Source organism: Gossypium arboreum, chromosome 1 (genome assembly GCF_025698485.1).
Source record: "Gossypium arboreum isolate Shixiya-1 chromosome 1, ASM2569848v2, whole genome shotgun sequence".
Classification (NCBI taxonomy): Eukaryota; Viridiplantae; Streptophyta; class Magnoliopsida; order Malvales; family Malvaceae; genus Gossypium; species Gossypium arboreum.
Window position 1 is genome coordinate 115,323,230 of NC_069070.1, and position 72,089 is coordinate 115,395,318.

A 72,089-nucleotide genomic window follows, 5' to 3' on the forward strand; every position below is an offset into this window, starting at 1 on the left:
CTCTTTTTCCTTTAAAGTTTTACCACCAAAATCTACTTATAAGTGTTCTATTTTCGTATAAAGACAAGCAGGAATTAAGAAACATGACATTAAATAAGTTGGTATGGCTTGCAACACACTTTTAATGAACATATCTTTTCCACCTTGAAAGAGGGGCTTAACACACCAACTATTAATTCTTTTAATCAATTGATGCGGTAGTTGAGAGCACCAAAAATATCCTATTCCCTGTAAAATAGTAAAGATAATAGTAAAGGGGAAGTAGGGTCGAATCCTCAGGGACCGGATTATACGAATGATTGTTTCTCGAAATCTTGGCAGAATCGTGGCCAAGAAAACCTGCGTGACAGAATAAAAATAAAAATAACAGAATTAAATATTTGATTTGGAAAATAAATGAAAAAAATAGAATCTAAATTTGACTGAAATTGTGATTACGAAAATAATAAAAATAATAAAGAGAGTTGAAGGAAAAAAAATTCTTATTGGTAGATTCCAGCCTCCAGTTGTCTCATTCCACCTTGGGTTCGATCCTCGGCTTTTAAATGACCCTTCTCAACTCAAGTAAGCCAGTTATAGTGGAAGAGGACACCTACGACCACCAGCTCCAAAGATTAGACTTATGATTTTTAGGGAACCTGACTTTAGCCAGTAATCTATGCTAGATCAACGCTTCTCAATGGTGAATCCCACGCCATTTCGTCTCTTTGGCTTGCCAACCTCTGACGCAGTAAGTTAACGAACCGACTATGCAATCCGTCCAAAACATACAAAGCGGTCACCTTTGCATATGCTGAAAAGCTTACTTCTTAAGGGCCATGGACGGAAGCGTCAGCCCGTAGTGCGAAGAAACGATGAATACTTGGCGAGAAGGCTAAGTACGGATTCTAGGCCTCAAGAACTCTTTTTGGGGAATATTGACAACTTTTGACTAGATAGGTTTTAGTGGCTCATGATAATGGTAAAAAAGAAAATAAATATAAAAATGGAAAAGAGAATTTTATTGAAAGAAAATATGAAGAAACAAAAGCCTAGACTTTCAAGGGGAGAGTGTTTTTAGAAAAAGATGAACCCAAATAGAATCACTTCACCCCCTATTTATAGTGCTAGGAAGATAGTCTAATTGAACTTAAATTCTAAAAAGATAAATACATTTAATTAAAGATAAATAAAGATAATTAAAATAAAATCCTAAAATTTAAATAATCCTAATAATTATCTTAATATTTAATTATCCTAATATAAATAAAATGGAGTTTTATAAAACAAAATCTCGTCTTTTTGCGTTTTTAGTCTTTGTGTCTCCCATGCTTGCACTTTTGGCACAATCTTTTTCTTGTGTCGCATATCAGCCCATTGTGTCTCCAAATTCACACTTTTGTCCCTTAATTTTGCTTTTGCCTCTAAATCAGTCCCTGAAAGATAAAAAGACATAAATAGCTTAAATTAGTAGGATCAAGCTCAGAATAAACACATGATTAATACATAAAAATACGTTATTCTAGAGCATTATCATCAATCTATCTTTCAACACCTGAAAATCAATTTTCTTTTTCCTTCCAACCATGTTTGGAAGCCTAAGATACTTTTTTGGGTTTGATGAGAACCGAACCTTCAACTTTTGTGACACTAAATGTCTGACATTTTTAGTAACATTTTAACTGAAAAATAAAAGGGATTTATCAAAACTAACGCACTGTCTAGAACATATCTCGTATTCTTTTAAAACCTCCTGCAAGACATTAACACTTCCCTCAGTTGTTTCATAAAAAAGGATAGAATCGTCTACAAAAAGTAGGTGAATAACTTCTAATCCCCTCTGACATACTTGTGCACCCCTTACTAGACCTTCCTTTTTTGCCAAACGCATCAGTGATGAAAGCCCTTCACTACAAATCAATAAAAGGTAAGGGCTGAGCGGATCCCCCTTTCAAAAACCTCTTTCCGATTTAAATGAATCACCTCTCTCGCTATTTATTGAAATTGAATAAGACACTATGATAATACATTGCATGATTAAATTTTATTGTTAATTTATTTTATTTTATTTTATTTTTTTGTAAATGGTAACATTAGACAAAATTTAACCTACTAGCAATAAGTAAGTTGAAATAAAAACCAATCTTTTATATATGTGAAAAATAAAATAAAAATAAAAATAAAAACACACAATTTTTACGTGGAAACCCTTTCGGGAAAAAACCACGGGCAGAAGAGAAGAAAATTCACATGACACAAATTCTAACAATCTCCATCATGACACAAACTCTCAATGAACAAGTTCTTCATCGCGAACTTTCAATGAACAAGTTCTCCACCTCTTCCATAAAACCCCTTAAGAGTTTAACTTCAACAATAAACACCAACGAAGTCGAAGCAATGCTCAAACTTAGTTATAGGAAGTGACTTAGTCATCATATCTGCAGGATTTTCATGAGTACTAATTTTGCTCACAACAATATCACCACGAGTAATAATATCACGAACAAAATAATACCGAACATCAATGTGTTTTGTTCTCTCATGAAACATTTGATCTTTTGTAAGGAAGATGGCACTCTGGCTGTCACAAAATATTGTACTGATTTGAAGGTCTTAATTGAGTTCACTAAGTAGTCCCTTCAACCAAATAGCTTCTTTACAAGCCTCAGCAATCGCCATGTACTCAGCTTCAGTGGTAGACAAAGCGACTGTAGTTTGCAAAGTGGCTTTCCAACTAATTGCACAACCTCCGATTGTAAAGACATAACCTGTGAGAGATCTTCTTCTGTCAAGGTCTCCAGCAAAATCAACATCAACATATCCTATGACTCTATCTTTAGTTCTTTCAAATTGTAAGCAAACATCAGTAGTGCCTCGTAAGTATCTTAAAATCCATTGAACTGCTTTCCAATGTTCTTTAACGGGATTCGCTATGTATCTGCTAAATGCACTGACTGCATATGATAGATCTAGACGTGAACAAACCATAACATACATGAGAGATCCCATTGCACTAGAGTATGGAACGTGTGATATGTACTCAATCTCATCATCTGATTGTGGAGACAAAGCCGATGAAAGTCTAAAACGAGCTGCTAAAGGAGTACTAACAGGCTTAGCACTCTTCATATTGAACCTGCAGAGAATTTTCTCAATGTACCCCTTCTGACTTAGGTACAATTTACTTACTTTTCTATCTCTGAGAATTTCCATACCAAGTATCTTCTTTGCTGGTCCCAAATCTTTCATCTCAAATTCTTCACTTAGTTGTGCTTTGACCTTTCTTATCTCTCCTTTATCTTTTGCTGCTATCAACATGTCATCAACATAAAGGAGTAGATACACAAAAGAACCATCATTGTTTTTTTAAAGTAAACACAACTGTCAAAGCTACTTCTTTTGAAATCATGAGAAGTCATAAATGAATCAAACCTCTTGTACCACTGTCTTAGTGACTGTTTCAAACCGTAAAGGGATTTTTTCAGCAAGCAAACATAGTCCTGTTTTTCTGAGACTGTAAAACCTTGTAGTTGTTGTATGTAAATATCCTCCTCAAGTTCTCCATGCAAAAATGTAGTTTTTACATCTAACTGCTCAAGCTGTAAATCATGTATGGCCACAATGCCAAGCAAAGCTCGAATCGAACTATGCTTCACAACTGGGGAGAACACATTTGTGAAGTCCACTTTTGGAATATAACTGTAACCCTTTGCAACAAGCCTTGCTTTATATCTAGGTTCTTCAACTCCTAGTGTAACGCCCCAATTTTCGGGAATTCTGTGAATGTTGGCAAAATTTCATGCTTTGATTTTGTCATTTGTGAGTGAAATTATGAAATAGGACCTATGTGAAAATGTTTGAAAATGCTATAGGCTAATTTGTAGTGGCCAAATAAATAGTAGTGCAAAATAGGAGGGTTTGCATGTCAAACTTCCCATTTTACAAGAAATGGCCGGCCATCATGTTGTTAAAGACAATATGTGCACTTGATATCCATAAATTATGGTACAAATTGATAAAAAAATGATAATGGGTTAGGTAAATGTTCCATGATGGGCATGATAAGCATTATGGGCATTTTTTTTTTATTGACATTATGGCATAGGTATGGCACAAATAATATAGGTTATTTTGTGTCATAAAATGTTGGGTAATAAAATAACAAAAGGATGAAAAGAACAAAGTTTTGTCCATCTTTGTTCATCATAGCCGAAAGTTAGAGAAGAGAAAGGAAAGGAGAAAGCTCTTGAGTATTCGGTCACTAGGAGGAGGAAAATTGAAGGTAAGTTCTTGGTACCTTGCTTCTATTTTGAGGTTCATGAGTTCTTCTTGATTCTACCTTAACTCTTGAAGCATATTTTGGTTTTTAGTTGTGTTGTGAGCATTTAGTCATGAACTAAAATGAAGGAAATGGTTGTTGTTTCATGTTCTTTTGATGAAAAATGGAAGATAGGTGAAGTTGAGCCAAACAAATGAGCATGCATGTGCCTTAGATGCTAAAGGGAAAAATCGGCTAACATGTTGTGCTTTAAAATGATGAAATGGAGATTATACTTAAGTAAAATCATAGATATGTGATCATTGATTGGTGATATATATGTTTAAATAACATGCATGCAAGGTATGTGTGAAAGAGTGATTTGGTAATAAATCTGCTTAGGATAGCAGCAGTAATGTGACTTTGGAAAATCACCATAAATTATGGGAGATGAATTAGAAGCTGAATAAACTATGTAATTAAAGCTTATTGAGTCTAGTTTCAAATGAAATAAACAAGAACATATTTTGAATTCTATACAATGAGAAATTTAATTCGTAATGAAGAGTGGTCAGATTAGTCAAACAGTGAAACATGGGAAATTTTGAGAAAAATCTGGTATTGATTGGCTAAACCAAAAATTCTGAAATTTTAATGGATAGAAGATATATGAGTCTATTTTTAGGGAAAATTAACGGCACTTGATTTGGAGTTTCGTAGCTCCAGTTATAAATGATTTAGTGACTGTTGCTCAGGAAGATAGCTTGCAGTAAAATTATGATTATGTGGTAAACATTGACAAAAATTTGTTAATGAGTTGCTTATTGATTTCTTATAAGCTTACTATGACCTGTAGGTGTGGTTGGCCGAATATTGTAAGAGGTTAATACGTAGTTTGTATTTGAATAGTTAGATTAACGTGTTAGTAATCCAATTGTAGGCGGTTCGTGTGTGGATCTCGTCAGCATATCGTCGCAAACAAGTGTGTAACTAACACCCTCTTATAGACTAGATCGGCACAAGCCGAAAAGCCAAAATGCCGAAAAGCCGAAATGCCGAAAAGCCGGTATTTTGAGATCTTGCGAGTGTGTGAATGCTCATGAGATTAATAGTTTGATGTATATGGTAAATTAAAGTGATAAGACTGTAGAGTGCGCGATTTTGTGCATTTCGATATTTTTGGGCTTAATGGGCCAAAAACGGGATAATGGGCCAGCGGGCCCAAATTGGTAAGAAAACGCGGTAAGTATTTCTGATCGTACGTAAATGGCTATGTTATGTATGAAAACCTTAAGAATAGTTAAATTACTTGAATACCCCTATGGATGCAAAATTACCATTATACCCCTAGGGTTACTTTTGACTAAAAAGCATGACGATCTGATTCTGTATGATGTATGCCATGATTATATATCTATTGCATGGGGACTTAGGTTATACTATGGAGGAAGCGTCCTGGTGGCTATGCCACAATTATCTGATCTGGTGGCTCTGCCACATATATCTCTGCTTCCGTGGCTCGCCACAATATTCAGATCTGGTGACTTCGTCACAATATCCGCGCCTCATTGCGATTTCGTGGTGTGTAGCGGTTGGGTGGGTCGAGTAGTCTCCCACATGGTGTAAGGCTGGTACGGGGGTGTTATGGATGAATCTGGGTTGGGTTTCTGCATAAACATGTAATATCTGTTTTGTTCTGTTATGGGCCTATGGGCTTTATTCTGAATTTTGTTCTGGGCTAAGGCCAACTTATTCTATTTCTGTGGTTTGAGCTCATATAGGCTATGGTTGGGTTAATTTACACACTGAGTTTTCCCCAAACTCACCCCTTTTATTTTCATCCACGCAGGTAATCCCCAACCATAGTGGGCTTGGAGCTGTGAGGGAATTTGAGTGGCCACCCGCTCGAAAGTTTGATTTTCTTCCGTGAACTAGACATCCTTTTATTTACGTTTGAAGTTTTGGGTTTTAAATGTAATAAGGCCGCTTAATTATTTTTGATGGTTTTAATATGTATTACTAAGATAGGTATTACTTATTTTAACTGTTGAAATTGGATAGCTTTAGGCGCATTTTCAAAAAAAAAACAATTGATTTCAAAATAACACGACAACAAGCAAAGCTTCCGAATGAAAGTATTTTCCAAAATTAATCACTTTTCCTAAAAATGACTTAATTAAATCGGTTTCCTAGAAATATCCATGACGTTAAGATGTGGCAATGGCGGTATGCATGTCTAGGATTGGATCCGAAGGAGCTTGGTATTTAGCGGTCAGATGGACTCACCACCTCTTTTCCGATTTCCTACCTGGTGCACAGCTTTCATTCACTTTAACCTATACTGAAATTATCTTTTAAAACACTAAGTAAGTTTTTCTGGATCAACAATATAAAATGTTTTAAACGCTTCAATGTGGCATGTCGGATCCGGCCATAACGTCTGGGCCGGGTTTAGGGGTGTTACACCTAGAGTCCCTTCTTTCTTTTTAAACACCCATTTACAACGAACAGTCTTCTTACCTTTAGGAAGTTTCACAAGATCCCATGTTTTGTTTTTGTGAAGTGATTCCATCTCCTCTTGCATAGCAAACATCCATTTTTCTGAGTCTTCACAGCTAACCGCCTCAGAATAATTAGATGGCTCTTGGTTTGCATCTATATCTTCAGCCACATTTAAAGCATAAGCAACTAAATCAGCTTCGGCATATTTCTTTGGAGGTTTAATTTCTCTTCTAGTTCTGTTTTTGGCGATAGAGTATTGTGGTGAAGAAGCAACTCTATTCTCAATTTTTATACTGGCTTGAAGAGTTGACTCTGTATTAATCTGATGCTCCACCTGCTTTTGATTTTCTTTATTGGAAGAGTTTTTAAGAGATTAGTTAGGTAGCATTGTAGTTTCATCAAAAACAACATCTCTGCTAATCACAACTTCTCTATTTTCAGGACACCATAACTTATACCATTTTACACCAGCTTTATAACCAAGAAAAATTCATTTAATGGATCTCGGTTCTAATTTTCCATTATCAACATGAGCATACGCAGGACACCCAAAATCTTTAAATCAGAATAAATTAGCAGGATTACCAGACCATACCTCTTGTGGAGTCTTTTTTTCAATGGCAACGGATGGAGATCGGTTGATAAAAAAACATGCAGTAGAGGCTGCTTCTGCCCAAAATGACTTTGGTAAGTTGGCATTTGACAACATACATCGAACCTTCTCCATGATCGTTCTATTCATTCGTTCTGCAACACCATTTTGTTGTGGAGTATGGCGAACTGTCAAGTGTCTCACGATCCCTTCTGACTTGCACAATCTATTAAACTTATCAGAACAGAACTCTAAGCCATTGTCTGTGCTGAGGTATTTTATTTATTTATCCGTCTATTTTTCAATCATAATTTTTAGACTTAAATGCGGAAAACACATCGCTTTTCTGCTTTAGAAAGAACGCCCAAACTTTTCTGGAAAAATCATCAATAAAGGTTAGCATATAATTAGCTCCACCTCTCGAAGGCACTCTGCATGGCCCCCACAGATCAGAATGAATATACTCCAACATTCCCTTCGTGTTATGGATTCCTCTGGTGAATCGAACTCTCTTTTGCTTCCGAAAAACACAGTGCTCACAAAAATTCAGTTTGCAAATTCCTTACCCATCAAGAAGTCCTCTTTTGCTCCATGCCATTCTCACTCATATTCCCTAGGCGCATATGCCAAAGTTTAGTAATATCATCATCTGACAAGGAAGAGGAAGCGACAGCTGCATCACCAAGAATGATGAGAACCTCGCAAAACATATAATGTAACCTCAGAAACGATAACTTGGCAATCTTTCTCTGCCCTTTCATCACAACTAGGGAACCTTTGGAAATCTTTAAAACTCCACTTTCAGCCGTGTATCTGTACCCTTTTGAATTAAGAGTACTCAACGAAATTAAATTTCTTTTCAATTCTGGAACATGTCGTACGTCACTAAGTGTTCTGACAACTCCATCAAACATCTTATCTTTAATTGTTCCAACACCTACGATTTTACACGAAGCATTATTTCCCATCAAGACAATACCTTCAAACACTGTTTCGTAAGTTGTAAACCAATTCCAATTGGGACTCATGTGGAAGGTACAACCTGAATCAAGTATCCACTCCTCGCTTACTTAGAATCATTGACAGAAGCGACTAGAAGTTCACTATCGCTGTAGTCTTCTACAACATCAGCTTCACCAAAATTTTCTGGTTATTTTCCCTTTTGATTTGTAACCTCCCTTTTAATCTTATTTTGTAACTTGTAGCACTCAGATTTAATGTGCCCTTTTTTCTTGTAGAAGTTACAAGTTTTACCTCTATTTGAAGACTTTGATCTACCTTTAGATTTATCGTGAGGATTCCGTTCCTGTGTCCTTCTACGATCATTATCAGCATTCCGATCTTGTCTCCCATGAACAATGAGACCCTCTCCTTTAGAGTCGGGTTTAACCACAAGATGCTTCATTTTATCATACGAGGTCAAAGAATCATAAACCTCATCAACTGCGAGAGTCTCGTGGCTATATAAAATAGTATCTCTAAAGGTTGAATAAGACGGGGGCAACGAATAAAGTAGAATCAACCCTAGATCTTCCTTATCATACTGAACCTCCATGGCCTCCAAGTTTGAGAGAATTTCTTTAAACACTGTTAAGTGTTCGTGTACAGATGCACCTTTCTCCAAACGATGAGCATAAAGACGTTGCTTCATATGCAACTTGCTTGTTAGAGTTTTCGACATACATAATTGTTCTAGCCTCTTCCATAATGCAGCGGTGGTCTTCTTTTTCATCATATCCTGCAAAATTTCGTTGGACAAATGCATATGTAATTGTGTTAACGCCTTTCGATCCTTACGCTTTTTCTCTTCATCTGTTAATGTCGAAGGCATCTTATCTATCCCTAACAGGGTATCCTCCAGATCCATCTGCGCAAGAACTGCTTGCATCTTAATATGCCACAACGCAAATCTGGCGATCCAACAGCGAAATTTCATACTTTAAAGACACCATTACCATGATCGAGATGAACAACCCGGAAGCTCTGATACCAATTTGTGAAAATTAAAATAAAATAAAATAAACACACGAATTTTACGTGGAAACCCTTTCGGGAAAAAATCACGAGCAGAGGAGAAGAAAATTCACTATGTCGAAAATTTGAATCAATACAAGAGGAATAGACTATGTCTATTTATAGGCTTGTAAAGTCATATTCTAGTAGGATTGAAACACCTTATCCTAACCAATATAAAATAGATGGAGTTTAATAAGGTTTAAAAATCCTTATTCTAAAATAAAATAAAAGAAGTCTAGTTCTATATAGATTTTATTTTTATTTTATTTTCCATCGTATTTTATTTAAATAAGAATTGGGTAGCTTAATTCTAATAATATAAGTAATAACTTTTTTACTAAACATCAACAATTGAAAAACCAAGTGATTAAGATGTTTCGTTTAATGTTTGTATTATATTTTACATTATAATTATATTTAAGGTGTTATATTTTTTTATGAATTTTAGCATGCTAATAATTAATGTTACATAAATTTTATTGCATTCATGGCATCATATCATGTTTTTATTTTGTATATTCTATACTATTTTATCTTTTTATTAAAATTTTATGTTGTTTTCAATTATTATTTATAGGCTTAAGGGTGTAAGAAGCCCTCAAACTTTTCAAAAAAGTAATTAAGCCTTTTTTGTACTAATTTGGGTACTTAAACTTTTAAAATGCATCAAAAAAGCACTCAAACTTTTTCAAAAAATAATTAAGCCCTCCTTTTTTGCACTTAATTTAGTACTTTTAAAATGCATCAAAATACCTCAAACTTTTTCAAAAAATTAAATCCTTCTTTTATTAAAAATTATAAAAATTATAAAAAATAAAATCAATAAAAGTTATAAATATTATTAAATTTTAATAAAAATTTTAAATATTAAAAATAAGAAAAAATATAAAATTGTAAAAATATAAAATTATAATTTTTTTAAAATAGTAAAATTTATAATTTTTTAAAAATCGTAAAAATTATTAAAATATAAAATATAAAATAATTATAAAATTTTATAAAGTTGTAAGAAAATTATTCAAAATGTAAAGAAATATAAATTTTGTAAAAAATTATAAAATTATCGTACCAAAAGAAGCATTTTATAATTTTTTATAACTTTATTGATTTTATTTTTTATCATTTTCCGTCACATTTCATATTGTGTTGCGATACGTGATGACTTTGATTGAAAAAACTCGTGGTTGGTAATTTTTTTATGATTTTAATAAAATTTTACAATTTTTATTTTTTACGATTTTATAAAGATTTCTAATTTTTATATTTTTATTAAAATTTAATAATTTTTCTAAAATTTATTGTTTTTGTAATTTTATTTCTAATTTTAATAAGATGAAGGGCTTAATTGCTTTTTGAAAAATTTTGTGGGTCTTTTGATGTATTTTAAAAGTTCAAGTACCCAATTGAGTGGAAAAAAAGTAGGGATTAATTAATTTTTTGAGGAAGTTTGAAAACCCTTTTTTATGCATTTTAAAGTTCAATTGCTCAATTGAGATAAAAAAATTAATTTTTTTTAATTTTAAGACTTTTATACCGTTAAGCTTTATTTTTATTATGAATATATCATTTAACCATTTAAAATTATCAAACCAATAAAATATAATATTTAAAAATTTTGAATTTATATGAGCTTCAACATTGATCATAATCTCCTAAAAAATTAGGATTAAGATTCATATAGTAAATTAAAAATGAATAATATTCTTAGCCAAATAATCATTATGGACCCTAAAAGATAAAAAGACATTGAAGAAAGCGAAGTCATAGTGGAACATATTTTAAAAGGAATATCTCACTAAAAGTTTGTCATACTCTCTCATCATTTTAAAAGTGGAAGCAAAAAGTTAAAAAAAAATAACACAAACCTATAACTTTTATTTTTATTTTTAAATTAATCATAATTTCGAGATAAAAAATTTAAATATTAAATCTGTTGGATGTGAATATTAAAAGTAATTGTGTAATTTCAATGAATTAAATTAGATTTCAAATCACATTTAAATTAAATTAATTAAATTTATTTTTGAGTTTTTGGGTCCATATGTCATTTTAGAACTCGTTTTCGCTAAGTTTTTGTTTGATCATTATCATCGACACGTGACACACTTGTATATTGTATGAAAGAAGCTTTGATCATTTTGATTTTCTTTTAAGTCACTTTGGTAATAAATGTTGTATCATGCATCCAATCATCTTTCAAGTCCAAGTCGAGTGTAAGGTTATACAAAATGTTTTTGAAACTTGATCTTGAAAATAATTTTAGATAGAGTTTGATCCAAGGGTTTTTGGGATTTGTTTTTGAATGGATGATTCCGCTTCAAGATCATTTTAGACTTGATATTGAAGAACATGTCTAGTCTTTATGTTGATTGAACAAGATTGAAAAACAACTTTCTATAGAGCAAATGTTGTATTTTTTTTCTTGAATTTCTTTGAATTCTTCAAAGATTTCTTGAACTTTTGGAGAAAGCTTTTAACCTTCAAAATTGTCTTTTCAAGCTTTGATTTCTAAACTTTTGATCTTCTGAACTTTTGAAGTTGTGTTGAATGGCCTAGAAGTGATTCCTTCTTAAAATGTCAATCAACCTAGCAAAAGAGTTTTTGTAGAACCTAACTTTTTCATTTGAGCGTTTTAAAGAATTAAATATTTTTTATTTATTACTCTCATATTAATTTAAATTAGTTAGAGATAAAATTATTCTTAATTAGTTAGAGAAAAACTAAGCCTAAACTAACTAATGTGACCTTTTTTTCTCTCTCTGCCAAATTTTGGCTGATATAATAGCTATTCTGACACAATTCTTGTGCCCAAAATACAGTTGAACAACCTTCAATGATTGGTGCTTCGGGTGAACAAAGACTACCATTTTCATCAATTTTTGTCCTCTCATGAAATCGATACTGCGATACCAAGTAAGAGGATATCGCGATACCTCAGAAAGTTTCGAACTTGAGGGGCTTCTTGGCAAATGGATATCATGATACCCAAAGTGGATATCACGTTACAACTGAAGGGTGGTCTCCAATCTTGGGTCTGTTGGAAGTATCGCGATTTCAAGGTTTGGATATTGCAATATCCTCTCCTTTGGTGTCGTTCTTACTAGATTTCATCTTCCAACACGTCTTTACATCACTCAACCATACGTTAGGGCCCTCAATAACACTATTAGTCGAATTGGGTTTCAACATTACAGCAAAATTGACTTTTAGCGGCGTTTTTTTAGGCTTTTAACGGCGCTTTTAAGCGCCACTAAAACTACTCGCGGCGTTTTTGCAAGCGCCGCAAAAAACGCCTTTATAGATGGTGCCGCTAAAGGTTAGGACCTTTAGCGGCGCTTTTCCCACAAACGCCGCTAAAGGTCATAAAAATTTTAAAAAAAAATATTATAAAATATTGTAAAAGTCCTGAAAAATATAAAAAATTAAAATTCATTATCAAAATATTGAGAAGAATAATAATCTATGATATAAATACATCACGCCAAACAAAATACCGCACTTATCATACTACACCAGAAATCTAACAAAATACAAATAGAACAAAATAAGGATGAATGAAAGACATTAATGATATATAAAATCATTGTTTCTAATGCATATGTAGAAATCAAGCCATGGTGTGCACCAAGGATTCGGCTCTCGTAATAGCACCAGGCCTTGATCAAAAAAATACTGCGTTTGAAAAGATGATCTTTTCCAATTAGCTGGTCAACCTGAAAAACAAACAGTTCAAAAGAAGTCATGTGTCAATTAAACTTGTCACCCTTGATATTGCTATAGGAATTAATGCATGGAGAGTGATGGAGATGGGATTGGGGATTCCTCAAGGCTGCAGCAGTAAACTTAAGCAACAATGTGGGAAAAGGTGAAATGAGAGATTTTAGACTAAATCCAAAGCATTAATTTCTATTAAATGAAAACAAACAAACAAATATAATTGTTAAAGAAACATTAATTTCTCTTAAATCCGGTAAAATCTTAAAGGATTTAGAAATGAATGAAATATAAGGGGGAAAAGAAAGAGAAAAAGCTAAAATTCACTTTGTCGGTTAGTAGTGATATGGAAGACAAAAAGGATAAAACACCACATACCAAACGAAGATCATAAAACTACTAAGAATTTAATGCCAGAAAATGAAACAATGTACCATTTAGAATTATACTTTTGAATCATCTTTTGCATCAAGTGATTTATATGAATTATGATTACCACATCCACAATGTTTGGAATGGAAACGGATTCTAAACATATCAATGTTGGATAGAATTAGATGATACCGTCTCCAGAAAGCAAAGTGCAGATAGACCAGCAGTTTGATTGAAAGAGATGTCCACCGGTATGTCATTCACAGTGCATTTCACTATTTTAACCTGCAATCAAATTCCAAAATAACCGAAATGAGCTCAAGGTGATTTTAAGCTATATTTGCTGCTTACGTACATATACTAATATGCAATAAATACCATTTAACTGCACGGGAACAACGACAAAGATGCAGCTGAAAATTTAATATCAGCATAATAGCACAAATAGAAGTTGTTGCCAAGTGTCCAACAGCATATGACTTATGTGGTTTTATTCAATATCAGTTAAGCGCCTAGTCGTTTGCTACCCTAATTTCCGTTATCTACATTACAGGAACGTCTTTTAAATTTTTACACGTGACAGAAAGTTATAAAGGGTGCTACCTTAATCGATTAGCATTGGGATGCAGTTTCGATGCTATGTCCAATAAAAGCGAAGTTAAGGAAAGAAATAAATCAGATGAAAAACACAATCCTTTAATTAAATAATATTTAAATAATTATTATATTTATAATAATATTTAAATAAATTAATCCAAATTATATAATTTAAAAATTGTATATAAAAAGTTGAAAACCGTATAAAATGAAATGTTAATTTTGTTCCATGAAAAATAAAATAAAAATAATACACGTAATGCATATATTCAAAATGAAATACATGAGAAAAACTTCAAAACAAAAATTAATGACAAAAAAATCATAATATTTAGTCATGTATAATACACAGAAGTTTATTACTGAAAATGAAAAAACATAATACACAGAAGTTCTCACTTCATATATCATCAAACTATAGATGGTTAAGAATGTCAGTGTCAAATCAAGAAGGAAAAACTAATATATTAAGAACTAAAACTCTACAAAATTAAGCTTAGGTAAAAGTAGACATGGTTGATAGCAGAAGATGATGTAACATAAGTCACAAACTATACACTGTTTCTTAACTTTGTCATAAATATTAGCACAAAAGAAAAAAGGGAAATGCAGTAAAACAACTTGCTATTTACATTCAAATTTAAAGACCCATACGATAGAGTCTAAAATAGCAAGCATACCCAACTCTCCTTTCCTGAAAGGTTCTAAACAATTCATTTTCTTCTACTTCGAACCCCACACCTTTGTCCAAAACAGGGACTGGAATAACATTTAGCCCATACACAAGAATTGATCTAAATTCATGCTAATAACATCATCAAGAGATCAAGGGTGCCAATTTCAAAGTGAATAAAAGTTCCAACATACCACTGCCAGTTGTTCTGCCATGAAATGGTTCACTTCCTCAAAGCTAAAGTTTCTTGTCTCATACTCTCTTCCTGCCAATATTATCAAGACTGATCAAACGAACAAATCAAACATTTAAATTTATTTCATTGGTATTATCAGAAGAAAGGCATTGTGTACCAATGAGTTTGATAACAACATTAGCCTTTGCTATCACAGCCTTGATTGAATTTTCATCCCTCGGATCGTATTTCATTGGCACTATCTAATAAAGAGAAATATCAAATTAAAACCAAATAAAACACAATAAGCACTTCAATATGAATTCAAAGAAAGAAGGGGAAAAACGCAATTCCATAAGGTATGCAACCTGTCCTAAATCTCCCATCAACTTGAGATGACGAGGGTTATCCTCAGAACCTCTGAAGGGAACTAACACCTGAGATCCCATTTTAGCTAAAATAAAAAGAAAAAAATCAGTATACACAAATAAACCTTAAAACAACAACAACAATAGCAGCAAGCTCTCTGTAATGTACACATTAAGGCAAAACAATGTACAATTATAACTACGAGATTAAGTTTAAATTACCCAGTTATTGTACAAGATAACAACCAAGGAATCCAATAGCGCCGAAAACAGTAGCTATAATGCCACTGCAGGGGAAGGGAAAATCATTTGACATTCAAAGAGAAAACTTTTAAAGATAAAAGTTCAAATCCCAAAAAAAGGACCTGACGGAAGATCGGCCATCGGTGCCCTTGCGAACGAGGTGCCCATGCACTTGTGGGAAGCCAGTGTAGATCCGTATCGCGAATGATCACCTCCATAGTCTGAAAAGGAAAATCGATAGTAAATGATTTATAACACTTCGATAAAAGGTAAAAGAAAAAAAACCCATCAATTTGTTGCAAATGTTAAACACCATTAGAAAGAAGAAGAAAAGATAAATTGGAGAAAATAAAAAGAGGGAATGGAAATGTTACAGTGATCGGAGAGAGGGTAAATAGACTTGATAGAAGAGATTGAAGCAGTTGGCCTCAGAGATTGGAATAGTTAAAACAATTGAAGACTCAGGGATGGAATGAGGACTCGGCGGAAACGATGGCTGTGGCAGTGGCGTTTACCGTCTGGACGCTTGCACTTATGCTTCTCGAAATCAAAGACTGAATAAGGATTACTAAAAGTTCTGCAGAGAAAAATCTAGGGTTCCAAATTTGGGCGTTTAAGAATCGAGGTTGAGGTAGAAAAAATGGCAATGGGCATGGAGTTAAAAGTTCTGAATGAGCAAAAGAGTAGCTAAATTTTATTTGGGGGATTTAGGATGAGAAGAAGAGGGAGTAACGAGCGGGTAAGCAAAAGTCCTTTTTTGAGTGAGCGGGATTTTGATTTTTTTGGGTAAAAAAATGGCTTTTTGTGGCGTTCTTCAAAAAAAGCCACTACAGCTTAATTTTTTGTGGCGTTTATCTTAAAAACGCCACTATAGCTTATTTTTTATGCCATTATTGCTTAATTTTAATTTTTTCATATTTAACATATTTTTCTATTTTTTTCAAAATTTTTGTGTTGAGATTATTATTTTTGGAATTTTTTAATTTTGAATATTGAATTTTTAACTGAAATATGGAATAAAATATTAAATATTAAAATTTTAAGTTCTTTATTTTTAATTTTTAATTTTTATTTTTATTTTAAATTTTAAATTTTTTGAATATTTTTATAATTTTTAAACTATCATATAAAATACAAAAGGAAACTTTAATGAAATAAAATGAAATCGATGAATTAAAAAATATAAAATGACACAAAGAATACAAACATTATTCTTTTAAGTATGGTCCACATTAGTTGTTTAGATTTTTATATAAATGACATTTAATTATATGTATACACCTAAATTTTGATAGAGATACATCTCGTAATTAAATAAATAGATCAAAATATTTTTATATTGAATATATATAAAATTTATGTATGCAATATATAAATATAAAATAATATTATATTAATAATTGTGTTAATAATTCACAAGAACTGGATCAAATTAAAGTTCATGTATACAATTGCACACTAAATCCTAAACCCTAAACCCTAAATCATAAACTTTAAAATAGTAACTCATAAACATTAAACCCCTAACCATATACCCTAAACCGTAAACCCTAAACTATAATGATAATTAATTCAATATTTTAAAATTAATATTATCTCTTTTACAATTATATAAGAAAATATTTATCATATAAATTAAAAAACACTAATTAATCTAATCTCTAATCTCTAATCTCTAAACCCTAAACCCTAAAACATAAACCATTAACCTTGAACCACTAACCCTTAACCCCCGACCCCTAACCCTTAAACCCCTAAAGCTCAAACCCCAACCCTTAAACCATAAACCATAAATCATAATCCCTAAACCCATAATCCATAAACTTTAAAATAGTAACTCATAAACCTTAAACCCTTAACCATATACCCTAAATCGTAAAACCTAAACTATAATGATAATTAATTCAATATTTTAAAATTAATACTATCTCTTTTACAATTATATAAGAAAATATTTAACATATAAATTAAAAACAATCACTCATATACCAAAAATCTTTAAAATTATTTTAAATAATAGTATTTTAATTTTTTCATTTTTAACAAATATTTTTACTTTCAAATTTTTTTACGTGTCATTATTTTTTCTGAAGAATTTAAATATTCAATTAAAAATAAATTGCATTTTAATATAAATAAACCACTTAAATTAAATAGATAGATGAAATGTTTTTTGCGGCGTTTTCAAAAAGCGCCGCTAATACTCGATATATAATACGGTGTTTTGCAAAATTTTTTGTGGCGTTTTCCAAAAAGCGCCGCTAAAGCCGCGACAGTTAGCATAATTTTTTGCGGCATTTTTTTAAAAAGCGCCGCTAAAGGTGACCTATAGCGGCGTTTTTTAAAAAGCGCCGCTAATGCTTGATCTTTAGCGGCGTTTTAATGAAAACGCCGCTAATGCTCGATCTTTAGCGGCGTTTTTCATTAAAACGCCGCTAAAAACCTATTTTGGTGTAGTGCAAAATAAAAAAAAAATAAGACATTTACACTTACTAAATTAAAACCTAAAAATTACGAAAAACTACAAAAAAGACACTACTTTGTTTGAGAATAAGCTCCTTAAGTATATCGAGAAAGCCTAATTTGCCATATCAAATTACGGCAGATCAACGATGAGCATAGGATTTGGTTTTTTCTAAGAATTAAGGCCCCCTTGGATGGGCAGTGCATTTACCTACGATTAGTGTAAAAACAACAGTGGTGGTGATATTAGATATTGTAAAGATACTGTAGCATGAGACAAAAAAAAAAGCTAAATGCACTGCACTAGAAGTAAATACCCATCCAAAAGGGCCTTAGTTCAATAGAGTGGTTCCTTCATGTTATAGTAACTGACAATCTCATTTTAACTATTCTCTTTTCAAGAATGAACATTTAACTAAAAAAAAAACTCTCTCTAAATTAGTCAATTGAAACGGTATTTGAGTTAGGTTTATCTCTAAATTAGTTAATTGAAGCAGTATTTTAGCTAAGTTTAAGTTTGACGAGAATCATAGATGTCAAAACAAAATATTTTTATTATTAATAGATGAGATATTGTTATTTTAAGAAAATAAAAAATAAATTAATGTGATAATATATGATGTAATATTTAATTTATCTTGAATAAAAATATAAATATTTACTGAATTTCGCATTTATAAGGTTTAAAATGAATGAACTCTTATCCAATCAACAAAATATGATTTTCATTTTATCATTTCAAGATATAATAATAATTTCTATATCTTTTAATCTTAAAAATGACCACAAATTTTAAACGTCCAATCTCACAGTGCCACTTCACCCTGTCCCATAACTAGATCAGACATTGACCTTTTTTCTTGCCTTTTTATTTTCTTCCAGTTTTTCATATCTCCCATCTCTACATTCTTAAATTGGAAGCTTCTACTTTTTGGGGGGTCAAAGCAAATTAAAAATTAAATTTTACAAATGGAGATTTAATTACTTACCATAAACTCTTCTTTTTCTGTACCAAGTTCACACTTTCTTGTCTAATCATCTTCACACACGGTTCAAACACTCCTTCACTTTCAATCCCTTTTTATTTCAATATAAATAATCGAAAATCCTTGTTTTGATTTTCATTTTTCAATGCCATAAAATTCCCACCAAGAAAATGACTGCCAAACATTACCTATTCCTTTTTTTGTTCATCTTCTGTTTCTCATCGTTTCCATCTCACGCTCGCTTCATCACTGGCCGTCCATCCCCAACAGGTCTCCTTTCCGATGGGATTTCCACCGTCAAAAACCTACCTTACCTCCTCCTTAAACCGCCGGTTTCAGCTGAGGAGTCGTGCGAACAGTCGTATGGGTTCTTACCCTGCACCACGACAGTCCTGGGGAACATGTTTTTGATCATTGTTTATGGATACCTCATGTATTTGGCTGCTACGTACTTGTCCTATGGAAGTGAGCTTTTGCTTGAGATCCTCGGTCCCGGTATTGTTGGAGGATTGTTCTTGCCTATGCTTGGAGCTCTTCCGGATGCAATGCTTATTCTCGGTAAGTTATAAACTTTTCTTCCCTTTTTTTTTTCCCAGGAACTTTTTATTATTATGTTGTTTGGTTGGCGAGAAAATGCGTTAATGCTCATTTTTCTTGACCATTTTTCTTGCACAAGGAAACTGAAAATTCAACTCATGCATTAATGAGCATTAATGTGATGCAAAATTTAGCCTTCCACTTATGGAAAATGCCTAGGTTGGTTCAGTTAGTCAAGCACTCATTAATACGTGGTGAACATGGAATTCCACCAGTTTATTCGATTTAATTTTTTCGATATTTTGCTCACCAGAACGAACAAGGCGCCTAAACTTTTTTTGTTGTTGCTTTTTTTAAGTTCTTATTTGATTCGATTCTTTTGGGTGTAGTTATTTTGTTAGATAATTCGTTCTCTTAAAATTCTAATATGAATCTGCTTTTTTACAGGAATATCCTGGATCCTTATGGCCTTTAATATTTTTTATTTTGCATTATATTATTTAGGAATTTCTACTTTTGGACCATACCATGCATTTAAACTTTCTGCATATGGATCTGTGTTGGGTAGTGGCCGCTGGCATTGCCAAGTTGCAAGGGTGGGGGGACCGACTCTTTTAAATTTTAATTTTTTATGATTAGTAAAAAAAAAAAATAAAAAAAATTTGGGGTTGGAGAGTTTATTTGCAATGGTTTATTCAATATAACAGCTATTATGGAATTTATATGAACTAAAACTAAAATAAAAGTTATTTGGAAAATATAAAATTCACCTGCAATTCTTTTTTACTACAATCCTGCAGACACAATCGAGGATTCTCTGTTTAGAATGAATTATGTTTGGTTTGTATGTCTTTTCTTCCAGTGTCCGGACTTTCCGGAACTGCCGAAACTGCTCAAAGCCAGGTCTCGGTCGGAATGGGGTTGCTAGCGGGGTCTACTGTCATGCTTCTCACTGTGATATGGGGATCCTGCATTATTGTCGGCAGGTGTGATCTTCATGATTCGGTTGCGATCGATGGAACAAACACGAAAGGTTTTAACTTAAAAGGTGGACAGCTCTGCTCAACATTGTTCTTAGCTAGTTAGTCCTATATGTGATGGTCTAGTGTTGTTTTATCATGTATATGCCATTTAACCGTAACTGAAAATTTTGCAGAGTCTGGTGTCAGTACGGATATTTGGACATGCTATGCTGCAAGAATAATGGCTATATCAGTTATTCCTTTTCTTATTGTTCAACTGCCACAAGCTTTAAGTTCGACTTCGGGACGACACCTAGCCGTTTTGATTGCGCTTATCATATCGCTCTTGATGTTGGTTTCTTATTGCGTTTATCAGGTAATATTATGTGCCAGAAAGGAATTCATTCCATCATCATATGTTCCAATGGTGGTCCTTATTTAGACATCATAATAAGTGATTTTGTTATTATGTGTATTTTTGCAGGTCTTTCAGCCTTGGATCCAGAGAAGACGACTCGCTTTTGCGAAGCACAAACATGTCATATCGGGAATTTTAAGGCACTTGAAAAAGCATGCTCTGGGAAGGCTTCTTACTGATGATGGTGAACCTGATACAGAGATCATAAGGAAGTGAGTTTCGAGTTTCACATTCGAGAAAAAACTTGCTTCTGCAATTACTTTGTACTTTAATGTTTAGGGCCCCGCTAAACAATATCTTACAGGTTGTTCGAGACGATTGATGAGAATCATGATGGTGGTCTTTCTCCTTCCGAACTGAGAGCGTTGATTATAGGAATTCGATTTGAAGAGATCGACTTGGATCAGGACGATGCCGTGAGTAAAGTAATTGCTGATTTCGATACCTCCCGTGACAATCTTGTACAGGAAGATGAGTTTGTAGAAGGAATCACGAAATGGATTAACGAGGCAAAACAAACCGGGGGTGCTTATCTCGAATCTAATACCGGAACGTTTAAGTTTATAGACCATTTTCACCAGGTAAGTATATAGCATTGACAACTTCTTCAAGATCATAACTTATGCAAACCGACTTATTCGATTAATTTTTGCAGCAAACAAAGAGAGAACATGCTCTGTTAGGATCGGAGGAACAAAGCGATGAGGTCGTCGAGAATGTTGAAAACCCTCGATGGATCTCGATCAAAGCAGTACTAATGTTATTGCTAGGTACCCTTATCGCAGCTGCCTTTGCAGATCCACTTGTAGACGCGGTCGATAACTTCTCCGAAGCGACAAGCATTCCATCTTTTTTCATCTCATTCATCGCATTGCCATTAGCTACCAATTCGAGTGAAGCCGTTTCGGCTATCATCTTTGCCTCACGCAAGAAGCAGAGGACTGCATCTTTAACATTTTCCGAGGTTCGTTTCGTGTTACTCCACTTGTTTAAGTAAAAGTAATCAACCATATATTAACTGATCATCAACCATTGATGCAGCTTTATGGGGCGGTAACGATGAATAACGTCCTCTGCTTATCGGTTTTCTTGGCGCTCGTTTACGTAAGGGGACTAACATGGGATTTCTCGTCTGAGGTGTTGGTGATTCTTATCGTTTGCGTCGTGATGGGCGCATTCGCCAGTTTCCGAACCACATTCCCGCTTTGGACATGTTCGGTTGCATACATCCTTTATCCGTTCTCGTTGGGGCTCGTATATGTTCTCGATTACGTCTTCGGCTGGTCGTAGGTTCATGAACATAACGACTAGTTTTAACGATGTAGTCTTTCTTTAGACATTGCATATCAGAGGGACTGTTTCGGATATTCATTTTGGTTATATGTTCTTTCTTTTAGGCAATGTACACCTGTTTATGTAATAACCAATTCCCAAGTCGATCCGTTCGTGTAATATTTCCATTTTGTCTACTAAAAAATGGCCTAATTGTGGTTATAGTCCTTTTAGATACTAAAATTTGAGATTTTATCTTTCCATTTTAATTAATGTATTTTATTTCTCTATTTTAATTAGTTGTCAAACTGAAGTTAAAAGATTCGTAGTTAAGAGACTAAAGCTATTGATTACATCCAAAAAAATATTAAGTGACTAGTCTCTAAATTTTATATGTTGTCAGTAACATAACTTAGTTAGTACTAAATAATTATATTATTTAGCGTGGATTTGGATGAAAGGTGAAGTGCGGTACGGTATGTTTTAGGTTACTTTTTCTATCACATATTATAATATTTAATCTCCCTGTTACTACTGTTTTTTTATACTAAATGCACTGCACATCCAAACTCACTCTTAATATTTTTAATTTTTCACTCCTTCAAACTTACCCACTTCAACTATCCATTCTTAATGATAAAAAATAAAAATTTATTCATGTAATTTCTCAAAACTTAAAATAAGAAATTCTCAAATTAAAAAATTATCCATTTTAATAAAAAATATCATTATTCTTAAAGTAATATATATGATATTATTTGGACAAATTATTATATAAATAAATTATGACAGTCTACATACAATATGGATGAAAAATAAAAATATATATTTATAAAAAGTAAATGTGAAATGTCATAAAACTTGATGAAATATATTTATTTACTGTGTGAGTGAAATATAAATTATTTAAAAATTATATTTATACAAAATTATATTTATACAAAAATTAGTGAAATTTTAATTGAAATGATAATTATATATTATTGTTTAGATTTATTATACGTGGAAATTAGTTTTTTTCTATAGATGTTATATAAAAAAGATACAAAATACCTTTACTTAGAAAATATTTTTTGATTTTTTAATTTTATAAGCAATATGTGATCTTGTAGAGTTAATTATATTAAAAATATTTAAATTATGACTCGCATTTTAAATTGATCTTCAAACTTTAAAGTATTTTAATTATATCTTTAAATTATTAATATTATATCAATAATATCTTTTATTGTTAAAATTATTAATTTAACCATTAAATAAACTTCAAATTTTATGTTTGATAATTTAAAATGAAAAAATTAAAAATAAACTTGGTAAAAATAAATGCTTGTGAAAATCTTGATTTTGAGGCTTGAGGTTTTCAAAACATTTATAAAAATTATCATTCATTCTTTCTCTTTTCGATTTTATTTTATTTTATTTTTGTAAATATTCATTTTAAATGGTGTCAAGTAAAATTTTATATATTATTTAATAATTAAATTAATAATTTTAATAATGAAATTATGTCAGAAATCTGCAACTTATATAATGAAGGGTCAGATTCGTGGGACCCATCTTATAAAGCCCTATCAGATCTCCACAATCCCACATGCAAAAGTTTGTTACCAATCAAATTGCCTGACTCATTCACCCACCCAACCTTCAAACCTAATTCCTTTCAAACCAAATAAAATAAATTTAAATTCCTTTCAAATCCCTGTATCTTCTTTGTGTTTTTAAAAATCACATGCATCAAAATTTAAACCCTAAACTGAATATTAAACCCAAATTTTTTATCATTCCATCGAGGGCTCAGTCATACAAAGGGTAATGCTCTGCTCAACTAGAAGGAAAAATGAGATTCTTAATGTGTTCTTCATAAAAAAAAAAAATGGGATTATTTCTTTTAAATGTATAATCTATATTATAGCTTTAAATTGAGATCAACATGTCCAGCAACTTCTCCACTTTTACAATTAGCCATTGTTACTGTATTTGCACCCTCAATTTGCGCCATTGCCGGTGGAAAGAAGCTATAGTAAGGTCGATGTTGAGTGAACCCGCCACCACCTTGCTTCATAATTGAATCTCCAAAGCTTGCCTTCAAACACATTAAAATCGATCAAACAAGCGTAAATGTTAATGAAAATGGAGATGGTACTGCATGTTGTTTAATGAACTCACTTGATGGTAAACTAATGAGTCGAGGTCCGGCAACTCATAAGAGATCGGATTTGATGGAGGGTGCTTGGATTTTGACGTTGAACATATTGATGTAGTTGCAGGAGGGCCTAATGTGAGGAAATCTCGGGTGAAAACGCCGTTCGAGGTCGAACACGAAGGCCCTTCCTTGGAACTGATGAAAACATAACACGAAAAAAGTCTGGGATTTGAATCTTGTACTTCAATGTTTGTAATGATTGATCATGGAAATTAAAATCGAACCTGAAATTCGAGGCGTCGGGTTCGAAATTGAATGTGGTATCTTTGGTACTTGGTGTAGTTTCAATTTGTCCATAGATGGAATGAACAATGGGAGGATATTTGGTGTGAAGAGGGGGGCCTGGAGCATTGTCTAGTGAGAAAGGATATGGTCTCTTCATGCCAATCAACTTAGAAACAAAAAGGCATGTTATTATCACATAATAGCAAGGTAAACGTATATACACACTGGATCATATATATATATATACCTTCTCCTCTTCAGGCAATAAAGGCCTGTAGTACTTTTGGTTTGAAGGGGGCTCCGTCTGAATATTCATTACAGATGTTGATGATGAAGTTCTTGATGACAAATTCATCTGCACAAAACAAAACAACAAAGTTTAACCATTAATTCACCCTAAATTGTATTAATTACAATTTCTTACCATTGAAGGAGGAGGTTGATGTTGGTGAAAAGGTTGTCCCCTTTGCATCAAACTAGGCAAAGACCAAACAGGTTCAGATTCATAAGGCAAACTCAAATTGGTCCTAAAAATCCAACCAGGATCCAATCCAGGACACCCTTTTTCAATGTTGAACTCACAACAAGAACCCCAAAACTTATGTCCATTAACATTACTTGTCAATGGAACAGCAGCACTAGTGTTTCCATCAATGTTTTGAGGCCTAAAGAACGAAGTCGGAGGGGGTGAAACATCAGCAATTGAAGAAGAAGATGAGGAAGAAGAAGAAGAAGGGTAATTTGGGGGATGGAAACTTGGGATTAGTGGCAAAATCAAAGATGCTCCTGGATCTTTCTTTTGTTGTTCTTCTAATCGTATCTTTTCAAGCTGTGCCACACCGAGCCCTCTTTGGGGTACTTTTTTAGGCCTTTGCTTCTTAGAAGACTTACCAATAATATTGTTGTTTCCACCGCTGGTGTTACTGTTGTTGCTACATCTATGGGTTTGATCTTCTGGTGCCATTGTTTTCACTAACTTCCATAAAAAAAAAAAAACCTCAAAAAATTGAAGTTTTTAAGTTAAGAGAAAACACCCAAATCTTTAAAAAGATATCAGATATGGTAACAAATCCCAGCAACCCTGGTTAAGTTTCATGCATGATGAAAAGAGATTTAGAGAGAGATAAAGGAAGGGTAAAATCTTTGGAATCAAAATAATTAAGGAAAATCTAGAGAAAATTTACAAAGATGAAACAACAAAGTTTAGAAAAAGATACCCCAAATCTCGCAGATATTGGAAGTCAAGAGATCAAACAAATCCCTAAGCCTAGCCATTAGCCAAGTTTTAAGCTAATATTTATATATAGCTTGAAAAGAGAGAGGAAAGAGAAAGATCACTATATCTAAGAGGTTTCAGATTCTCTCTATTAAAAAGCCTACTTTGTCTAAGAGACAGATCAGATCATATCAATAAAAATTATATGTTATATATAATTTGTTTTTCAAAATTCAATGCAAATCTTTAGCTTACTATATATGAATATATATTCTTTTTTCTCTCATTTATCGCCCATATCCTCGCTCTAACTCTTCCTCTTTCCATTCCTAGACCCACTCTTTCAGCTTCTTTTATATTTTATATATCTCTAATTGTGCTTTCAAAGTTCTAAAAGAAGCTAAGTTCCAAGGCTACTTGGCAATGTCACCTTAGTTTCGTTTCAGTTTTGGGTATCTCTTGCTTTGCAACGTTTTGACCTAATTCTGGGACCCTCACTTTTATTCCTTCACACATGCATGCATTTAATTTTCTTTTTATTTGGTATCCACAATGTACTTTGAAGTCGAGTAAGATCAAACCCTTAAATAACTATAAAATTATCTTTATTTATAAAATTTAAACTCAAAATTTTAATTAAAGGATATCAAGCTTTTCACCACTTAATCTAATAAATGTTTAAATTTTACCATACCTATAACATGTCTATAACCATATTTTAAATAATTTATATTAATATAAAATTTGATATTAACTACTAACAAATCATATTATATACATTATTTGATTTTATATGTAAATTTATTATTTGTTACACCAATAGTGAAGCTATAAAATTCAAGTTAACAAAACTACCATATGTCTTTACATTATATTTAAAATAAATAAATAATACATGAAGGCTTCCTAACTCTACTTATAAACCTTTTAAATATATATTTTAGATTATAAATTTAGCATTTAATGTTTAGAAATTTTTATCAATTTGGTTCTTATTTTTAAAACTAAATTTGACTCTCAATTTTTAAAAAGAGTCAAATTTTACCATCAAACTTTCAAAAAAAGTTGAATTGTTATTTTTTTAACAGAAATAGTAACTAAAATTTTAAAATTTTAAATATGGCAACCTCGCATGGTAATCCACGTAAGATAGATAGAACCATTACAAGACTCCATCACACTGACTGACTCTTGCTAAATCGACTTCAAATTCTAAATCTTGGAGAGAAATTTTACCAGGAGCGAAAGCCACTCAGATTGCTTGGCTATCAAGCTCACAACCAGTGAAAGTCCTTAGGAGAAATCTCTTTGTGAATTTTTACAGTTAGTCCAGTCTGAGCTTAGGTTTTGGCAATTTTGAAAGATAGATTTTTTATTAGATTAGCCATCCCCACGGGCTCCCTCTTCTAGCCTTGAAGAAAGCGCTGGACAGAATATACTCTCTCTTACGCTTTCGCAATTTGGCTCTCTCTTATAACTAATACCAGAGTAGAGTGGAGGGAAAAGCTTTAGCTCGAATTCTCGCTTTGGTACAAAATTGAGAAGTCCGCTGACTTTACTATGCTTTTTTCGAATTTTTATGATTTTTTTTAATAATTCTTTCATAGTTTGCATTTTTTTTAGTTTTTTAATAAATTTTAAATTATTTATTGACGTGACATATAGGATAAATAATATCTGTTAGCATAGGATATATATGGACTGTCATGCCAAAGATCGTTAAAAATTAATATTTTAATTAGCATTTTAGATAAAAGAAAATAATTTGATTCTTTTGAAAGGTTAATAATAGTTAAAAAAGAAAAAATGTCAAATTAATAAAATTATAAACATTAAGAAGTAAATTTATCATTATACCTACTTATATATATTTATATTATTTTTCATTTGTTTCTAATCCGAGCATATTTTTCTGCCTTTCAACTACTTGCCCGCTTGGCTTTTACTTCATTTTGAGAGTTTGGCTGTCAAGATTTTTGTTTTGTTTTCAATCAATAATGCATTTCATAGTTGAATAATTGAATAATGAGTTAAGTTTGATCTCGTCACATGGCTATTAGAGTGCACAATAAGAAAATTTTGGAACAATAAAAATTTATTATGGGCTATTTTTTAATTAAATTAAATTAATAAGAGGTAAATAATAATAATTTTTTAAATATATCATATTTTTCTCTAATTAGTTTAAATTAATAAAAATAAAATAAAAATAAAAATGTTTAATCCTTATAAATCATTAAAATAATGATGTTGTATTCTACAGGAACTCTTCTCTTTGACTAATTGAAACTATAAAAGAGATCACCTCTAAACCATTCAACACAATCTCACATGTTTATAAGTTTAGAAATCAAAATCTAGAATGAAGATTTTGAATATCAAAAGCTTTCCCCAAAACCCCAACTCTATAAAGAATTCAAAGAACTTGAAGAAATTTTGAAGTACACCACATTAATTCCAAAGAATGCTGATCTACTATTTGTTCATGTTGGAATCGAAAAAACTGATTTAAATATTAATAAACCATGATCTGTCATGTCATATCATCAAGAATAAAACTAGTGAGATAATAACCCTAATATATAACTTTTGCACATTAACCTGAATTTCTAATTAGCTCATTATTAATTAAAAATTAGTTACTAGAATATTTATACATACTTGACCCATATACTAGAATATTTACACATACTTGACCCATACTTTATTTAATAATTGAAGCCCAGTAAGCCTTAACCAAATTAGATCACTTTTAATTTGGGTTAACATTTAATGATAGTAAATAATAACATGTAATTATTCTTATTATATATGTGATGTCCATATTTTTCCAACAATCACTTACTTGAACCCCTCCCCCCACACACATATACACCAATTACCTTAAAATTACATGTCATTATATAACCTTATGAGCTCAAAACTCTACTATCATATCCAAAAGGTATTTCAAATTATCTCGTCCATTGGTTATGTTAACATAGAACCAAGACAACTTTTATTAAATATATTGTAAATAAATCCATGCTTGATAACGTATGCTGACACAACTAAATGACATATATCAAGTATGGATGTGCAACATGGAAATTACATGTAATGTGATCTAAACATGCCTATCTTAGTGAGATCATACCTTACCCAAATCAGAGGCTGAATAAAACCAAATGAACCTTATTTCTGTAGAAAATCACCTTGAAAATAAGTAAACTGAAAAAACCAAAAATGTGTTTATAATAGAAAAGCATTTAAAAATACAAACTCTTACTAAAATCGAATATCCCCAAATGGTATTACACAAAAATCTTAGGTGGTAGTCCCTTAGTAAGCAAACCCGCAATAATGGAGTTTATTCCGATATGCTTTATAGACACCTGACCACTCTAAACTCTTACTTTAACAATTAGGAATTTAAAGTCTATGTGGAATGTAAATTTTATTCCATAGCTAGAGGTAAATTCCATCTGCGGGGTATTGTTGTGATCCATAGCCAAAGGCAGAGTCCATATGCAGGTACTTGTTGTGTATCCACAGTCGAAAGTAGATTCCATCTATAGGATTTCGCTGTGTATCCACAGTCATGTGACAACTCTCATATGCAAATACTGTTGTGTGATAGCAATTTATGGCAATTGTCATCTTCGAATTAGTAGTGGTTAAACCACAAATCTGGTGTATTGGTGGATGGAGTTTTAAAGAACTCCCATCATAATGTGTAGCAGTGGGATAGGACCTTTTTTTATTTATCCGGAACTGTATGGCATTCATGAAACTTGTGCATGCAAAATTGAGAATTTTTGGGATAATACATATGTACATATGTAAATTGTTGAATGATCTAAAATGTTGATATGTTGAAATTGCTATTATGAATTGTTTTATGAATAGTGTTTCTGTATAATAAATCATTGCACTAATTATTCCTGTGTTGAGTTGATCTGAAATAACGATATTTTGAGTTGTCATTTGATTGTTATTACTCTAAATTTTGAGATAATGAAGTGAAGTGTTTTATGTGAAGAACCATTAATCTGAAGTGCTTTGTGAATCTGTTTATTCTTGAAATTTTTAAATTCATGTAGCTCACCCACTCTTATTTTTCCTTCTTTATAGATAACCCACAATGTTAGGAAGCGGACTCGGCATTCAGAAGGCTTGACTCGAATTATTAATTTTATATAAAAGTTTCTTAGACTTAGTATTTACAAATTTTGTTATTTGAAACTTTGTCGTTTTATTTAAATTGTGACATGGGACTTAGTTTTCAGATTTTACTTAGGTATGCATGGCGCTTAATTCATTTAGGCTATTAAAATATGAATTTTTAATTTACTATGCATGGAATCATGTTTTCATTAAAATTACTTTAGTATCACTTTTTCGCTGCTAATTTGTAAATGTGTTTTCTTAAGGAATTAAATTGAAAAATTACCTAAGCTTTCAAAAGTAGACACCATTACAAGGATAAAGATTAAACTTAATCGATTTTTTGTTAACTTGTAAGTTTTTCTAAATATAGACTAAGTTTTTTTTTTCTAAGATTTATCAAATATTTTAATATGACCGATTCTTAAACTTCTGTAGTTCTGTTAGGCCATTTCGGTGGCTGATATAATCTCCCAAATTCGAGTCTAACATCTTAAGCCAGCTTGAGGAGGTTACATTTGGTGGTAACGGTCAATAAAACTATCTTTATTAATTTATATTTAAGTTGAAATTTTTTTACTTAAAGGAAATAGTTAGATATTTTAATTTAATAAAAACATTATAGGTATGATCTACGTAAATGAAATAAAAAAAATATAATTGCCAAACTATTATCTACAAAACAACTATAATTTTACATTAGTAGTATAAATACACTTAAACGCTTCATATCTTTAATTTTAAAAAATTAGAGTTATTAATAATTGTATAAAAAATAAATAGAAGACTTCATCAACAATTTAGATAACATCATTTGTCCTTGTATTAATTATAATCACAATTATAGAAAAACTTAAAACTCTTTGAAATCAAAAGGAAGAAAAAATGAAGATATTGATTGCAGAATAAGCAAATTGTATCTTTAACTTTACAATTTGGCCCCACCTTAGCCAAAACAAATAATCTTTTTAGCTTTATTGTAAAGAAAGCAAAAATTATTTGTGTTCCAATTGCAAAGCCAATACATCCCTTAATTTCATGGATGACAACATGCTTCTTTGTCATATAACATGCCAAGATTTTGTTAGATATGCAAAAATATAAGGTCCCCATTTAAGGCATCTATCACAAAGATTCTCTTTCACCATATATTTCATTCTCTCTCTCTCTTTTTTTTTTTTCTATTGTTTTTGCTTGCATGACCTATGTATTAGTTTTGGATATTTTCTGTAATTTATAGAAACTGGCAAGTGTGTGTGAATTGACATCAAAGTTTCAACAATAATTGAAGCTGTCTTGACCCCTTTACCTTTAATTTACATTAATTTTGTGGGCCTAATAACCAGTTTATTGATTTTATAATAAGAGTAAAAGAGTACAAAAAGAATAATGCAAAAACAATTCAGCTGTTATTGTTTTTTTCTAAAATTATATTAGTAGTCATCTAATTATGAAAAGTTATAAAATGGTCACTCAATTATTCAATTTTGTCTCTTTTGGTCACCGGCTGAATAACAGTGGCAGCTTTTAAAATTGGCATAATAATATTTTTAACCTTTAACATTTGTAGATTATGTCAATTTAGTCTTGATTCTAAAAAAATTTAACCCTCGATATTTACGTATTGTGTAATTTGGTCTCTTTTTTTTACTTATAGCTTCGTTTTCTTTGTGACAATGAAGATTAATTTTAAAAGAATGTGAAAAGATAAAAATTATTATCTTGGATTTTTGAGCGTTTTTATTTTCTTGTATATTTTCAATCAATTTTAGCTGATATTTTTTTTTTACTTTTTAAGTCAAAGGGTCACAGAGAAAATCAAACTACAAAAAAATATCAAATTACACAACATATAAATGTTGAGAATAAGATTTTTAGAATAAAGACTAAATTGACAATGTATAAATGTTAAGGGCTAAAGTTATCAGATTATACCAATTTTAAAAGTTGCTACCGTTAATCTATTGGTTACCAAAAAAATAAAATTAAATAATTGAATGACCATTTTATAATTTTAATAATTAAATGACAATAAAAATTAGTAATTGTTAGAGATTATAATGGAGTTTACCTTTTCTTTTTCCACTTGAGTGAGTATTAATTTTCTTTTATAAAATTTTCATCAATTTCCGTTGTTGGTAAACAAAATCATCATTAATCAAATTCACTATTAAATGTTAGTAATGTGGCAAAGATGTTAACACATGGTAGTCCATTTGGATTATTATGTTAATGTGAATCTTTTGTTGAAGAAACCTTAAAATACGAAAAATATTTTTTCAAAAATAAAAAATAAAACATTAAAAATATTATTCAAAATTTGAAAAAAATATTTAATTTCTTCCAAATTATGAAAAAAAGTCAAAGAAAAATATAATATTTTGAAAAAGTAATTTTTCTTTTGTAATTTAGTTCATTCATATGCACTAGGATTTGTGAGCCTATAGCCCTATACTAAAAACTTATGTTGTATATAGATTATTTCTCGCATCTCTTGCATTCAGGTCAGATTTTCTTGAATTTATTATTATTATTTTTGGATTTTTAGAATTTTTAGATATTATTATATATTTTAACTTTTAATAATAGTTCTTAATCCTGTCAAAGAAAAATAATTCATAATAATCCATGTAGACTGCGACACGACCAAAACAATTTGCCAGCATTTTACAATCAAATAGGTTAATCACAAATTTATATCCTTTTCCCTATAATTAAAGAAAGAAAAGAAAAAGTATTAAGACATTAAAATATTTAGGAACATAATTATTTTGGTTTGATATTAATAGTGTTATGATACTTGTTATCACTTGTCCAAAATTCAAATTAGTTCGAATCAAATTCTATTCATGCGTCTAGCTCGTATGGTAATAGGTGTTCACAGGATGGATATTTATATTCTCCTGCGAAGTCAATTGTGAGATCATGTATGTGACCGCATAAGTACATGTTAAATTTAGAGTAAAATATGTGTTAACGTACATGAAACTTACCTAACATATCATATCAATGAACAATACTCGTATCATATAAATAGACAAATTTCGCTGTCTGAATAAAACAAAAAAGGATACTCAACAAATTAAAAAAAGAAACTTTTATATAATTTATATATAAGTATATATATATATATTATCATTTCCGGAATAATAATTTAGACCCATGCTTGAGTAAGAGGTTTGGAAATTTTCAACCAATTTAGTGTGGGCTATGAATGTGGTTATCGAAGAGAATAAGGGGAAGGTACATGAATATCTTCTTATACATAAAGATGTGTGTGTCACATTTATTCCTAAATAAGAAGTATAAATTCAAATATATAATGGTTGATTTTGTGAGAAGTTAGTTATACATAGCTAAGCTTTAGTTGAATTTAGGGGACAAGTTGATGTAGTTAGTAACTGTGACGATTATATATAATATATGATTATGCATATATATATGTATATGTGTATGAAGATCAATGTCGCATGCCATGTTGACAAAGGTGACAAGACAGCGAATTGCTTTGGGTCTATTTAAATAATGTAAATTTTATCTTTCCAGAATATATTTGTAAAGAAAATGTCATGATAGAGTTAGTGAATTGAATTAAAGTAGAAGATTTTCAATTATTGTTGGTGAATTTATGAGATTTTTAATTTTGATATTAAGTAAATTAGTTTTTTTAAATAATCGAGAACTTTAATTTCTATCAATTTCAAAAGTGAGTAATTAGGAATAATTAATCATAATGTTAATGCGTTTTGTCAATTGTACATATTTTCTTGTCAATTCGATCTTAATTTAACAAATTTAACTCCTAAAATTTACACATTTTGTCAATTTATTCATGGTTCAACAAATTTAGCACATAACATTTATACATTCTGTCAATACTTACATAGAATATATAAACATCAAACACTAAATTTGGTATGATACAAAAAAATTATGTACAATTGACTATAATTATTAATGTTATGATTAATTATCTTTAGTTGCTTACTTTCAAAATTAACAGAGATTAAATTGCTCTAATTTATTTAAGAAGGATCATTTGCTTAATATCAAAATTAACAAGAATTGAAGAAATGTTCTTACCTTAATATATTTTTATAAATGATATTAGATTGGAAAATCGAAAATTATATAAATCTTACTTTATTCAACAACATCCTTATTGAGAAAGTTAGTAACGGTTCAAAATATAAGGGAAAAAAGTGAAATAAGTTAAAGAAATATTAGAAATAATCAAGTCAAAATTGTTTATCTAAAAAATAAGACAACATCTTGTTTTTAAATTTCACAATTTCTTTTTATTTAGAAATTTTTGAAAATTTATTTCAATTCTAATCAATGTAATGATACAGTTCTTTAAGATTGTGCGACAACATCATCTAAAATTTTATAAAAATTATAATCTTTTTAAGCAATGACATTACACAATAGCGAAGTGTCACTTCATCATATGGACTAAAATTAGGGAAATTGCCAAGTTCTAAGATAGTAAAAAGACCTTTCAAGTTCCTCTCAATTTTGGAATTGAGCAAAGTGGTCTCTCTTATAAAAAATATTAGAGCAATTTAATCTCTGTCAATTTTAGAAGTGAGAAACTAAGGACAATTAATCACAATGTTAATATTTTCCATCAATTGTACATGATTTTGATTAGTATAGTAATAAATTGTCTTCAAAATTTATACATTCAATCAATTTGTTCTTAATTTAACAAATTTATCTTACAACATTTGTGTAAATGTGTAAATGTTGAGGCTAAATTTGTTAACTTTTTTAGAATTAAAGCTAAAATGACAAAATACCGAAGGCTGAATTTATTGCTATACCAATTAAAATTATGTACAATTAGTGGAAGACATTAACGTTGTGATTACTTGTCTTTGATTACTTACTTTCGAAATTAATAGGAATTAAATTACTTCAATACTTTTTTTGAGAGAGACTAATTTTCTTAATTTTAAAATTGAAAGAACTAGAGAGATCCTTTTACCTTCCAAGACTAATGTGTTCAAAAAAAAATTCAGGTATTAAATTAAAAAAAATTGCCAAATATAAAGAGTAAATGTTGTTTTTTCCTTGTTCATTGCCCTCTCTCATTGTTTCGCTAGAGGGCATTGAGCCTCCATCAAAGGAGGGCCAATCTTATCTACTTTTCACACCCAAACTCATTATCTTTAATTATCAAACCAAATATCCAAAGACAAATTACAGATAGACGGTGGAGTTTTAATCCATTTATTGTATTAAAAGAATTTCTTTTTATATTTTTAATATGGTATTCAATGTTTTGTACATAAAATTAAAAAATTACACGTCAACCGATTAAGTCTTAATTTGATTGGTTTAAGTATTGTTGTTAAATATAAAAAATATGAATTCAAATATACTAAAATGCATTATCATTTTATTTATAGATTAAAAAATTACGAATAATTTTAAACACTATATAAAAAATATCATATTGTTAAAAAAATTTCTATATCAAAATGATACGAAATATAAATAGTAAAATAGATTGAAATTGCTAAAAAGTTGTCACATTTGTGAAAAGACGTGAATGCTTTAAAAGTAAAATATGTAAAATTAAGAAAAAGTTTGAAAAGATATTTCATTGGAGTTGAAGTTGATGTAATGGTTATATAAGTCGAGGAATGATGGAGATGGGCTACTTTTTTTTAGCCTTGCAAGTTAAGATTACTCAAACTAGCTACTTTTCTTTTGTGCTTGGAAAAAAGGGTTGGAGCAAATTGGATTAAGTTCATTCACAAAATGATTGATATAATAAGGAAAAAGAAAAGAGAAAATTTTGAAGTTGATGTAAATTTTATTGATGATTACCTAATTATGACTTAATTAACTATAGAATTTTATTAAATAAAAACCCCATAAGAAAAATGAAGTTATACTCCACAAAGTACTAATTTGCATATTCTTAAAGAGTTAAAAAAACATCCTCTCTCTATACCATCTTTCTTCCTCAGATTAAGTGAAAAGAGCTCAAACAATATAATCACAAAATTCAATGATATTTATATATATGTAACCTTGAGAAACTACTGTTAATTTTGATTTAAGTTACTAGATATAGACTGTTGATCCTCCAAAAGATCAAACAGCGATATCAATATGGTTGAGTTGTCATTACAAGAGAATGAAACCCTAACCATGCATGTACATTTCCTGTCTTTTATTTTTATTTTTATTTTTATTTTTCTATTTATGCTTTTCTTGCATTGTACTAAAACATAATATTTCATCAAACACCTCCACCCCACAAATCTTTGCCAACTCCAATTTTGTCCCCCTTCTTCCTTGTCTGTTTGCTTCCATAATCTACTCTTGTTTATCTATTTATTTGTATTTTCGTGTTGCAAACAGTACTACTTTTCAGTCCTTAATAAATTGCTTCAAATGACATCTGCTTGGTTTATTTGCTTCAGTTGATTCACTCATTCGAGCTCTGTAAATATTGGTAAGCTTCATGATTGTTCAACTTCGATTTTGATATATCTCTAATCACCCTGGAATGATATTTCTATGTGCCTGCAGGTTTATTATAAGCATCTTGGTGATCATCCATGGGTTCAGGAAACTGGCTTAGATCATTCATTTGTTTAAAGAAATATAAACCAAACAGATCCAAACAAGCAAAGGTAGTACATGTGTTTTGGAATGACGCATTAATCCAACATATTGCTCGTGTTAGACACTGCATATCACTAATATGGTCACAGACCCCATCAATACAGGTACACTCGAGTAATGAAAAATCAAATGGTGATGAAAGGGTAGAAGAACATGAGGGTCCTGAAGTGGCAGCGGCTGGGAGTTCACAAAGCAGTCCTGGAATTGCCGTTGAACAAAGAGCGGCTGCTAAAATTCAGAAGGCATTTCGGTCTTACAGGGTATTTTTAATTTTTTGCCAAATTCCAATTTCATACATATTTCCAAGTGGAATTACCTTTTAAGAGATCAAAAATGCTAATTTTTTTCTTAATTGAACATTTGGGGTGGTTTTGCATATAAATGTATAAATTGCAAATTAGATCATATTTGGTAAAAGTACCATGGAAGTCCTTTTTCTAAGAGTTAGATTGCATTTTATCCTTTTACCTTAAAAAATAAACAAGTTAGTCTCTGTGCATTAGATCAAAGACCAAATTAATCTTTTTTTTTTTTTAAGTTTCATTCATTTCTACTGTTAAAAATTAGTGTGGTTGATATATAACTAAACAGTTACAAGCAGCTTACCATGTGTATCTCATTTTAATCTATAAAAACTATATTTTTAATAGTAAAAATAAATGAAATACTTAATAGAATTAATTTACTCTTGAATCTAATTTACTTATTTTTTACGTAAAAAAAAGGGAATTACAATATAACTGCCTCCATATCTCATATTCATGCATTTGTAAGTAGTGTTGGGTAGGTCATAGGGAATGATTCATATATTAGGTTGGCACAAAAACAATAATGATAATTCACTGAAGCATAGCCCCATTTGTGGGCAACGCACAATAATAAACGTCAATAGCTTTTGGTTCAGATATATATATATTTTTAAAAAAACATGCTTAACGCAGATAATGAATTTGGAAATCATATACATATAGATCCATAAGTTATATATGTGGTGCATTTATGTTTTTCTTTATTTAATTTTATAGTTTTTAAAGATAATTTTATAGTTAAATTTAATATTTTTAAATTTAATCTTAATTTTAAAAATATATTTTGAATTTAAAATTAAATTTTGAATTTAAAATTAAAAAGTTTTTTTTACTTATTTAAAAAATACACTATAAAAATCAAAAACATTTTCTGACCCACATTAAGTAAACTAAAAAATATTTTAACTTCTTAAAATTATAATTTAAAATATAAATATTAAAATAAAATAAAATTTTAATATTTAATTAGAATTATTTAAAAATAATTTAAAAATGAAAATAGAGTTAAATTATATTTAACAGTTTAAAAACATATTAAAAATTTAAGATATTGTTAATAGATTAAAATGTTTACTTTTACTTCATTTTTTTGTCATTTGTTTACTTGATTGTAATTTTTACACTAAAATAATTTCAAAATTTAAAATATGCTGAAAATTTTCAGGGCATAGATTTTAAAGTTAATTTTAATAAATTTAAATATTTCAACTAATAATAGACAAACTATTTTCATCCAAAATAATGGGCAAAGATTCTTTTCTGCCCTCGAGCCTAATTTAAACAAATTTTTTATTTTTATTTGAAATTTAATTGTAAAATATCCAAATATTACTATAAATTAATATATTTTTAAAATTTATTATTTTAAAATAAATAAATTTAAAATTATACATGAATTTTGATTTAATGTGCATTTTAATACATTATCTTTGATCTGGTGCAATCATACACATAAAGCTTTGATTGTGGTTCAAATGCATACATAAAATTTTAATTTTGATTCAATCATACATTTTAAAAAACAAATACATTAGTTTATTTTTAAAATGGATAAATATAATTATTTATGTATGTAATATATAAATATAAAATGGTGTTATATCAATAATTATGATAATAATTTGTGAGAAATTGATCAAATCAAAATTTCATGTATAAAATTGCACAAAATCAAAATTAATGTATAAAATTACTCATTAGGCCAAAATTTATGTATAATTTTGAGATTTATCTATTTTTATAATAGTGACATGAATTATTTGGATGGGTTAGGCGAGGTTTGAGCCCAAGCCCGAACTGAGAATTTTTTTATATTAAGGCTTCAACTAGTTCATGGACAAGCCTATTTATAAAATATTACAATTTTAAATTAAACTTCTCTTTAAAATTTTTCTTTTCACTTTTCAAAATCATTTTATGTACGAAAAATTTGTAAAAAAATAAAAAATATATTTTAATAAATACACACAATCAATTTGTTTGATGCACGAATTTTTTCAAGTTTTATTGTGATTAGAGAATTAAAATGTTTTAAAAGTTTTAAGTATTAATACAAACACGCATACATTGTTATTATACAAATTTAAAGGGAATAAAAATATGTATTTTACAATTTTCTTTTAATGAAGATAGCTTTATTAATTGTGTATGATTGGGTTAAAATTTTTAATATATTTTGGGACCGATTTAAATTTTAAAATTTCTTTCACAATTTAATTTTTTAAATAATTTTTTACTAATAAATAATAAGTAGATTTTATATAATTCATGCTAAATGATTTTTTATTCTAATTGTGATTCATGGATTTTATATTAACATTTATGCAAATATTATATTTAGTATATTACAAATAATTAGATTCCACTAACACATTTTTATCTATGTTTAATTTAGAAAAGTGTATATATATATCATATAACAATTTAAGAAAATATTTTTATCAAATAAAATATTGAATTACAAAATATATTAAAATTATAAAAATTTAAATTTATTTATAATATTAATCATAAAAGTAAATTTATACAAAAATTCAAAAATAATTTTAATATATTCTAATTAATACATACAACTAAACTCATGTATCGCTGTAAGAAAACTAGAATATCATATAAAAGATACGAAAACATGTATGAAGACTTTGAAATAGCTCTTTGAGTTTCAAAATACTTCTTGTCTTTTAAATTAAGTTTTAAATAAGTTATTAAGAATTTTATAGGTTCTTATAAAATTTTAAATATCTTTTATAATATTTATAAGTTTTTATTAATTTTATTAATTTTATAGGTTTATATTAATTTAATATTTTTTGACATTTTAAATAATTTTTATATTTTTCTAATTTATTTTTATGGAAAAATATTAGATTAAACCGAAAACTACTACGTGTCACATTTTAATTTTTTTATTAATGGCAAAAGTTTAATTGAATGCTAATTTAATACAAAGACTTAGTTAATTTTTTAGCATTTTTAAGAGATCTATTGACATATAAGTTAAATAATTTAATATTTTTACTTGATACACATAATTAAATTCGTGCATTAGACGCTGGTACTAGTACTCGGGTGTGAGTAACATAATTTACTTATACAGATTTTGTATTACAATTTATTTTGCAGGCAAGAAAAGCAGTCCGCCGGCTGAGAGATGCGGGGAGATTCAAGAACATATTGATACAGGGACATACAGTGAAGAAACAAACAACAAGCACGCTATGCTATTTACATTCATGGTGCAATGTCCAGTCTCAAATCCGAGCTCGGAGAATATGTATGGTTACAGAAGGCAGGCTTAAGCAAAAGAAAATGGAAAACCAGATGAAGCTTGAGGCTAAACTCCATGAACTGGAGGTATTAATAATCACTGTTGCCTACTTTGCTTTATTAACTTTTAATTGCCTAAGAAACTAGTGGTATTAGTTAGGCATCCATCTTTTTACATTAATTGAGGGCTAAGACTTAAGCCCTGCAGATTAGGCATTAATGTAAGAGTAACCCTTACCTTTTGTTTGGTAAGCAAGGAAAGAAAACGAAAATGCTGATATCTATGAATCAAAGTATCATGCTTTGGTGTTTTACAGGTAGAATGGTGTGGTGGGTCTGAAACTATGGAGGAAATTCTTTCCAGAATTCAACAGAGAGAAGAGGCAGCGGTTAAACGTGAACGAGCCATGGCATATGCCTTCTCCCATCAGGTTACAAACTTCGGGTTCATTAATCACTTTTAAGAAATAACATTACGCTCTGCAGCCTTTCTCTTTTTTTCGTGACTGGTCGTAGTGAATTTGCAGTGGAGGGCAAATGCGAGCCAATATCTTGGACAAGCATCCTATGGTGCAGGCAAGGAGAACTGGGGTTGGAGCTGGATCGAGAGATGGATAGCGGCAAGGCCATGGGAAGTGAGGATTCATTCTCAGCCTATTCACCCAAAGAAAACTCATGGCAGGCAGGCAAGCAAATCGGAGAAAGAGATGAAAGTTTCGGCCTCGGTGAAACCCTGTTTGCCAAATGGGAAAGTTGCTCCAAAAGCCAAAAACGGCGCCCCATCCGATGGCTGAAATCAATGATATTTCATGGAGCTTAGTCAATGACGGACGAAAGCTTTTTTTTCTTAGCTATTTTTGGAGTGATTCAATACGATTTTTTTGTCTTGGTACTTTGTGTGGATTTGCAACGGCATTGTATACAATAACAAACAGGGTTTTTGCACCATGAAATTCAAGAGTGAAATACTGAAGTGACTAAATTATTTGGATTAAACCCGGGTTCAAAATCTCTACATTAATCCACAAACGGCCCTGTGTGTGTTACTTTAATCCTAAGGTTAAAAGCACAAAGCCCTGAAAATTTGCATTTCTCAAATAAGTCCTCAATGCACAACTTCGACCAAACTGAAAGAAAATCAACCATAATAGGTAGCCAATTCTTTGAACTTCGATCTTATTATTATTTTTTGGAAAGCCGCATAATGCTCCAATTCATGACTCCATTATGCATTAATTATCATACAATTAAATATTATTCATTTTTGCATTGCATTATGCAATTATGCATATCATAGGTAAGCCACCCGTCCCCTAACTACATGCCAACAAGAAGCTCAGCAATCCAACCACCTCTCCACCTCAAAATTTATATCTGGTATGGTCTGAAAAATCCCAACTTTGAACATTCCACTACATAAAATAATCCTATAATATATTATAAAATCATATCTAAAAAAAATGACAGTACTTGTGTTTTTTTGTTGGTGTTAATAATCATTCATCTAAAATACCAACAACCATACTGCAAATATCAATAGAAGCCAAAGTATATCGGTCATCATATTTTTATGCTAATAAAAGATAATAAGAATTTCCAGCTAGACTGAAGAGATAATTATTATATTAGGCACTGAGATTTACAGGGAGTAGGGGACCATTTACGGATGGGCAAACACCAAAATTTTGGTGGCATCTATTATCTTCTATCCTTACAGAGCATTCTACTATTCTTCCATAATTGAGCTTTTCTTTATATTCATCCCCATTCCCCCCACTTTCCTGGTTAAGATGGACTCCATTTATAGCCCCACTTGCTCTATTTGCTAACATGCTCATTGATTAGGTGTCCTCTACAACCTGGTCTCAGTCCTGATGTATGCATCAGGGCATTATTCGGACCGACCCCATCTTTCATATTAAAGCATTTTGTAGCTGAATTTATACAAAGTCCAGTAGGGCTTATGCGAATTCTGCTAATTTTAGCAATTGGAGATAGTCTAGGATGGTGATTAGTTGATTATTCTTTTGTTCCAGAATCGGGGTTTTGATTTCTATCCTTGTTTGGCATTCTCTATTGCTATCAAGAGCTTTCAATTATTCTAACCAAGGCATCCTAAAACAAACCACTATTTAGTGAAATGACACTAAAGAAAAAGAGTTATAAGGGGAAGTTAAACATTGTTTTCAACCGGGGAGATGCTGACAGTGGAATCATCTACGACCCTATTGCATCCAAAGATCCTACTGTTTACAGAAAATGATTTCTCTTTCAATGCCCCCAAAACTCGAAGCATCAATCTGTTTCATACAAAAGCGATAAGGCATCAAAAGGAAGAGTTCACTTTCATCTACATGAGAAATTGACAATTTCTAAAGAGAGGAAAAGAGTCTAGATTGCTTCTCTAGTTCTGTATCAGATAGAACGACTTTTTGGATATTAGCTGATCCGGGGTTACCTTATTTCATGAAAATATTCAAAAGAATGAGAGACTATGCTAAACTAAGTCAGTCCTAATTGAGGGAAAATTTAAATCAGCATTAGAACAAACTAGGTTCCCATCTCAGTAGTAACTCTAGGAAACAGTAGCAAACATTGATTGGTAACATGAAAAACATGACAAGTCCAACAAGAAAAAGAAAACATTGTTAAGCTCTAAGAGCTCACTCAAATATAAATTTAAGCTACAACACAATCAACTGATAGAATCTAAACAAACCGGGGATTGAAAAACCTGAAATCCACCCAGATTTCTTCTTCCCACGGTATAGGCCATTGATTCAAAGTTGCCCAAAATCTTCCCTCGAACTAGTCTTTCATTCTTGGAGCTATCATAGTATAGTTATCTTCTCATCCAGTTCACAGTCAACAATCAACTAGTGCTGAAAGACCAATCAGGCAATCACTTAAAACAAGTAAAGAAAAGCTTGTAAGAGCAATATATGGCAGGAATTTGGTCTGTAATACCTGATAGAGGGGAAAGACTTTGGCCTTTTCTCCGAATTACTCGATCAATGGTGAGAATCAGATGAAGCAGAGGACAGCCTATTGGCAATGCTGTCGTGCTCATCTTCTTCGCCCTGAATTCGTGCTGGAACGCGAAACCCAGAGAATACACCAGGTGTGGTGAATCCAATGCCAGATAAAGCAGCGTGATGATGGATGTTTTCTGGGATTTGATGGTGGTGATGTTGTTGATGATGATGGTGTTGGTGTTGGTGTTGGTGTTGGTCGGTTGTGGAAATTGGCTGGTCTATCCAAGCACGAACCAAGGGCGTGTTACTGGACTGAAGGGGTCCCCTCTGAGAAAACAATTGGCTGTTTTGGCCAAAAGCCGTCGGCAGTGACTGCGGTGGAGGAGTGCCAAAGATAAATCCTCCTCCTACACCGCTACTGCCGCCAGCACCACCGCCACCGCTACTATCAGCAGCAGCACCGCTATTATTCCAGGCAAACAATCTCTGGAACCTTCCAATCTCCGCTGGGTGTTGGTGGTGATGTTCCCACCCAGCAGATGACCCATCGAAACCAGCTAATGGGCTGGCCCCAGAGAATAAAACAGGTTCACGGTGGTGTGCCTGAGCTGTAGCAGCTTGGGCGTGGTGGTGGTGGTGGTGCAAAAGAATCGGCTCCGGAAACGATTGTAGTGAAAGCCGAAGATCTTGACTGTGACTGCTGGTCCTCGACAACAAATCCGGCGGATAATTCTGGAACTGTATGGAAGAAGACGGCGTCTCACTTGAAGCTCCCAATGGGAAAAAAGACTTAATTGTATCCGCTATCTCATCAGAAACTAAAGAAGGTGGAAGAAAACCCGAATTATTATTGGGGTTATCTCCCATTTCTTGTTGCTGAAGACTTTGAACTTCATTCCCCATTATTGTAGCCGTTCTTCTCCGAGTACCCGACCCAGCAGCAAGGTTTTCCACCAGGTTTCCACTATGGTTGATGTGGAACTGATACGGCTTATCATTGTCGGTTGCGGTTGTCGCGTTTTGGTCTTCTTGGTTACTAGTTTTAGCGATCGAAGTGGTTGTATTCAAAGTTTCAGGGTTCCAAGGAGGTAGTTCAGCGAGCTCGTCAATGGCAGGTTTGGCTTTTTTGATAAGCCAATCCACAGCTTTGCTAGGACGGTCGTAGCCAAGTCGGTCCTGGACGTCGTAGAACTGGATGGCGGTGTGAGCTGAGAGACGAACACGTCGGTCTCGAGGACCTTTGGCAGTACAAACTTTGCTGTGACGGTCTTTCCTTCCAGTTGACCGAACAATGTGACCTCCTTGGACCTCAACGATCTCCCCTCCAGAGTGCCTTATCCCCAATCTTGACGATGTTGCAGCTTGGTGGCGGCTATCTCCCATTTTTCTTGCATGTTGGGTTGATTTGGAACCAAAAGTTGAAGTAGAAGCCGACGGCAGATAAGAGCGTTTCTTGGGTGGTTGTGGGTACTCTTGCTGTTGTTGTTGCCCTTGCTGCTCTCGTAGTACTTGAGTTTCCAGGCTTGCATACAACTGTTGCCCTTGCTGTTGTTGATGATGCAGAAACAAGATTTGCTGTTGGTTCCTCGCAATTTCTTCTTCTTCTCCTCCTCCTCCTATATGAGATGGATTCTGATGTTGCTGTTGCTGCTGCTGCTGCTGCTGCTGATGATGATGATGATGCCTTTGAGGATCCAGAGTCAGGCCCTGGTGCTTTTGCTGTTCCAGCTTTTAATGGAGTATACCTTTTTTATGTTAGTGGGTTGTAGTTGTTGTTCTTTGCTTGCTAATATCCTCTACCTGTATGAGCTACTGCCACCACACTGAAACCTGATACTGTGACCTCTCTCAAAAGCCTCTGCCATTCAATTATTCTAATTCCATCATACCACACACACCAAACGGCCGGCCCCCCCACCCACCACCACCACCACTCTTCCCTAACCAAGCCTGCCAACTAAAAAAAAAAACAAAAAAACCCCCAGCCCCTATTATTCCCCCAGCCTAACCCATCGTTTTTTTCTCCTTGTTTCTCTTTCTATTTTCTCTCTAAAAAACTCAGCTTTTGGCAATATAGGAGCTCTCTGTTATTTATGTACTATTCTATTCAGCAACGAAACGGGTTTTCAAACACTTAGCCACCCACCACCAACAACAACAAAAACAAAATGTTCTCTTCTCAACAAGGATTTTCTTGGGAAACTATACTAACTAGAAACTCTTTCATGACAAGCTACAACTAAACGAAAAGAGAGAAAAAAAAATTGGTTTGTTTAGAAGAGCAAAATATATATAGGGCTTATAGCTTAATAGCTATAGTATAGGGAAGAGTAAACACACTTTTACTTTGGCCTATAGAAACACCCTTGATGTTGATGATGATGCCACTGCTAAGGGTGGCAGTGTTTTTGGGGTCAGACAAAAGATTAAAGATCTCTGTTCATCTCATCACTGCATTTGCTGCTGTTTTATTTTGTACTTTTACCCTAAAACTACAGAAATCTAAAACACCATTTTTTCCCACCTCTCCCCATTTCAACCAACCTAAAATCCACCCTTTTTTTTTCAACTTTTCTCATTTCCAGTATAAATTATATAACCCTTTTTCTTATTTTTTACTAAGTATAGATAGATTTGATTTACATGACTTTAAATTTTCAACCTGTCTTAAAAATTGATAACCTAGTCAGTGGTAAGAAAGTAACAACCTTTTTAGTCTTTTTTCTTTTTTTTTTAACTTAGTTCCATAGCTAGAAGTTAAGAAGTGTTGGTTATAGTTGAAGGGATTTGTCTGGATGCTTTGTTTTGATTAGATCAGATGAATGAATAGATCCTTTCTTTATATGCCACCATCACAACTTTTGACAGTGACCCCAATTCACAGCCTTTTTTAAAAAAATATTTATTTTTATGCTTTATTTATTTATTTTTCTTTATTGCTTCACTTAAAAGAAACAACATCATCTTCCCCACAAATTTCCCTTCTTCCAAACACCCTTTTTTGGGATTGTTGGATTACTCAACATAGCATCTCCTTTATTTTTTTTATTTGTTTACATTTTCTTGTTTTCACTGAGCAAATTGAAGGAAAGGTAGCAGCACTTGCCTTTCATTGTTTTGGAATTGGAATAGTTGTCCTTGTCCTCTTATATGCTTCTCTCAATTACTTACGTACCCTTTATCATTTGTTTACTGTAAACTTTTAAAATATTCATTTATGTAGGATTTAAATCACTTTTGGTTACTCATTAATTTATAATATTTTAATCACTAAATTGTTAACTGCATCTTAAATTATTATTTTGAATAAAATTTAAATTAAATTGCACATTTAATCCCTATACCCATTACCTTCAACTTTTCTCAGAGTTCTGTTGTTGTCTTGCTCATTGGCAATGAGAAAAACTTAGAGCTAATTGCAAGGGTTGAGTTACTTTATAAATGATAAGACCTAAGACAAAAGTGGTACTCAAAAAAGAAAGGACTAGATGATGGGAATTGGCAAAAGGTAAGAGAATAAGATAATTTTTTTATATAATATGAATATATTATTAATTCATTTAAAATTGTTTTGGATTCTAATTTTAGAAATTGTATTTGAGTTTAATTTTATTGATTGGGCTTAAGAATTTTATTATAATTCGTGTATGGTTTAAAATATAATAACATCAACCCTTTGCTTTTCAAATTTTTGTAAAGAAAAATAAAGGAAGAAGAAAAATAAAGAATTAAATTGCTTTTAAAGAAAAAGTATAAGGACTAAATATGTAATTTAATCTAAATTTTTGTCTAAAATGATTAATCAACATGTAGTTTATAGCTCAATTATCAAAATGTTACAAATCGATAACATTAATAACCATTTTATAACAAATTAAAGTGTAATTAATTTTTATAACAACATATTTTTATATATTTTATTTTTACTTTCTATAACAACTTTTTATTTATGATAACAACAATCATAAAATATTAAGTGCAGTCGTTATTAACTTAGTTCTTTATCACAGCCTATTATCTTCATTTTTAATAAAATTAGTTATATTTCGTTAAGATAATATTTAATCAATGAAACTATTTTGTATATTTTATTAAAGATATATTAAAAATTTCACTAATTAACATTATTAATATATTATAAAATTTTAATTTAAATATTTTAAAATTTCAAATATGAGGTTGATAGAGATGGATGGATGGATGAATGAGTACAAAAAAGGGCTAATATAACGATTCGTTTAATTCACCTACTTATTTTAATCTCTTGTTTGTTTAATCCTTATGAAATTTTGATTTCTCAATCGTACGGAACACAACATTCCTCTCCTTTTGTATTTCTTAAATAATATAAAACAAACAATGTGTTTCCTAGACAGGCGGCTATTACATTTACAGGTGGTTTTTTTTTTTTTCCTTTTATGGCTACTTAATAAATAATAACAGTTATTATCGATTGAGTTATAGTTTAATCAATATGAATATTATTGTCAATATAAAAGAATGTACGTTCGGATGTATTGAAGTGCATTCTTCTCCTATTTATAAGTTAGGAAAAATAAATATGATTAAAACTTATAATGAACAATTAATTGTTGAAACTTAACTTATGAGTTAAGATTATACGTATTATATTATTAATAATTTTTTATCTATTATCACTCAAATTTTTTAATTATACAAATTTAACAAATTACATTATGGGTTTTATATATTTTATTCTTTTAATCTTTTCTTATTCAACTTGAGACAATGACATTTTTGTCGTGTGTATAGGGAACTATAATTGAACAAAACAAATATTAAGTCAAGTCCCCGTTAAGCACGAAGTCATTTTTTTTTACTGTTGATTTTTAAATTAATAATTAATTATTCATCGAATCTTTCCATTTTTGGAGATTATACCATTGTCAGCATAGAGATGAGCAACATTAGCATTCCAAAGGGAAAAAATTTTAATTAATTAAATATGTCGAGAGATAGCATCATGTAAAAAACATGTGTAGCTACTTCCATATAATTAAAAATTTTAATGATAAATTTAATTAATAATGTTTACATATTTTATTAAAATAATTTTAGTTGTAATTTTAATTTTTATCATTAATCTTTATCCTATTTTTAAACTGTTTTTTAATATATTTAATGAAAATGTCGTTAAAAAGGTCTAGGGTGGTGTGAAATTTCATATGCGAATTAGATGTAATTTATTATTTAGATAACACAATAAAATAATTATATGTGGAAAATAATAAAATAAATAAATAATTTATGAAGTTAAAAAATAACCTTTATTTTAAAGAAAATAAATGTAATTATCTAAAAGAGTTTCAAAATGAATGCCTACATTCATTATTTTTTGTTTGATTTATTAATTCTCATTTTGAAACCTTTTAGTAAAAAAACGTGTGCATTCTGTCGAAACCATTTTTTTATTTGAAAGAAAAAACGAGAATCGACTTTTTTAAAACGAAAATGTGGAGTCGCCACCAATCTCTTGGTTTAGGTGTGATTGGGCCACCTACTAAAATGTTTTGTTCCATTAAAGACAATTTTGGTCCACGTAAAATCTAAAATGGGTTCGGGAGTCAGTTACGCACGAGGAAGGGTAAACACCCTCATTACGTCCAAAAATTGGTACCAAATTGATTCGATGCTATCCTTATATCAAAGGTTTTTTAAAAAAGACCTTTCGAAGTATAATTCTTTTTTAAATGTTTGACTAGTTCAAATTAGCAGTCAAATTCTCTCGTTTCAAAGATATGCAACATCATATCCAGCACGATTGGACACAATCCCTTATACCTTCAAAAATACAATTGATTTTTGACCCTCAAAAAACTCATATGTTAAACTTATAAAAGGATATCCAAATATTTAGTTCACCGAAAAATCATATCCAGCACGGTAGGGCACGATTTCTCGAATTCCCCAAATATTAAATATTGCCTTATTTCAAAAATTTTGACTAATAAGGAAAATTGAAAATTAGCACAAAACACGTTTATTTGTTTTAAAATAGATGGAATGCTTAATGTATTATAATGAAACATTTGTATAGAAAAGGATTAATAAACATGAAATAATAGGCACACATATAGTACAATAAACCACAATTAATAAATTCAACAATTATGTACAACTATTCTAAGTAAAATGGAACCGATTCTTAATCATGGATTGAAAACAATTAATATAATGAATAAAACAATGACTAAATGATATACCTCAACAATAAATATGGCACAATATAAAACAACTCACAAAATATTTACAAAATAAAATGGAAATTTGAAGTGGTATAAAACATTTTCAAAGTAAGGATGAATTAATAAACGATAATATATATAATATATAAGTTGACAAATTTACATAAAAACTAAAGGTATATATTTATTGAAGTAAATTATAGAATATAAATTTAAACCAAATTATATGCAAAATATTTTAAATACCAATTCATTTTAAAAAAAAACTAATAATGTACATGATAACTTAAATAATATATAAAATGTGAAAAGATAATAAAAATACATGATAAGATATAATATACATAATAGATTCACAAAACATGCATATATAAATAGAAGTAGGAATAATTATTTGTAAAAATAGTATGAGATTAATAATCTATAAAAATAATAATTATGTATACAATGTATGAATTGAGTGATGCCTATAAATCAAACATATGTTTTAATATATATGTATGTGCAAATAGAATTTTGAAATAAACAATATATAAATAATTTTACATGAAACAAATAGGTTTAGATTAGTGATACATCTTGATAATACATACATAAGGATAATAAGATATGAAAGTATATACAATAAGTAAATTGTACGATTTTCTTAAAAGAAATGCCTTATACACATAAATAATGTTATAGGAAAGTATACATAAAAAAATATTTACATAAAGTAATATGAAACTAATAAAGTGGACTATAGTAAAAATAATTTAATATGGGTAATGTACATGTGAAGAAATTTTAGAAATAATTGTATGTCAAAATAATATTGAATTAAAATATGAATTATAAGATTAACTTAATTTTATCATAAGTTATATATGTAATAAATTTAAAAACACAATTATATACAAATTTGCTAAAAACTATATGTATAAAATAACATAGCTTTAATAATGTATGTAAGTTAAATATAAGTACTAAATATATGCTTAATGATAACTTAAATGACACATAAAATAGATGAATTTCTAAAAAGAATATAAATCTTAAAATATGTGAATAAATTCAAAAGAAATTATAAAATAACATAAAATTAATAGCATACATAAACTAAAATGAACTCTATTACAAATAATATACAAATTATCAAAATGATAGAATAAAATAGGAAAGATTATAATAATAGCTTCTAGAGCAAAATTCAATTATTAAAGCAACTCAAAATATCAAAACATGTAATCCAGCATGTAAAAGAGAATAAATGTGCAGTGACTAAAAATAGGATAAAAAGCTTAATTAAAACAAAATTGAAACAAAAGGGTCAATTTACAAATAAAGTAATCACAAATAGGATCAATGTGCAATGTGCGCAAATGTATAGGGACTAGAACTGAGAATAGTCTAGGCCCCAAAACGCAGTGTTGCATCGCAGACCCAATTGCAAAAACGCGCAAATTTTAGGAAAAATTTAAAAAGCAAGTGAAATGCAAACAGGGACTAATTGAAACGCGACACAAAAGGGGAAGGACTAGCCGCATAAATATCCCATTTGAAGCACAAAGGTGCGGATCCGGGTCCTGGAACGGGCTGACGCACGGACCAACCTCCCTTAAACGGCGCCATTTCAATTTTGATTCAAAATTAAAAAGAAACTGAATGGCAATCTGCCATTTTTCAATCCACAATCTAAGCACCCATTTTTAAGGGTTTCGGCGCAGCAGTTCTAGGGTTTTCCACCCCGTTTCGGCCTTTTATCCACCATTTCACTATTGTAGTTAGTGAATGGTAGCGGCGCTCCTTATTTCCATCAAAGCTGGGACTCTCGGCTCATTTTCACTCAGAAATCCCCATTTCAAACTCTGATTTTGTCGGGGGAAACAAGGATTTCGATGGTGCATCTAGGTAAACCCTTTTCATTTCATTCTTTCTTTTTTTTTAAATATTCTACGAAGCAAAATATATGCAAAAAAATGAAAAACAAAAATATTAAGGACGAAAGAAAGAAAAAAAAACTTGAAATCACCTTATGATTTTTTACTGATTCTTTGTATTATCTCAATATGCGTATAGTGTATGTGTATGTGTAAGATTACAGAGATGAAATCGACGGCTTTTTATAGCCAGATTTTTAGAATAAATAAAAATAAAAATAATATTTATTTGCTGTATTCTTGTTAGTGGTTCTTCTGGTGTATTCTTGTGCAGACTCGGCGGTACGGAGGAGCGGGGAGACGTGCGAAGGAGGCCGTGCGAGGAGCCACTCGTGGGAACCCAACTCTCTGGCCTATTCCAGAAGTTTCTGGTGCTCTCAGCTGCTGTACTCCTTTTTAGGTGTATTGGGCCTCGGGTTTGGGCTATTAGAATTAGGTTTTAGGATTTATTTAATTGGGCCGGATTTTATGTAATTGGATTAAGGGATTTTGGGTGTTTGTTTAGGCTATTATTTTTTTGGGCTAAATGAATTGTAAATGGACTTTAAATCCATAAACATTTTAATTTATTATTTTATTTCTGTTTGGTTTATTATTATTTTTTTGTGTTTGGATTTTTTTCTACTTTTTTGGGTTTTCATAGGCCCGGGCAAATTGGGCCTATTACACATTCATTTTGAAACCTTTTTTTAGATAGTTACGTTTATTTTCTTTAAATTAAGAGTTATTTTTAAAATTTCATATATGATTTATTTTATTATTTTTACATGTAATTATCTTATTCAGTTACATCGGTAATAAATTACATCTCATTAAAAATATTCCACATCATCCCTATTAGTTTTTTTAATGATACTTTCCTCAAATTTGTTAGAAAAATAATTTGAAAAAAAAGATTAATGGTAAAAAAGCTCGAAATACAATTAGAACTATTTTAACAAAATATATAAACGTTAGTGGCCAAATTTATTATTAACCCTTAAAAAACAATAAATTGTTTATGGTTGAGAACAAGTTTGTTGACTGTGGTTGAAGTTGATTTATTTATTTATTGAATGCATACATTTTATAATAAAATCAAGGATCAAAATATAATTTTAAAGAAATTATAAGTAAACATTACATTTCAACAACTATAATTATAATAAATTATTATAGTACACTGTTTGATTGATAACAAGATTTTGGTTTATAATGTATTTATTATTTATAACAGTGTTTTTTTCCTCTCTCTCTTTTTCCGAGAGAAAACAAAATTATAATTATGTATTTTTTTGATAATTATTTTTAATAAAAATCTAAAAGGAATTATGTAATGCAAACAAAATGAAGTGGGGAGGCTAAAGGTACAAGGATTAGGTAATACTATCTGTCAGTTTCCGATTTACACTTTGTGGATAATTCTTATCTTTTGTTTCATTCTTCTTCAAGTTCTTGAAAAAACATGAAAAGAATACTGAATCTTTAGTATAAGATTTCAGAGCTATCTATTAATCACAACAAATTGGGAGCAAAATACGTAAAGATAAAAGGAAACTATGGATTGCGAGTATATTGGGAGTTGCTAGAGTTATGTGACTTAAATCTCAATACTTGTTAAAGAAAAAAAATAGAGAGGCAAAATAAAGGGATTTGTAGTTGCAAGCATATTGGGAGTTGTTAGAGTTATGTGACATTAATCTAGACACTTGTTAAATAAATAAAATAGAGAGGCAAAATAGGGGGATCTGTGGGGGCGAATAATAGAATGCCCGAGGCCATAGCCCGCCATAAATCCCCATTAAGCACAAAAGTTGATTGGGGGGCAACCGGGGGTCCACCCTCGTGGTACGGACCATGCCGCCTGTGATTTTTTCCGATAAGAATTTTTCACATAAAATTTGTATGTTCTTTTTTTTTTTCTTTCTTTCTTTCTTATTGCTTTGCAATCATTCTTACTGCCATTATCGACGTATAATATAACAGGAGTGAAGAGAGTTCATCAACCAGGGAAATATCTTATATATAATATGATAATGATAACTACGAAGATGTTTTCTAGCAGACAATTGATTATATGCAAAACAAACTGGTTGGATGGAAATCTCAGTTGTTGTCGTGAGGAAGATTAACATTGATCAAATCGACTTTATCCTCCATCGCTATCTACTCCTTTACTTGTGTAAAAGCTCTAAAAGTAACAACAAACTAGATGGAGAAAATTTCTCAGGATTTTTGGTGGGGTCATCACAGTAAAGAGAGGAAACTATATATTTGTAGTTGGGGTCTATGCTTGAGATGAATGCATTTAATAAATTACGTTCTCTGTTGATACAATGTACAATAAGGGAGGAAGGAAATGAGGAACAATGAAGAGATTGAGATGGTTCTGTAGAGGTCGGTTCACCTAAAAAGATCGAGATCTTTCTCTTTCACCCATTTACATAGGAGGAGGATGCTCTTTTGATCAAAGCGGATGGTCGAGCAAAGTGTTGTTTTAGGCGGAGTCAATAGGAATTTCAACTCTACCTCTGATGTTGACACATGTCCAAGTGGTAGAGGGATATAACAATACAACTAGATCAAATATTTTTAAGGGATGGCTAATCATATTACAAGATGGTCAATATCTAAGCTACTTGAAAATTATAAAGCATAACCAATTAATTAGAGCAATATTGTAACTATTAAAGTCCACCACAAAAGTTATACCACCTGTACAAACACCATCCTTGCTGTAGGAGGTCAAGAGGAGCCTAAAAATGTCAACACTCCTATTTTCGTTACCATTGTGGCATTTGTTTGCCACACAGTTGATCTGCCACAATTCATTGCGCCAAATTAAGGTTTTTTCGACACTTAACGAGCTTGTCTTATAGCAGTTTTATATTTTTTTTATTTTATTTTCAGTTTTTTATTACTTTGTGTTTAATTTATGCAAAATAAGCATTTTTACACAATTTTGAGTTATGTAACGACCTAATAGGCCATTGTGGGCCTAAGGATGATCTAACCACTCTATCTAATGTGCAGGACATTGTCTTTGGGCTTAGAATACGAATGATGACTACAGTGTCACGACATAAGGGAGTGGTGTCGCAACATCAAACTTTGAAGCCAAAATATCTAGAAAATGAAGGCAATGTCGCGACATCGATTCTATGGTGTCGCGACAACAAGTGACGAACTGGAATTTTAATGGATGTCTTATAATTAAGTTACGGAAATTTGAAGTATAATTACATGAAAATATCAAGGAATTAACCCTTGATAATTCGTTGATATCAAGTTCGTCTTTTAACATATCCCAACAGTATTTTTTCGTGTTCGGATGATAAATGAGCTGCTATAATTACAGGTAATGTATTGTTTTCACCGAAATACCTGTATTTCAAATGTGTCAGAAATGGTTTCTATTGCAAGTTGGGTAGCTTAATGATCGATGGAACCATCTTATCAAGTGAAGAACTTTTCACTTTTAATGGCTTCTTGCAATGTTTCCATTGGTCTATTTTGTAGATTCATTCTAACTGATGTCTTGTCACCTCCTCTTTTATCTCTTCCTCTATCCTATCTTTCAGATTAGATGTGTCTGAATTATCATCTACTGACTCCTCAGTCCTCAACCCAACTTGTTCACTTCTTAAATTTTTCTCCTCTATTTCAAAACCAACTACTTTATCCACTTTCATCGACATATCTATTGGTTTGTACTCGTGAATCTTTCTCCAAGTGTGATCATTGCTGTTTACTTTTTCCAATAACACAACTATTTCATGGATTGATTTAGCCCAAACACTTCATCCTACAATAATATCAAATTGATGTCGACTTTCGTAATCTAAACCCCCATAAAAATGTTGTAGTTGAACCACAAGATCAACACCCCCTCCGAGCATTTTTTGAAAAATCATTTTGAATCGGTCTCATACTTGTCTTAATGTTTTTATTGGGCTTTGTTTAAATTTCAACAATTCCTCGTATGTACTCAGAATGGTATGCATAAGTATCAATCTTCACAGAAATAACTGTACAAACTCTTCCCATGACATTATAATGCTTAGTGGTAACGCCTCTAATCATTCATTAACTCGACCTCTAAGTGCAAAAGGGATTAATAATAATTTAATGGCTTCATCAGAAATTTTTGAATATCCTACGGTATTGCAAATTTGTTCAAATCTTCTAAAAAATGCCACTGGATCCAAATCTACCTCGTCACTGTATTGAAGGTTCATTGACACCCAAATTAGCAATATAGGATTAATTTCAAAGTGAATCCATTGTACAATGGGCTTTGCTATACTTGGTTGAATCCAGATCGTGTTGGATATTGTCCATCATAAGAACCTAAGTGGATTTGCACGGCTTAAGTAGCAAGCTCGTGTGGTCCACATGGCCTAGGACACGGCCGTGTGGCTCAAAATAGTGAGTTACACAGTCTAGCACACGGCTAAGCACACACTTGTTCGACTCACAACCCCTCACACTGTAACACCCCATATCCGTAACCCACGTCGGAGCAGAATACGAGGCATTACCTAACTCGATCTTATGCATACAAAAGTTCACAAGTCACCCAGACTCGGTCCAATTTAAGTTTTTTCAATTTTTACTTTAAACCTCTTGTGATGGGTCTACGAGCCCCTAATCGACCATTGGGAACTATTCGGGATCAACCCGGTCCCTTAAACCATCTATAGAAAATTTGACCTTGAAACAAGGCACACGTCTGTGTAGAAGGACAACACGCCCGTGGCCCTGTCCCGTGTCCTACACACGGCCATGACATGCCCGTGTCCTAGCCCGTGTGTAAAAACATGGACGTTTTGTTTCTGATGTCAGCATCCCCAAAATGACACACGGCCAAGGCACACGCCCGTATGCTAGGCCGTATCTCACACACGGCTGAGACACATGGCCATGTCTCTGCCTGTGTGTTTACTATCATGTATACTGACTTGGAATTTTTACGTGCAGAGGACACACAACCGGACCACACGCTCGTAGGGCAGATCGTGTGTCACATGCTGCTTAGACACATGCCCGTGTGTCTACCCGTGTGGACAATATAAGGCTATTTACCAAGCCTATTTGCCACCCTTACTTACACAACCTACACAAAGACAACCAAACCAATACAATGATAACTTATTTAAACCAATCAGCCATAATAGACAACATTCCAATAATGCATTTTATTCATCTATGAAAATACATCTTTACATACAAATCAAAATGAATATTTGCCACCATTCAAAGCTTAATACAAAATGAAGGGTTTCCAACCCAAGGTAACACATTTAGCCAGTTCTTAATGACACAAAAATAGTAAAGTCTAAGCCCTATACATGCCATATTCAAAAATATAAATCAAACTATACCGAATGCTTTGATTGATAGTGTGATCGATATCTCTGACTTCATTTGATCCTTGAGCTAGATAGGCGGCACTATAAGAAAATGGAAAAGGAAAGGGAGTAAGCATAAAGTTTAGTAAGTTGCACATAATTAATTATACAACATAACTTTACCATTTATCAACAGGCTCATAACATACGATTGGGCATAAGCAAAACTTACTCATCAATATTCAGTACACATCCTATATCATAAAAATTGGGCTCATATTCTATATATATATATACCAAAGAGGATACCTGTACCACTCACAACACAGTTATACTTTCTTCGTCATCTTGGAATCGTAACTCACCGTTGAACTGTTTGGAACACTATCAGATATTCATTAAGCCTCAAACATGGGGTAAGGTGCCGATGCCATGTCCCAGACATGGTTATATCTGTGCCGATGCATGTCCCAGACATGTTTTACACTAACTTACGTCTCGAGGCCGATGCATGTCCTAGACATGTCTTACACTAGCACTCGTCTCAATGCCGATGCCATGTCCCAGACATGGTCTTATACTGGCTCTCATAATGTGGCCGATGCATGTCCTAGACATGTCTTACACTAGATCACAATAGCCCATATGCTATGGCATGAATATCCGATTTATTTCCTAGGTTCAAATGGGAACTCTACTATCTCTATTATCATCTTGCTTTCTCAATTCCATAATCAAGCAATTCATGCTATATTAAGTTCAAGTATAATTCAACACATACATTAAAATTGTAGTTGTACTATTTACATACAACTTACCTCGGATTACAAAATGTGGCGATTAGTCGAAGTTGATTTACTTGGCTTTCCCCTGGTCTAGGTTCGGATTCGGCATTTCTTGATCTATAATAGCAAAATACACTGATTTAGTCACTAAATAAAATTAAGCAATTAAGAATTCATATCTTTGGTAAAATGACCATTTTACCCTTATGCACGAAAATTGATTTTTATCGAATTTCTTCATATCTTAAGCCTAGTCAAACCCTTTTTACTCATATAGCAACTCCAAATTCCCACTATTTCACATACTTAACATCTATTTTACAACTTATGCAATATAGTCCTTTTAGGTGTTTTCATGTTAACACATTTCACAAAAATTGTTCATATTACACCCAAGACTTATTTTCTTCCATACAAAATTAGCAAACATTACAAACCCTTTCATGGAAAAACCCTACACACTTAATCATTTTGCAAAATAGTACCCTCATTTGAAAGCTCATGCTTCAAGGGTTTCAAAAGTACAAAAATATTCAACAAAGGGTTGGAAAATCACTTACTTGTGAAGGCTTAAAGTTTGCTAAAATTTTTAAGCTTTCAAACCCTTAACAATAGCTGAAAAATTAGTGGGAATGAAGAGAGAATGAAAGAAAAAGATGGTAGCTAGGCTTAGGTGTTATTTTATCACATAACATGACATTACTTACCTAACATTTTGACCATTCACCCTTCCTTGTCTCATGGCCGGTCAAGCTCTTTTAAAGGGGTCTAATTGCCCTTTAAAGACCCCAAAAATTTATCCTCTAGTTATTTGACACTTTTAGCTATCAAATTAGAACTTTTGCACATTATGCGATTAGTCCTTTTACGCAATTGGACTCACAAACGTTAAAATTACTTCACCAAAATTTTCATTCATTATTAAAAACATGCTAAAATATCAAAATAATTATAAAAAAATTTATTCAACTCTGGATTTTTAATCCAGGGATCATTATTTTGACTAGGCCCTAAATCGGGCTGTTACACACACGGCTTAGACACTTGCTTGTGCCCCTGACTTGTATGAACCTAAATCCAAAATAATGAATTACTCAGCCTAGACACACGCCCATATCCCTAGCTTGTGTGTCACAAAATACAAACAATGAGTAATGCGACCTAGACACACGACTATGTCCCTAGTCCGTGTACTTGCAATTTGAAAACAATGAATTACACGGCCTGACACATGATCATATGGTGTCAAAAGCTATGTTTTTTGATGTTTGAAATTTACAAAAATTCAAATTTTCGTTACACACCTATTAGAGATTCGACGTAGAAGCAATAAGAAATGATCCAAAGCCCTAAAAACGATAATCAGAAGTTCAATCAATGACAAAAATGAAATAGTTAGCACAAACAACAGTCAACCAACTATGTCAAAAGTTCGACGCAAACCCCCAACTTAAAAACAACCAGTACCTTCGCACGACACAACAATTCACGAACCCAAGGTATTTAGGGAACAATTTTCCTCAAGACATTCTCCTAACGAACACCAATTGATGATTTAGATAGAGAATTCGAGCAATTTAATCAAAATACCAATTTTTGATCGAAAGCTAATAACAATGAACGTTAGCAGAAATTTAACACCAGAACTTATAGAATTAACTTTCAGTTTAAGAACAATGAAAACCGAAACTTTCCCGACCACAACAGTAAAAAATTTATCAAGTAGAATTCAAGAATCTATATGGCGAAAGAGAAAAGAAGAAAAAGAAAAGAGAAAGAACAAAAAGAAGGGAATAAAAGAGGGAAGAAGGAATGCACGTTTAAAATAAAAATAAAACATATATTTCAAAGCAAAACTAAACTAATTCTGCTTAGTAGTAAAAACATATCTCCACTTCACTTGCCCAAAGACTCGAATCCTTAACCACCAACACCTAATCAGGCCACAACACCACAAGTACAAAAGTTTGATATGTCATGATAATTGTATGAACTGTTATAATAATTGTATGCCTCATTGATTGATTGTATGTTTATTTTTGCTTAGATCACATTGACCCCCTAGGTGGCTCCTAATAGATAACCCACAAGATTAGGATCAAGCTCGACTTACAGAGTTCTCATCTTGGAATTTCAATTAATACAATATTTTCAAACTTACTTTATTTATTTTGGTTTTAATTTTGGGACTATAAATTATGTTAACATGGATTGTAAATTATGGGTTGTTTTACTTGGATTTTGGATGCATGAAATTTTGGTTAAAAATCGATCAAGTCTAATAACCGGCTTAATGCGGCCTAAAACATGGATTTTTATACAAAAATCAAATGCAACACTTTTTCCGCTGCGTAACGATAAAACAAAGTTTTTAAAATGTTTGTTGGCAAAATCAATTGGTTTTTTTTTTCAAATGACACAACCTTCTAATAAATTGAACTTGAATTATAGATGACCTAACAATCTGATGTTTTTAACAAACCTAATGCAACCGTGCTAAGTTTTTTGAAAATTGATCAAAATCTCGAATTCTAAACCAAACGTTGTTACTTGGCCATTTCGGTGGCTAATGTAACCTTCAAGATTCGACCATAATGTCTAGGTTGGGTTTGAGAGGTACAAGAACCTTTTTTTATGTTTTACTTTTACTTTTTGTAATAGCTTTTCATCTATAACAACAATATCCATAAATGATGAAGTACACTTTTTACTAATTTAATCCTATATAAGAACCTCTTATCTAAAGTAAAATTAATTCTATTTTTAATTGAAATAAAAATAATATATTTTAATTAAGATATTATTTCAAAAATATTTAAATTTTATATAAAATATATTAACAACATTTTATTAAATAAAAATAAAATTTAATAAATAAAATTATTTTAATAATATTAATAATATTTTATTAAATGAAAATAAAATTTAATAAATAGAATTATATTTGCAAATTTTGTTAAGATATGATCTAAATCTCACTAGTATTATAATTTTTTAATTTTAAAATTTTAAAAATCAAATATAGTCAAAATCTTGAATGTTATTACGAGTGTTTGAAATTTTGTTAGAGATATATAACAATCATCTCTATATCTATATATATAAATATAATATTCTCAACTCCTAAGTGAGTAAATAAGGGTAAATAAGTAAAAACGAAGCTTTGATTTTGAGTATAATTATTTAAGTAAATAGGATTAATTGGATATAATGTTTTGTAACACCTCAAATTTTGGGGTTGGAAGTTTTGAGTTTTGTGGTTAGGGTCAGTAAGAAGGTTGCGTCATTGTGTTTAGTTGCGCATTTAAGTGGTAAAATGAGTTTGCTGGTCTGGTGGTTTGTTGTGTGTTAATTTGTCTCTAGGTTTTGGGTTCGAGTCCATGTGTGTACGTCTTGAAGAAATATTTTTATGTTGTTTTGTTTTGTTAAATAATAGTTTTGTTTTAAGTTAAAAAAAATATAACTATTTAATTTTGATAGTTCTTTTTATTTTATTTTTTTTCCTGGACGTTTCCCTTTCTTTTTCTTTTTCTCTGTTTTTTTTCCTTTAAAAACGGTTTTTGCTGGCGAAGTCTTCAAGTCAGCATCTGGATGTTTTCGATCGCGAACCAGGTGTGGGTTCTGTATCTTTTCTTATTTATTTGCGAATTCTAGATTCGACTTTGTGAGAGTCAACCATTTATGTGTGTGTTCACAAATCGGTTAGTTATGATGTTGTACCACTATTTTCATACTTAGAACCCATTTGATTTGGTATAGTTTTGGAGTTATCAAGGGCTAAAAAGTGCTTCAAGGGTGAAAGCACGTTTTTTGGGCCTGTATTTGGGTGGTTTCGTGACCACATGGTTGGCCACACGAGCGTGTGTCGATTCTCACAACTGTGTGCAGTTAGGAATTAGAGTTTTCGGGCAAAATTTGGTACCACATGACTTGCTCACACAGTCATGTGGCCGATTTGGGGATTTTTGTCTATTTTCACATGGCTGTGTCCCTTGGGCACAAGGGCATGTGTGTTTGGGAACTAGGGATTTAGTGATTTGGTGCTACATGACTGTGTGGCTAATTTGGGGATTTAGGGATCCCACACGAAAGTGTGAGACTTTCACAAGTTCGTGTATGCCCTGCACTTTATTTTAGCACAAATGAACAGAGAGTTACACGGCCTGTCCACACGTCCGTGTCCCTGGTTCACACGGGCGTATGCCTCTGTGACACGGCCGTGTGCTTCCATCCACACGGGTGTTTTGACCTTCACATAGCTTAGGTTTTTCCACACGGCCGGTGCACACGACCGGGTGGCCTTAAGACACCAAATTTTAGTTTGTGTATACTTTTTATCTGAAAATGTGTTTGTGTATTCTGACCCTTGGCTAGGCTTAAGTGAGGGTATTTAAATCTCTGTATTTTTAGGTCATGTACTCTACTTATGTGTTGTTTGTGACGGTGATGTGAGATGACTGATCCTGAACCTGGTTAGCTAGGTGTGTCTACATATCTGTTTCTGTCTAATTTTCTGTCAATGTGTTCATTATTTCTATGAGACTGTAAGCATTCATGCATTTGCATAAAGTATTTTGGTTATGAAGAGAAGGAAGACTAATTACAGATCTAATCTGGCGCCTTATCGCAACCTATTTGTACAACAGCCATTTACCGACTATATACCAGACGTCGTCGCCTATGCTGCATACCATTATCTGATCTGGCAGTTTAAACTACAAAGTGTTTGTACAACGGTTTACTGCACTATATCGCATGTACATCAGCTATGCTGCGTACCATTATCTAACCTGGCAGTTTAAACTGTAAAGTATCTGTACAGCGAATTATCGCATTACACTATACTACAAATACGCCAGCCCTGTAACACCCCAAACCTGGCCTAGACATTATGGCCGAATCTGGCGATGTCACATGATAGCGTGTAAAACTAGGTTGTTACGAAAAATCGTTCCGTCGCGATAAAACCATTTCCATTGAATTACTTATCTTAATACCTTATTAGTTCCAAAATCGTGTTACTTGTTTAGTCGATAGTTTCAAAATGTTATCCGATGCGAAAGCTTTTAAAACAATTAAAACAATCGTGCATTTTTTAAAATCATTTTTTTCCTTTAAAACCAAGGTTTCCTACTACTAGCAGTTGTAGTCTATAAAGTAAAGATATTTAAACCCAAACCAAACCAAAGTCCGCAAGTCCAATTACAACCCAAAATTTAACCAGTAAAAATAGACTAAAAATAAAACTATGACAGCCTAGAACTGTAGTCACCATTGAGTCTTCCGCCGCACCGATCCGTCTAGATCTAGAGATTACCTGTGTAAATTTAAACAAAAGGGTGAGTTAACGTAAACTTAGCGTGTAATCACACAGAAAGCAAACAATATTAAATCACAGTGCACAGTTAAAACAGTCCTGGACTTAAGCCCTTTTCAGTATCATTGGCAGTTGGGTCGTAGCCCATTATAGTATCAGTATCAGTCATGCATAGGGCCTTAGCCCATCACAGTATCAGTAACATATATACAGTATTCAGTAACAAATTCCTACCCAACCAGCCTTTACACACCATCTCAGTCTAACCCACACTCCATGTGGAGATTATATCAACCCACCCATCCCTACACTCCAGGTAGTTCCTAATGCAGCACGATAGTAGTTTGCAGCTAAGCTGCCGGTATATTAGGCTAAAGAGCCTTTCAGTACACTTTCTCCAAATAATATCAATCCACCCCAATGTAATGCAACATATAATGGAATGTCATGCTATTACAGGTCTATCAGATGCACATACAGTTCAGTATACATACTTATATATAACAAGCTCGGTACATAATTCATATAATCAATTTCACACAGTTAAAGGTCTAAGTAGTGCTTATCGACCCTACGGAAGTTTCACAGTCAACTTGAGTGACCCGTGTAACCTTAACAAATATTTCAGTAGAAATGGGCTCGCACGCCTATATGGCCTGCCCATGTGGGCCCACATGCTCAGATTGGTCTTGGCTCGTGTGGATCACACGGCCTAACCTAAATTTCCACACGGCCGTGTAGACCGTCTGTGTGGACCCACCCACTTGTGTGGCCCATACGACCCAAATTAGTTTAGCTCGTGTGTCGCACACGGCCTACCTGGCTATCACATTGCTGTGTCTTATGAGCATGGCCTGGCCTCGTCGATCACACGCCCGTGTTAGGGTACATGGCCTAACATACAGGCGACCACGCGCCTGTGTAGCGTCGATAGTAAAGTTTTCAGCTTTCGCTGAAACCTCATTTTTTGTGCAATTGAATACACACCTGGTACGTTTTCGATGAAGGAGTACTCTCGAGCCTTCCAAAACCTATAATCGACACACAATACTCTAAAATCAGTCATAATTCCATGGTAAAACTGAAACCAACCAACTCCAAAACAATCCAAATCCACATTCGTTACTTACCCAAACTCCGACTGATTAGATTACGATTCCATGAATGAAGGTTATCATTCCTCACGATTCTCTACTTCCAAGAATTCAAAATTACTAGCGAAATGAAATCATAAAACAAACGATTGAGCACATAAAGAACGGCTCTTCCAGTCCACGCGAAACGCACCTCTTACTCTTATCAAAAGTACAAGGACGTCGAAGAACTAAAAATCAAAATTGCACAAATAGAATTTTTACAGAACTCCCATGCAAGAAGCAAAAAGGATTTTCTTATTTGCCAAAATAAAAGAAAAACGTCAAAAGCCAAAACTGGAGACTAGCAAGAGAGAAGGAAGATATCAGATACCCAAATCCTCTATTTTTCTCCCACTAATCCCACTAACATAAAATCCCAATCCCATCCAGCCTCTTTCAGGAAACTGAGCAAAATCCCTCGCTCGCGTAGGGATTTGAACCTAGGACCTCCAACACTCTAACACTCCATTTAACCGTCAGACCAACAGGCCCATTCTATTAATTACTTGCAAACTTTTAACTAAAAGCCTACTGACCAGGGATGGGGCTTAATTCATAAAAATATCAAAATTTTGCCTAAGCTAAGGCTTGAACTTGGGACTTCTCAGACACACTGAGAACACTTAACCACTGGATCAGATACACAGTTGTGTCACATTTTAGCAAAAACAAAAATTAAAAATTTTTGGGGCGTTAGAAGCTCTGTTGCGTATTAATATCTGAGTGGCTTAGTCCACATGCATGGTGTGTAGGGTTGGATAGGCCTTTCAGGGTCCTATGTGGTGTGTTTGGTTGGATGAGCTTAATCAGCTCTTATGGGGTGTGATTAGGGGACGGAGAGGTGTGTTGGCTGGACAGGTGGGTTTTATTATTTGATTGCATTCATACGCATCTGTTTGAGTGTTCTGGGTGAAGATTATTTGACTGTGTTCTGTCTGATTGATTAACATTTGTGACTGAGTATCTGTGTGGGACATTGTATGCTTAAATTGTTTCCTTCTGTTGGGACGTTGGCTCCAAGTTCACTTTCTGGTTCTTTGTATATCTGTATGTATGTTTTGCTTTTGATTTGGTTTTCGAAAATTTGTTATTATTCATTTGGAACTTACACTGAGCTCATGTCGCTCACCCCCTTAGTGTTTCTCCCTTGCAGGTACGTTTCTGAACTCTGACGCTAGACTCGGTATGCGAAGGTCTCGGACAGTCTCTGTTGAAAATAATTTATCGGTTATCTTTTCAGTTTTCGTTTTGATTTACCGTATTGATTTGTAGGATTTTATAAAAAACTGTGGTACAAGTTTTGTTTGGAATTTTTTTCTCGTACATTTTATTTTGTTTATTTATTAAGCTTGACTGTAATTCTTCTGATTGAAAGCCAACGTTTAATTGTTTTTGGTTTGTTAAACTTAAAATGTTGCAGCGGAATTTGAGACAATATTTTTTATAAAATTTTCCTACGATCACTTCGGTGACCAATGTAACCTCCAGAATTCGGTCTAAACTTTTAGGCAGGATTGAGGGTATTACATATTTATTTATGAAGTTTTAAGTATAATAAATTTTTTTTTAATGATTTAAACCTTAGTTACCCTTAAATATAATGCTCATCAACTAGAATCATCAGTTTCCTTTTCGTTCTTAGGTATTTTCCGTAATAATTTTTCTGATTCAACTACTCATGCATATTACTTTTAGAGTTACCGATCATTCATATATATATATATGCATATTGTAAAATTGGTCACCCAATAAATTAAACCTTTTGCGGTGCTTTGAAAGAACTGTGGTGGTGTTCTCCGAACCTTTTTATTGCTGCAATGTTGATTTAGCTCAGTTTAATGTCATTAGATTTGCATTGGAGATCTTTATCAAGACCAAGTGCTTGAATTCTCATAATTTAATTGTTGAGTCAAACTCCAATGTTGTTGTTTCATAGTATTTTGAATCACTTCCTCAACTTTGGAAATACGATGAAACTTTTAAAGTTACTATTTATTGTATTATAGTGATTCCTAATGTCAAAATTACTTATGTTTTGTGGGAAGCTAATAGTTTGACAGATTCTTTAGATAAGGCAGGCATAAACAAAAACATTATGTTCATGGCTCGGATTAAATGTTATCATCGTGTATTGTTGTAGTTACAAATAATGTTTTCTTTTTTATTTTAATAAATTTTCTTGATTGAGAAAAAATAAAATAAATTATGTCTTTAAATTTTTGTTCAATCTATATAATATTTATAATTTTTAAATTTAATAAAAAATGATAGATTGACATCAATGCTGCTTGATATATTTTGGATTTGCTATTTCAAGGAATAAATAAATTTTATTATTGCATAGAACAAATATAATATTCTATTGACGTGTTTTATTATTTATTATATAATAATAGTAGTAATATTAAATTGGTACACAAAATTTTATTCCATATCAAATAGGATATATTATGTATATGTAATTAAATGAAAAATAAATTTTATTTAACTAATTGGTTTAAATTTTAATTTAATTTTTGGTCCACACTTACTTTTTCTTTTTTTCTTTTATTGTGTATTTATTTGGTCTTTACCAAATTATTAAATAGGTTTAATTATCAATTGAATTTTAGATGAAATTAGAATTAAAAATAATATTTACTAAAATAAAAATCTATTATTTTAAAATTATCTACCTCTACATAACATTTACTTAATAAATAATTGATTGGACCAATTAAAATAGTTTGAAAGGTATTATAATTAAGTTACGAGAAATTACTTATTTTTGTTGTTACAATTTAATATGATAATTTTTTGCATTTTAACTGTGAGAATTTATTTTATTTTATTTTTTATTCTCACAATACTTTTGAAAAAATTTAGAATATTGTACTTAAAACATATTGGTAAATTGCATACTTAAATATTTCATTACTCAATAAAATTTAACAAATACTTTGAAAAAATCCTAAATATTATTTTACATTTAATCAAATTGAAAAAGCCAATATAGCCTTGGCAAATAAAACTAAGAGTACAAATTTTTGTCAATAAATCTAAACTCCTAAATTATAAAATGTAAAAAATAAAAAGAATAAAATTTAATATAGAGGGCTGTATTCCTACTAACATTTAAAATTATAAATGAATATGTTGTAAAATAATGGACTGTAATTAATGCTAAAATTAAAAACAGCATCGCACATGAATCATACAGTTTTCCTTATATGGTAAAATTTCCTACCGTATCATATCATATCTCTGAATAGTTGTTTATTTTTTTAAAATTTAAAATTGATGATGTTTTAATGATTTTGTGTAAAATATATATTTTTGAAAGTTAACTTTATTAATTCATTCAATGAATGAAATCATACAATTTAGAGAAAACAAATAGCATAGACTCCTTATAGATGGTGAAAGACAAGCTTCATCAATACAACAAATGTACTAGGCTTAGCATCAATAGAACATTATAACACGTTGACAATTGGCTTTGTCATAACTCAAGCACGACATATCTAGAGTGATTGCAAATAGTTAATACGATAAAGAAATCAACCTCAAACGGTCCAAAGCAACGAGCAAAAATTGACAAAAGAATCGAGCATTCACCAAATTTGAGAGGTCGACAACAAAATCATCCCTAAAATCACTTGTAAAACTAAGATTATATGCATAAGCAAGACTAAAAAACGTGCTACAAGAGTAAATAAAAACCTTTAAAATTGAAGACTTATTAAAAATGAAAAAACAAACAAAAAAAATATAAAACTTAAGACAAAATGGGTCCAAATCAACACGTGAAATCATTTATTTTCCTAAAATACTCTCAATACAGAAACAGATTAAGAAGTTGATGAAGAGTTACCCACTTTCCAAGAAAAACTACTGGTGGCCAGTGGAGTTTTAACAAACGACAGGCAACATCATCTGTCCATCACAACTTGTGAAGACAACAAAAATACCTAGAAAATAGATTTACAAACTGAAAAGAGAGAAGACATGTGTAGCGGATGAGAAGAAAAAAGAAAGAAAGGGTTGATGGTAGAGAAAAAAGGTGGGCAATAGTTAATCCGAAGGCTGGCACTGTCGCTGAGTAAAACAAAAGATAAGAAGCAAATGGCTTGGAGAAAAAAAAAGATTTTTTTTTATTTGACAAATTTTTCTAAAATCATTTTTTAAAAGTTGTTTTTAGTGAAACCAATATGACATAAATATATTTGTTACAAAATATTATAGTACACTTTCCTTTTAACAATAAAAATTTAATTTATAATAAGATAATATTTTTAATAATTAATACCATATATAAACTTATTAATAAATAGTGCCTAATTAAAACTTAATTTAAATTACATATATTACATATATGATAGTGCATATTGACATACTAGAGTTGGAAGGGATAAATGAAGCTAAGTATTGTTTAAACAAATAATTATATTTGTATAATTAAAATATTCATATTTTATACTAGGTTAAAATATGTCATTAGTCCATGTACCCTTCATAAATTTGGAATTTAGTCCCTATAATTTTATTTTTGGGAATTTAGTCCTTCTACTTTTAAATTTCAAAGTTCAAGTCCAACTGTTAACACTATTAATTATTTTATTAAATATAAGTTCATTGCAACACCATTTTTAGTTACATAGCTATCGAGCGAGTATTTTTATTTAAAATGTCAAATAAACAAAATTGACAAAAATTTAACAATATTAACAATTGGACCTAAATTTTAAAATTTTAAAACAGAGGGACTAAATTACTAAAAATAAAAGTATAATGACTAAATTTCAAATTTATGAATGAATTAGGACATATTTTAGCATTTATACTAAAAATTTATTATTAATATATATTTATCATTAAAATATTAATATAAATATTTTTCACTAATATATGAAGAATATTATTTAAAATTGAAATTATTATTAAAATAAAATTTTAATATTAATTAATTTATTGAAATAATTAGTTATATTAATAATTTGTTATATTATTAAATATGTATGCTTAATAATATTAAAATTATCATATTTGATATATTAATATGTTAAATATTTTAAAATAATAAAAAAATATTATTAATATAATAATATTAGGTTTATTCAAGTTAATTTTTATATTAACTTTTTAGTCTCTTTATTAATTGTTTTTTAGTGATTTTTCTTTCATTTACACCAAATACAAATTCAACTGGCTTTTGAAAAAATATAAAGAAAAAACATTTGTAACATTATGCAAAAACTAAGGAGTTTATTCCCAAAATATTGCTCAGTCCAACTATAATCATTTATATGGCTTCCTTGATCAATTTAACAGTATTGAACGAAAATGATGCAAGTTGCATTGTAGCACCCCAAACCCGGCCCAGACGTTATGACCGGATCTGACATGCCACATCGAAGCGTTCAAAACATTTTATATTGTTGATCCAGAAAAACTTATTTAGTGTTTTAAAAGATAATTTCATTATAGGTTAAAATGAATGGAAGTCATGCACCGTAGGAAACCGGAAAGAGGAGGTGAGTCCATCGATTGCTAAGTACCAAACTCCTTCGGATCCAATCCTGACATGCAAACCACCATTGCCATACCTTAACGTCATGGATATTTCTAGGAAACCGATTTGATTAAGTCATTTTTAGGAAAAGTGATTAATTTTGGAAAATACTTTCATTGCGGAAGCTTTGTTTGTTGTCGTATTATTTTGAAATCAATTGTTGTTTTTGAAAACGCGCCCTAAAGCTATCCAATTTCAACAGTTAAAATAAGTAATACCTATCTTAGTAATACATATTAAAACCATCAAAAATAATTAAAAACCCAAAACTTTAAACGTAAATAAAAGGATGTCCAGTTCACCAGAAGAAAATCAAACTTTCAAAATGGGTGGCCACTCCGAATTCCCTCACAGCTCCAAGCCCACTATGGTTGGGGATTTCCTGCGTGGATGAATATAAAAGGGTGAGTTTGGGGAAACTCAGTGTGTAAGGAAAACCCATTCAAAGCCCAAGTCACTCAAGCCTATTGGGCCTAAGCCCATTCAGTAATAAGAGTAATCTTGGGCGAGCCCTTTTCAGATTACAATAAACGGGCCTTAGCCCTTTATTCAGATAATGATGGCCCATAGGCCCATTTCAAAATACATGCAACATCAATAACATATGCAAGCCCATTTGGGAGACTACTCAACCCACCAACCACTACACTCCACCAGATCAGCCATACACTCCATGTGGGAATAGCTCAACCCACCCAAATTTAACACTCCACAATTGTACCTTGCTTGCCGATTATCATAGAATTGAGGCAAAGCCTCCAAGACGTGGACAAGCCACTTTCAATGATTCCTCCGTCAATATCCCATCCCATGCATCGATAATAACAACATGGCATGCAAGAAATAACAACAATCAAACATGCATTTAAGTCAATTTAACCCTAGGGGTATTTCGGTAATTTATCTCTTAGGGTAAACCGTAAATTTTCCACTTTTAAAGGTATTTCAAGAATTTATCTATTTTAGGGTTTTTCATGCATATTCCTACTTTTCACGTACTAATGAATCACGCATCGAGGGTTCTTACCGAATTGGGCTGCTTGGCCCATCATTCCAATTTTGGCCCATTAAGCCCAAAAATATCGAGGGCACAAAAATCATGCACTTTGCAGTCCAAACATTGCAGCTTACCAAAAACATTAATCGATTTACCTCACGAGCATTCGACACACGCAAATCTACAAAATACCGGTTTTCGGCATTTCGCTTTTCGCTTTTGCCGATCTAGACTAAGAAAGAGGTGTTAGTTACACACATTTCTATGACGATATCTTGACGAGATCCACACACGAACCGCCTACAATTGGATTACTAACACGTTAATCTAACTATTCAAATACAAACTACGTATTAACCCCTTACAATATTCGGCCAACCACACCTACAGATCATAGTAAGCTTATAAGAAATCAATAAGCAACTCATTAACAAATTTTTGTCAATGTTTACCACATAATCATAATTTCACTGCAAGCTGTCTTCCTGAGCAACAGTCACTAAATTATATATAACTGGAGCTACGAAAATCCAAATCAAGTTCTGTTAATTTTCCCTGAAAATAGACTCATATATCTTATATCCATAAAATTTTCAGAATTTTTGGTTTAGCCAATCAATACCAGATTTTTCTCAAAGTTTCCCATGTTTCACTGTTTGACTAATTTGACCACTCTTCATTACGAATCAAATTTTTCATTGTACAGAATTCAAAATATGTTCTTGTTTATTCCATTAGAAACTAGACTCAATAAGCTTTAATTACATAATTTATTCAGCTTCTAATTCATCTCCCACAATTTATGGTGATTTTCCAAAGTCACGTTACTGCTGCTGTCCCAAGCAGATTTATTACCAAATCACTCTTTCACACATACCTTGCATGCATGTTATTTAAACATGTATATCACCAATCAATCATCACATATCTATGATTTTACTTAAGAATAATCTCCATTTCATCATTTTAAAGCACAACATGTTAGCTGATTTTTCCTTTAACATCTAAGGCACATGCATGCTCATTTGTTTGGCTCAACTTCACCTATCTTCCATTTTTTCATCAAAAGAACATGAAACAACAACCATTTCCTTCATTTTAATTCATGACTAAATGCTCACAACACAACTAAAACCAAAATATGCTTCAAGAGTTAAGGTAGAATCAAGAAGAACTCATGAACATCAAGATAGAAGCCAACTACCATGAACTTACCTTCAATTTTCTTCCCAAGTGACCGAACACTCAAGAGCTTTCTCCTCTCCTTTTCTTCTCTAACTTTCAGCTATGATGAACAAAGATGGACAAAACTTTGTTCTTTTCACCCCTTTTCTTTTAATAAAACTTCATATTTCATCCATTTAATTCTTTAATACAAAAGACATGAAATTCTTATCATGAAACATTTACCTAACCCATTATCATGAAACATTTACCTAACCCATTATCATGGAACATTTACCTAACCTATTATCAATTTGTATCAATTTGTACCATAAATTATGGATATCAAGTGTACATTTTGTCTACAACAACATGATGGCTGGCCACTTCATGTAAAATGGGAGGTTTGTCATGCAAATCCTCCTATTTTGCACTCCTATTTATTTGGTCACTTCAATTTAGCCTATAGCATTTTCAAACATTTTCACATAGGTCCTATTTCATAATTTCACTCACAAATGAAAAAATTAAAGCATGAAATTTTGCCAACATTCATAGAATTCCCGAAA

The 72,089-nt window shown here is 31.5% G+C and overlaps 5 protein-coding genes and 1 long non-coding RNA gene across 9 annotated transcripts; 3 read left to right on the forward strand and 3 right to left on the reverse strand.

Moving 5' to 3' along the window:
* Positions 1 to 12,763: 12,763 nt before the first annotated feature.
* Positions 12,764 to 16,301, reverse strand: LOC108481830 (uncharacterized). 2 transcript variants are annotated; one of them, XM_053024842.1, is made up of 8 exons: positions 15,867 to 16,300; positions 15,615 to 15,713; positions 15,472 to 15,536; positions 15,250 to 15,335; positions 15,060 to 15,144; positions 14,901 to 14,971; positions 13,629 to 13,721; positions 12,764 to 13,063 (listed from the first exon to the last, which is right to left on the reverse strand). In XM_053024842.1, exons 4-8 carry the CDS (start codon positions 15,328 to 15,330, stop codon positions 12,827 to 12,829), a joined length of 567 nt encoding a protein of 188 aa, XP_052880802.1. In that variant the 5' UTR covers positions 15,331 to 15,335; positions 15,472 to 15,536; positions 15,615 to 15,713; positions 15,867 to 16,300; the 3' UTR covers positions 12,764 to 12,826. The 2 variants fall into 2 exon arrangements, with proteins under 2 accessions (XP_052880802.1, XP_052880793.1); XM_053024833.1 differs by lacking the exon at positions 15,472 to 15,536 and having other exon boundaries at positions 15,867 to 16,301.
* Positions 16,302 to 18,855: 2,554 nt separating this feature from the next.
* On the forward strand, positions 18,856 to 22,426 carry LOC108480427 (sodium/calcium exchanger NCL-like). Its single transcript, XM_017783426.2, has 7 exons — positions 18,856 to 19,499; positions 20,341 to 20,526; positions 20,635 to 20,816; positions 20,925 to 21,070; positions 21,163 to 21,439; positions 21,514 to 21,822; positions 21,900 to 22,426. Exons 1-7 carry the CDS (start codon positions 19,112 to 19,114, stop codon positions 22,146 to 22,148), a joined length of 1,737 nt encoding a protein of 578 aa, XP_017638915.1. The 5' UTR covers positions 18,856 to 19,111; the 3' UTR covers positions 22,149 to 22,426.
* A 1,458-nt stretch (positions 22,427 to 23,884) lies between these two features.
* On the reverse strand, positions 23,885 to 26,150 carry LOC108481940 (protein SPEAR2-like). Of its 2 annotated transcripts, none has more exons than XM_053030873.1 (6): positions 25,776 to 26,150; positions 24,983 to 25,639; positions 24,806 to 24,913; positions 24,558 to 24,724; positions 24,297 to 24,468; positions 23,885 to 24,213 (listed from the first exon to the last, which is right to left on the reverse strand). In XM_053030873.1, the coding sequence occupies exons 2-6, from the start codon at positions 25,520 to 25,522 to the stop codon at positions 24,037 to 24,039; spliced, it is 1,164 nt and encodes a 387-aa protein (XP_052886833.1). In that variant the 5' UTR covers positions 25,523 to 25,639; positions 25,776 to 26,150; the 3' UTR covers positions 23,885 to 24,036. The 2 variants fall into 2 exon arrangements, with proteins under 2 accessions (XP_052886833.1, XP_017640525.1); XM_017785036.2 differs by having other exon boundaries at positions 24,983 to 25,534; positions 25,776 to 26,149.
* Positions 26,151 to 36,139: 9,989 nt separating this feature from the next.
* On the forward strand, positions 36,140 to 41,136 carry LOC108480828 (protein IQ-DOMAIN 10). Of its 2 annotated transcripts, none has more exons than XM_017783949.2 (6): positions 36,140 to 36,392; positions 36,470 to 36,573; positions 36,655 to 36,825; positions 39,997 to 40,227; positions 40,458 to 40,571; positions 40,668 to 41,136. In XM_017783949.2, the coding sequence occupies exons 2-6, from the start codon at positions 36,499 to 36,501 to the stop codon at positions 40,932 to 40,934; spliced, it is 858 nt and encodes a 285-aa protein (XP_017639438.1). In that variant the 5' UTR covers positions 36,140 to 36,392; positions 36,470 to 36,498; the 3' UTR covers positions 40,935 to 41,136. The 2 variants fall into 2 exon arrangements, with proteins under 2 accessions (XP_017639438.1, XP_017639439.1); XM_017783950.2 differs by having other exon boundaries at positions 36,141 to 36,392; positions 36,670 to 36,825.
* Positions 41,137 to 42,657: 1,521 nt separating this feature from the next.
* LOC108483292 (transcription factor TCP4-like) lies at positions 42,658 to 45,857 on the reverse strand. Its single transcript, XM_017786596.2, has 2 exons — positions 43,108 to 45,857; positions 42,658 to 43,022 (listed from the first exon to the last, which is right to left on the reverse strand). The coding sequence occupies exon 1, from the start codon at positions 44,496 to 44,498 to the stop codon at positions 43,152 to 43,154; it is 1,347 nt and encodes a 448-aa protein (XP_017642085.1). The 5' UTR covers positions 44,499 to 45,857; the 3' UTR covers positions 42,658 to 43,022; positions 43,108 to 43,151.
* Positions 45,858 to 50,991: 5,134 nt separating this feature from the next.
* LOC128288387 (uncharacterized) lies at positions 50,992 to 51,832 on the forward strand. The gene is made up of 2 exons (XR_008278751.1): positions 50,992 to 51,211; positions 51,515 to 51,832. It is a non-coding gene; the product is annotated as an uncharacterized LOC128288387 (long non-coding RNA).
* The last annotated feature ends 20,257 nt before the right edge of the window (positions 51,833 to 72,089 follow it).

What these genes read in the sequence shown, in the direction of transcription:
- LOC108481830 (XM_053024833.1), bottom strand. Translation starts at nt 15,660, where the DNA reads ATGGGCACCTCGTTCGCAAGGGCACCGATGGCCGATCTTCCGTCAG. An exon ending in GATGGCCGATCTTCCGTCAG is followed by an intron (nt 15,336 to 15,614) that starts GTCCTTTTTTTG and finishes TTTTTATTTTAG; the next exon opens with CTAAAATGGGATCTCAGGTG. An exon ending in TGTTGTTATCAAACTCATTG is followed by an intron (nt 14,972 to 15,059) that starts GTACACAATGCC and finishes TAATATTGGCAG; the next exon opens with GAAGAGAGTATGAGACAAGA.
- LOC108483292 (XM_017786596.2), bottom strand. Translation starts at nt 44,498, where the DNA reads ATGGGAGATAGCCGCCACCAAGCTGCAACATCGTCAAGATTGGGGATA.
- LOC108480427 (XM_017783426.2), top strand. Translation starts at nt 19,112, where the DNA reads ATGACTGCCAAACATTACCTATTCCTTTTTTTGTTCATCTTCTGTTTC. An exon ending in TTATAGACCATTTTCACCAG is followed by an intron (nt 21,440 to 21,513) that starts GTAAGTATATAG and finishes TAATTTTTGCAG; the next exon opens with CAAACAAAGAGAGAACATGC. An exon ending in CATCTTTAACATTTTCCGAG is followed by an intron (nt 21,823 to 21,899) that starts GTTCGTTTCGTG and finishes CCATTGATGCAG; the next exon opens with CTTTATGGGGCGGTAACGAT.
- LOC108480828 (XM_017783949.2), top strand. Translation starts at nt 36,499, where the DNA reads ATGGGTTCAGGAAACTGGCTTAGATCATTCATTTGTTTAAAGAAATAT. An exon ending in ACAGATCCAAACAAGCAAAG is followed by an intron (nt 36,574 to 36,654) that starts GTAGTACATGTG and finishes ATATGGTCACAG; the next exon opens with ACCCCATCAATACAGGTACA. An exon ending in CTAAACTCCATGAACTGGAG is followed by an intron (nt 40,228 to 40,457) that starts GTATTAATAATC and finishes GGTGTTTTACAG; the next exon opens with GTAGAATGGTGTGGTGGGTC.
- LOC108481940 (XM_053030873.1), bottom strand. Translation starts at nt 25,522, where the DNA reads ATGGCACCAGAAGATCAAACCCATAGATGTAGCAACAACAGTAACACC. An exon ending in ATCAACCTCCTCCTTCAATG is followed by an intron (nt 24,914 to 24,982) that starts GTAAGAAATTGT and finishes TGTTTTGTGCAG; the next exon opens with ATGAATTTGTCATCAAGAAC. An exon ending in CCCGACGCCTCGAATTTCAG is followed by an intron (nt 24,469 to 24,557) that starts GTTCGATTTTAA and finishes TGTTTTCATCAG; the next exon opens with TTCCAAGGAAGGGCCTTCGT.